Genomic DNA, 72,089 nt, shown 5'->3' with positions numbered 1-72,089 from the left:
ATTACTCGGCTTCCAGAAACAGCTCATCAATCAACAGTAAAACCAACAGCTGCTCCGAATTACTTGCAAATGGAACACCAAACATATTGACCAATATCTAAAAAGCGTCCAATTAACTAACCAAAAACTACGAATGGAAATAATTTTGCAAATCACAACTAAGACATCTATACAAAAAGTATTATAAGCATCTCAATCTCAAGAACATATTTATACTCAGCAAATAAAAAAGCTCAAAACCTTAATGTGTAAATTTAACTGATAAGAAAAAAATATCAGACAGATCGCACCGAGAACTATCCGTTTTTTTTTCAACAAAATCAGCCTTATCCCAATAAAATTTTTTTTTCAAAAGAAATCAACCACGTTATTCGGAAGATGATAAAAAATTTCACCAAAACTAACATTAAATTAATGTCAAACATCGAAATAATCATTTGAATGGCATAGATTCACCAGATTATACTTTTCAAGCAGAAAATTTTGAGCTTACATAAACTCATCATGACCCCAACAAACACAGCAAAATTTCCTATAAAGGTTTGAACAACCAGATCATAGAATACAATCTTAAAACCAAATGAAAACTCGTTCAATACAACTACAGCATCAAAGCCACCCCCTGATTTCAAAATACCCCTGGTTTCCTCAAATTCCAGAATTAAAAAGCGAACCCAGATTGTAAGACCATATAAGATACTAACGGCAAAAACGCCGGTATCAACTTCTCAATATCCAATGACCATTAGGCGATAGCCCCTACACCCCACTGAATTAAATACTAAGTTACAAATTCAGTTAGAAAGGGAACGATACATTAATTCTAACAGTAATCCCGGCTTCGATATGGATCTCAATTATGCTTTGAAACCATTAATCAACCGTTTTAAATTAGAAGCCTATCACCCCATAAAAGAAATGCACTCCATAACTAATTCCCTTCTTTAATATCAAAAAAATCTATTTCCCAGCAAAATATCTGACAGCAAAATTACAAACCCCCCAGTTAGATGACTACACTGAGCAAATTCAGCGCAGTCATATACATGAAACGCATCAAATCCGGGAGCTGAAAAAGCAAATCCACAATTTGAAAACGAAAAATCACCAACTTGTAGCCCGGTTGGAAGGAAAATTATAGGAATTTATCCTTTCATTTAAAAATTTTTCCTTTCATTTTACTTAGCTATGTAGTATAGCTACTAATTTTGCCTTTTCCAACAGTTCGATTTTTATAAAAAACAAAAAACAAAAATACACCAGTTTGTATGAACCAGTCCTCCCCTTTTTACGCATATGGACACTCACTTCACATACTTCGAGACTTCATATACTTCAAGAAGAAAAGGAAACTTCGAGAAAAGAATGTTCAAGGAATTAAAATAACCTTCAAATTTTGAGATACAAATAATTTTGTTTTATTTTTTTTATAGTTAAATCTCTTGGTAGTCTAAACTCTATTTTGATTTATAAATATAACTGATGTATTTTTATTCATTCAGGCCTGACTCAAAGTATCAGATGTTCAAAACCATCTGCTACCTATCCTTACCAACAAATTATTGAAGAAACTTCATGAGATTGAAAGAAAAAGCTTTGATCGATCAACAATTACCCTACTATTCAAGTGAAAGTAAAAAATGATGGTTTTAGTTTTTTTCCTCTCCAAATAGGAGGACGAATATATTCTGATTTCAAATAGAAACAGAAACATGAATTATTTTTTTGAGCTCGCAAAGTGTGACGCCGCCGCCACCACAAAATAAATATGTTTTTATTCCCTTGCAAAAGGAAGGGAAATGCTATTGGAATATTTCCTATAACGTTTTAAGCATTGAGAATTGAAACGACTATTCTCGTTCAATGCGAATAATAACGATTCCTCTCGTAAAATACGAGCATACGAAACACTCTTCTCGTAAAATACGAATGTACGAATAGAGAATACGAAGTTAAGAAGTAACTTCTTATTTGATACGAAAAGTGGTACGATTTCCAACCTGAGTATAAATAGAAGCTCAAAACTACGGGAATGCATTCCCAACAATTTGTCTTCTATCACCATCAGCTCCCTCTCTAATATCCCAACATTTTCTCTTCTAACACCAACACCTCTCTCTTCAACCACCCCAACCATTCTCTATAAAATATCTCCAATCTCACCCTTAAAATAAATATTGAGTCAAAAGGCAACTTGCTGTAGATTCATACTAACTTCTTTTCTAATAAAATATTTCTCAGTTAATTTTAGATTTACTTTCTAAGATAGAAAGTAGAAAGGACCCTTTATTCCTAGCAAGCGTTTTGTCCGGCGCACATAGTTTTGCTAGCTCAGACTTTTCGCAACAGAAATATTACTCGGCTTCCAGAAACAGCTCATCAATCAACAGTAAAACCAACAGCTGCTCCGAATTACTTGCAAATGGAACACCAAACATATTGACCAATATCTAAAAAGCGTCCAATTAACTAACCAAAAACTACGAATGGAAATAATTTTGCAAATCACAACTAAGACATCTATACAAAAAGTATTATAAGCATCTCAATCTCAAGAACATATTTATACTCAGCAAATAAAAAAGCTCAAAACCTTAATGTGTAAATTTAACTGATAAGAAAAAAATATCAGACAGATCGCACCGAGAACTATCCGTTTTTTTTTCAACAAAATCAGCCTTATCCCAATAAAATTTTTTTTTCAAAAGAAATCAACCACGTTATTCGGAAGATGATAAAAAATTTCACCAAAACTAACATTAAATTAATGTCAAACATCGAAATAATCATTTGAATGGCATAGATTCGCCAGATTATACTTTTCAAGCAGAAAATTTTGAGCTTACATAAACTCATCATGACCCCAACAAACACAGCAAAATTTCCTATAAAGGTTTGAACAACCAGATCATAGAATACAATCTTAAAACCAAATGAAAACTCGTTCAATACATCGGCTACCCACCAGATTCAACGAGAAATGAAAATCCACTGATTTATTATTTAAAACTACATGAAACTGACAAAAATCAATTCACAAACTTCACACAAATACTAAATAAAGCAGAAGCACTTCAAATGACTATGAATTTATACCTCATGGGTAAATCGTTTGTATCATCAAAAAAACCACTTATGGTTTTCACATGAACAGATGAAAATTCACTAGAATATTATCTAAACAATATCACAGCTAACCTTATTTCAAGTTTAGGCCCAGAACCTATAAATGAACCACTTCACCAAAATTAGGTTCATAGAAGTACAGCGCTGTTACAAACCACGCTCGACGGTGCAGCTCAAAAATAGTTTTCTACCTTACACAAAGAACTTAAATCCAATTGGAAACGCTTGAAACGTGAGTTTTCAAAAATGTTTGACTCTCAAAGAAATAAACAACATCAAATTGTTCTATTTATTGAATATCATAGATTCGCAGAACCCCAAATAAAACTAAGAATCAACTCGCCGTGAGAACAGAAATTCTGGTATGAAAAGCAGCATATTCTCTAAACACACACAAGTATAAAAACACAAAAATGACAGCATTTATAATGTTGAATTTAACACCACCAGAAAGAAAAATAGCGAAAAAATGAAAGCACAACCTGCATTATCATTTCGTCGAGAACATGACATAGGTTTGCGCAAACTCGTAGACAAACTAGAAAAATTAGAAGTCACAATGAAACTGGAAGAAACAGAAAATTAAAAACTACCGTATGTCAAAACATGACCGAAACCAATATTACTCAAGCGATCGCTGGAAACACTCTTCGAACGACCTTAACAGAAACTACTACAACAATCGGAAGAAAAAATACTCAAATATTAGATCCCAAAACTACTCAAATAACAAACAATTTAATAAAAACTATAACAACAGATCGCGTGAAAACTCTAATATCTCTAGACCTAGGAACCAACAGCTATCAAAATAGATCACGAATTTATTCCCAATTGCCGCATCGAAAAAATTCACGTCGTTCAGATAGACAGAAATATAACCATAGAGGCAGTACACCTAAACATCGACGACAATTAAATCAAATATTAACTACAAAGTGAACAATCGCCGACCCACCAGAAATAGATAAAACGAAAACTTTAAAAATCCAATAAAATCATATACTCTGTGAAAGCACAGATGATGAAAATGAAAACAAATGCACTTTAGTCTTATAATGTTAAAAATACAACACCAATATGGAACTCCAATTATTTCTAACCATTATCATAATGAATATCCTAAATCAGATCTTACCTATCTAGCATTGATCAAACAACCAAAATAAACTATATCCCACATATGGTTGACAATCAAGCAAATGTGAACAAAATATACCAAAATACTACCCCAAAAATACCACCGCCTAGAGTAAAAGCTTAGACAATCCCATTTCTTTTAGAAAGCCCAAAGAGTAAACAGTTTCAATCACCAGACTTTTTAATTTTCAACCACCAAAATAAACTTCTAATAAAAGCTTTCAAAAAATTTTTTAGATCATATATAGGAATATCTTTTTTAAGAAATAAATATGCCATTTTTCACTGAATAATTACCAACAATTTGTATACCAAATAATATTTTATAAATGAGAGATAAGTACACAAGAACAAACAAAATCTTCTTAACAATTTCCCAAAGACTTAATAAACAATCTCCAGTCTTTTCAAAATTTTGTTCCATCTACAACAAACATTGTAATCATTTAAAAACATTAACTGGACATGTTTATGATTTTTCAAACAACGAAATTCATTAATATCAGAACGATCAAAACACATAACAGTTATACTTGCCTGATTTTGAATTCAGACCGATCCACAAACTCTTTCGAGTTACAATCTCATTCAAAAAACTTTCAAAAACAATAAAAGACAGAAACAAAATTGCAATAATTCTCCACATAAAATCAAACTTTCTCTTGGATTACTAGGTTATTGCGAAATCAACGCAACATTATATCCTACTAAAGAAAAGCTTACAAAATAAATAATAATTAAAAACTATTAAACGAAGAATTATCAATTAACAATATCACAAATTATTTAAAAGGAAATGTTGATTTTGTTAACAAAAACCCCTTACTTCAAACCCACATTTGAAATTTCATAACATACAAGTTAAGAGCAACATTATTAATTTATGTTTAACTTCCAACAATCTCAAATATTTCGCAAAAGGTTTAATTAACTAGCAGAAAATTTTTTTCAAAAAGACCCATGGCTAAAGCAACATCAAAACTTGATGTCTATAAGATACTTTTACCATTAAATCTTGCATCTAAACGCGATGATGTTTACAAAAACGAACGCGCAAATAAAATTCCAATATATTTACAAGACAAGGTAAACAAACCTCTAGATTACTTTCAACAGAACGTTTTTATTTCGCTAGTCAATTTAAAACAATAACCAAAAGAAACTACTTTTATAAACCCAGATACGATACTTACACAAGGCGAATCTCTTAAGGTCGTCTTAGATGAAAGATATTTTCTAAACAGACATATATTTTTTGGGAATTAAAACCAAATTTGCCCAGAGAACCAATACAAAATTTTCTCTCAAAAGAAATAGACAAATTTAGACAAAAGCAGATATGATTAGCGCAAATAATCAAATGCATCCTGATGAAAAATCACAGATTATTAGATTATTCTATGGCATCTCGATAGAACCAGCAACATTTCCTGCATTTAGGAAATGAATCTTTAGATCACTAATCCTAAGTAAACACGTTATCACATACTCAGATGTTTTCATACAATTACAAACAAAACAGGAATCTTTCAAAGTTATGAATAAATATCATCAAAATTTGTTTTATGAAAAGATGAAAGCAGCCCCAGATAAACATTGTTTTTTCCCATCCTTATGAAATTTTTCGGACATCATTAAAGAAAAACCAGCGACACCCTTAAAATCGAGAATAGATGCGTTCTTAAAACTTCAACCACCACCTAACAGAGAGAAAACACATGAAATCCTTGCGATGTGCAGTTTTTCAAGCAAGCATGTTTATAAAATGCGTTTATATCTTAGAACATTTCACAACATAGTACGTATACAAAACAAGTTTGAATGGACCCTAGAACAACAAAAACATTTTGACGAAATTAACCAGCGAAGAATTATCAAAGCTGTCTCACATTCAAGTCAACCGTTTTATGCAATTCGGGACGCATCTATTTTCGGGAAGATCTAATTCGGGAACATCCAGAAGTTTTACTTGCCGACAACAAGTCCATTATTTTCCTATTTTTGAATCTTATCTTAATTTTAGTTTTCATTTTAGTCTAATGAAATTTCCAAAATTGTTCGTAGTTTGGACAGCAGGTCAAAAGTTTTGATTTACCAGACTAATTATCTAGATTTACCAGATAACTGCTAGCACAACAAAATAATGTTCGAAAACGGCAAAAAAATTTCTCGCTAAAGACGAAGCATCATCATGATTAGAATGAAGTACCGAAGTCAAAATTGACTCTCATAACAATCAGATCAATCACCTAGAACATTTTGAATTTTTGTTAAGATTGCAAAAATAATCCTTACGAAGTTGACAACTTAGGGAAATACACATTTAAAGTTATACCAAATTCTTTTAAGACAAAAAAATAAATAATTAAAAACACATAAAGGAATCCCACAACGCAATAAATCGTTTTCACTATAAGAAAAGGAAGAATGGATAGATAAAATCATTTTAGCAGGACCTTTAGACAAAAACTAAGACATAAAAAAGAAAATATTTGATTCAAAAGACTCAATAGATGTAACACATCTATCAGAACAACAAGTTCAATTTTTTTCTTGCCATGCACAGTTAACCTGATAACGGATATACTAAAAAAGCGTCCAAACCTTGGCCCTTTGATAAGCAAAATGAAATCTTGGCATAAGTACTAAACAAAGCCCGAAAAAGCCGATAACACCATTTTAGAAAACAAAATCTTACCAGATATTTTCGCAAATTTAACAACACCACAATAAATGAAAACACCGACATACAAGAGCCAATACACAGATACAAAACTACCCTGTCTACCACTAAGTTTGTTTTTAAAAACAGTTCACGCATCACACTCCCTAATCACACAAAGACAAATTACATCAGAAAAAAAACATTTTTAAAGTTTCACACAAAATTTTTATCCGCACGCACCAATATAGATCAAAGTACTTTGCAATGACTGTCTCACGTGTCAACCGAATAAATACTCTCCCCATTGCAGACGAATTGCAGAGAAACCAGACTTTAAAGGACCAACTTTGAATTTTAGCCACGGAACCTCTTTCGGTACAAAAGGCCTTATATTACTATCGTCTGAAGGAAACTCATACATAATGGTCATTTTAGACGCATATATTCATTACCTAGCACTAAACCATTTATCATACTGCAATGCTTATTACGCATACGTAACACTCATACATAACATTGGGTACCAAAATTTGGATTAACAGAAATCTTTCTTACAGATAACGGAAAGAGAAGCTGTTAATAATGAAGTTATCATCTCATGTCATTTAAAAAATATGCAACAAAAACCTAGAGCATCACTTGCTACATGGATAATGATCTAGTTGATAACGAACCGTTCATTACAAGTATACCTCCGACGTATAATTAAGGGAAATGATAAAAATTATACTTAATGTTCAGCAGACATAAAGTTGTTCCCACTAGCAGATAACTCTCAAATTACAACAACACTTCAATTTTTTTCTTATAAAATGGTTTTGAATCCATGCAAACTCAAATTTTTTTACAGCAATTTCCCTCAAAAAGTCACTAGGACCTTGTCAACTAGCCAAAGACACAATTTGTTATAACTTGCCAATCCATACTCATGATGAATATCATTTTCAACACCCATAAACTTTAAAATTAGCTTTCGGTACTCCCACGGAAAGAACTTTAATCAAAGATAAAAAACAACTGAAATTTATCAAAGAGCTGCAAAGAAATTAAAAATCCAAAGAAAAATCAAAAATATTGAGTACAATTAGATCACGAAAATCAACAGAAGAAAATTGATAAATTAGCTTAAATGAACAAAAAATCAAAAGATCACTCAGCTGAAAGACAACCTACCCCACAAAAACCCCTAATGATCGCGCAAGCAAAAACTACAATTCGCATCTTTATGCCCAGAACTCCGAACTTCCCTTCCCTCAAGCCCCTTCATAAACAATTCACTTGTTAAAAATCAATGAACAATTCCAATTCACGCCAAATTTTTCAATTTTGCCAAATATTTGAAATATTGCATTTTTTCATTAAGGGAGTTTTAGAATTCATGATGATAATATTCATAACTTGTTTTTTTTGTGATTTTTATTAGCTACTCCAAACCTACACTTCTTTTTCTCAAACCATCGGCAGTCTAACAACTTACGACAATAAGTTTTATTTTTATTTTAAACGATAAAAAATCGAGTTAAAAAGAAAGACTTTAGATACGTTTTGTCAATTTTTCAACTTTGATAGCTTTCCTATTCCAGACCCTTTAAAATATCTTAAGAAAGCTTGAATTGCATTTGTACTAGCAACCAATTTAATAATAAGTTTTAATACAATTATCGACAAAACTTTAGATCAGAAAACCAAAATACTTACTCAATTCCGACAAAACATTTACCACCTACCGTTCCATCATAAAATCCAACGCCCAAAACAAGTCAATTAAACCAGCCCCAACCATCTAATCCTACAAAACCCATATACTTTTGAACAAAGACATGCACCATTGTCAGAACAATTAATACCAGACCACCATTACGCACTCTTAAGCGAATCACAGTACCAACCAACAAATAACAATTATCCATACTTGCAAGAAGACCTCAATCGCACAAGACATCAAAGTATAAATCAAAACTCAACAACCACAATTTCTCGATAAAGATTTCAGCCGCGACGAAATAGGATTCTAACATTGAGTCCATTTCAACATACCCTCTTCACCAACATCAGCTTACCAAGATCTTTCAACCAACACTATACAAAGCACCCCTCCACCTGTGAGCATAACTTCACAACAAACTACACCCAAAATAACATCAGTTTACATGTAAGCGAACCAATAGAAAGTTCCCTAGATACAACCTTATCATTGCAAGAGACACTTTCTCTAATCAACACCTTCAGTAACAGGTATATCATCAGCTAATTTTTTCCAACAAACTTTTCCCATCCTTTAAGAGATAGATATCAAGAATTGCAGAAGACAAGAAAGCCCATACGCCTAGATTGAAACTCATTTTAAGCACCACCTTGTCTGTTTGGACAACATCTCGACAGTAGTTATCTACACAATTGGGCATTGGATAGACTACAATACAGACACGATATATACACAAAGATATTCAAGAACTCATCATTGAAATACATTCATTACAAAGATTAGTACTCACATTTGAAAAAAAAAATAATCAATCTAGTACATCACCAGTTGCCATTATTTCAACCAAAAAAACACTGTTCAATCATTACCTACTCCAGTTATACGCACAAAATTGAATTACAAACCTGAACTACTTCAAAAATCTTCTTCTCCCCAAAATGGACACCAAGATGTCCTCGTAACTAATTATGATTACTAAAAGTCTTAAAAAAACAGAACTGGACGAATTTTTTTTATCACGGTGCTTACGGACGCTTAACTTATGATACTCTCGATAATTACCGGATGTCTCATATAGGAATAAAAGACCCATAAAATTGTAACGCTAATGTTTTTTGTTTGGAAAAATCAAATCGAAAAAGTTCAATCAAAACGTGATTTAAAAGGTGACAATTTTAAATTAAGGTATCCGCATACTTTGGTTTCCTGAAGACCCATTGTTTGGTTTACTGAAGACCCATGTACATCAATTCAAGTTGCAAAACTTCATACAAGATTGACGAAATTTCACAAAATTTAGTTTTGTACTACCTAAACCATTTAATCAATTACACCCTGATAGAATGAGATCAGATCAAATTCCATACACAAAAGTACATTGAATCGATAACAATTTACTACGTTTTCAGGTATACCCTGAAACAGAATGGGCATTAAAATATTCGAAACCACTTTTTGGCACACATGATTCGATATGTAAACGGAAAAATTCATAACCCAATATCCCATCCAAATCAAAACAGAGAGGATTAAGAATCCTACATACCAATCACATGATACAAAAATAATGGAAACACTGGAGGAAAGTTCTTACAAGAAAACCGTGAGAGTACACGACTACAAGATTTATCACTAATGAATAACACATCGTTTGGTGCAATCCATTATGACATTCATCTTGATATGCACCTTGACTACAATATCAGTAAAATTTTTCATGAAATGTTACTATCTGATTTTGAAACTACATCAGTTGTTTGAACTAGAACGAACACAAAAAATTGAATTTTTAGCCTTAGCTTTATTGAAGATACCCTCTGCAGGATACCGTCTATCAGGTAATCGCTCAAACTTTTTTTGACCAAAATGAAAACCTTTTTTGATATTATACATGCACTAAAAATGTCCCACCACTGTATGTATTCGAAGACAAAATAGACTAACAATTAAAACCAATACTTTACAAAAAAGGTGCATTTTGTAGACGCACTGTCACGACGAACATCTTTTCTGGATACCCCTGTCCTATGCTGATCAAATTGTAGCCAGAATGTAGTACAGTTTATTTCAAACGAAGATAAACTTTGTCTTTTCACGCCCTAATCCACCTTAATGCAACTTTTAAAATTTCCTACCTCAAAGCATTTGCGCAATAGCTCGTAACCGTCATATAGAATTTCAATCAATAGGCAAATACTCTAAGTCAGATATACAACATCACATGTTCACACAACAATTTCAAGATATCATTGCAAAAATGGACACCATCCAAGGTTGATCTTGAGATCAAAATCATCGAAAACTCGCCAATACAGTCGAATTTTCCGATATCTATAAACAAGATTATACGGGATATTTTAAAGAAGACAACGACTATAATTATCTCAATAGAGAAAAACACCGTTCACAAGATCTCTCACCGATAAATATCTTTAGTTTTTTTTACACATGAACAACGATCTCCTTGCATTTCTAGGATGGCCCTATTACATCCTAGAAAGATTGACTTGGTTATTGTTTTTGTTATGATTGATTTTTATATGATTTTTGTTTTCACTCCTCAAAGAAATATATAACATATGCGCAATACTCACACAGGTAGATAGACAAGCAAGCGTAGCAAGAATCTTGTTCGCAGGATTTTTTGATATTTTTCCATATCAATTGAAAACTTCTATATATGCTTCAAAATCTAGCGTCTAAGAAGGATTCCTATTGTTATGTTTGGTTCTTGATTTTGCGTAGACATTAAAAAAGAAAAAATACACACGAATACAAAATTCCTCCCCAATTTTCAAATGGTCGAAACAGTCATTTTGTCCCTGATACATTCATCACTTCCTCGAGGTTTCTGCTGAAGCTACTCAGAGTTGATAGAAAGAATTAATTTCGCGATGATTGCGGTTCAAAAATTTGGGTCTTTCGAAGTTGACGTTGGTGTTTGTCTCGCAAACGGTTGCTGAATTCTCTCAAAAGTCTTTAAATGCAGGTCAATAAGGTTATTTTTTGACCCAACCCCCACGTAAGTGGGAAGTGTTCAACTATGAACTGGGACTGGAACACGTTCCAATTCCACTTCCTTTAAGGGGGAGAAAATTGATCCAAATAAAATAACGTACCAAGTTGCTTAATAACAGAGAAAATATGATGCATAACAAACAGTGACAAAAAACAGCAATGATTTCGAAAGCTAGTTTGTTTTGACTATTTGGCCTTGCTGTTCGTTGGCACTCTTATTGGTTTCACACTGCTATCGCATCCAGGCAAAAAACTCGAAAGCAAAAACGCCGATTATTTTGAAGTGATTCAAGATTCAAGTGATCTTTATCTAGAAGTCCAGAACTAGTTTGTTGAAGTCTAGCTAATTGTATTAAACAATTTTCCGTTTAATCTGCAGAGCCATAATTGATTGAACAGTTGTGAAAAATCCATTTGAAGTTTTCCCCCTGTAATTAATTGGATCCTACGTAAGGTAAAAATCGTGTCGGTGCAGATTTCTGCAAAAAATTTTCAAAAATTATTATTATATTTTTCGTTCCATTCCAGTTGTTTTCTGACTATTAGTTTAACTACCCAGGCTTGGGTTCCAAAATTTGAGACGCTTTTGCTGGTCCTGAGCAGGTATGGCAAAATAAGTGGCGCAGAATCCCGCGCGTTTCGGGTGTGATTCGCAGAACTTCTGATATAAGTGAGAAAATAAAACAATTTCAAAAAAAGGATCTATAACAACCGCGGGCTCATACTTGTCATTAAGCAGTCAAATAGCATAATAGCCAATCAGAATCAAAGAAATTAATATTTAATACAGTGAAGAAATGAATATTTAATATTTGTTTGTTTCGTGTGTTTGCTTTCTCATTTCAATTGTGAGTGGTTATTATAGTATTTGTCTGCTTACTTTCGAGCATGAAAATGCAGTGATATCTATATACAGGTGCGCATCCGCACAGAGCCGCATTCCTCGATAGACGGACGGAAATTCAAAATTTTTTGAAAAGTTTTTTTTTGGGAGAAAATATGGATTATTCGGGAAATACCTTTGAGTATACCTTAGATTTATAGAAAAATAATTTGATATCCAATTTTGACAACAAGTTGATGTGCGGATTTGTTGGAAATGCATTCATTATACAGAATAAATTTTAAAATTGAATACGTGACTAGGGGGAAATTCTACGTTCGGTCATTTAGGGGGGGGGTGTTGTACGATTGATTGCAAAATGTTATTAAAAAAGCAGGTTGGTCACAGAACATTTATTCTAACTATTAACTATCTTGTTTCATTTTCTCGGAACTTATCTAACTAAAATTCCTATATACTCAAAACAATTTCTAAGCGTACCCGCATTCAAATTCAAACATTACTAATTGATTATTTTATGACTTTGAAACCACTGAGTTAGGACCGATGGGTATAACTCATAGAGTAATTTCGGATAGGGTACACCGTCTGCTCGTCACGCTATCTTATTTTCGGCCGGATAGATTCGTGCAACTTCTTAGTCTAATACCGATCCTAATCTTACTCTTATACTATCTAGTCTCAGGTTGTTTAACTAGTCTCTGCTAGGCTCAATAGATCTAGGGTATACTGGTTTATTGCGGCTGCTGAAGTACTCGGGAGAGTTCAACTAATTTCTAAGTTAAATTCAAATCTCTCTGGTGCTGAAATTACAAGTAATTTCAGCACTTACAAATAAGTGGATTGTTAGTTAGATGGATCATGATTGGTTAATATTAAATACTTTACATTGGTAAAATATCTAATTTATCCAATCATAAAATGTAGTTTAGATCAGGTTCCACCCATCCGGGTTTTACAGAGTTTTTTAGAATAGTTTTTCTGCAATTCGAAAGATGGATGATGGACGTTGGTATTTGGCGAACATCTTATTCTTATCCGGTTTCTCTTGTTAGAGAAGTTCCAGATTCAATCATTGTGTCTTCTCAAGACAACGACTGGGTTTTCGCAACAAACTCAAATCTGATTTCAGAATGGTTGGCTATGTCAGGTTTTTCTGTTTCATTGGTGAGAACTTCTTTGTGTTTGACCTTGTCTGGGAATGGCGTGGAGATTGTGCGTGGAGGGGATGCCTGGTTACTCGGATCTGTACGTATACTTGAACATCGAAATGGTCATTGGTCTAGTTCAATGAAGTCCTTTTCTGCGAAGTCAAGTCGTACTCTAAATCCTTTGAGTTGTGATTGTGGGCGGCATATTGATTGTAGTTGGACATTCTTTCTCGAGTGTAGTAGGGTCGTTTTGTCTTTGGATGTTCGTCCTTGGTGTTGTATTCTGATCTATGTATTGCATAATGTAATTTACATTTTATAAAACTTTTATTAGTTTAATATTTTTTAATTATGATTTTAGTTAGTTGTTTTCACAAAAGCTTTTTGTTTTAGTTCAGTTATTTTGAAGAGTTACTCACCCTTGAGTAGCTCTTATTAAAAATAGGAGTGTGGTCACAAAGCGTGGATGTAGCACGGTGGGTTTGGCCGGCTATAGAGCATGCTCAGGACGTCCTTCCTGGTGGGTTAGGTCAGGAGTGGGAGTATGATTGCATGCGGTTTTTGTGAGAGGTCCTGTTATGTGACAACGTTTTATGTTGGGTTTGTTGTGGTTTTTCTTATGTTTTGTTGGTTATGTCCTTTTTTCAAAAATCAAATTGTTTGTGGTATGGGTTTGTCTTTCGACTTTTTTGTGTTTTATTATTTCTTTCTTAGACTTTATAATAGTCTTCAAAAGAATAAATTATCCAGTTTTAAACTGGGTTAATCCGGTTTGGGTACCGTTGGTTTCCTTTTCTTAGTCATGCTGTTATGCTATGTGTTGTGGTGTTTAGTAAGCTGCATTGGTTAGTTTTGTTTAGTATATAATTCCTTTCCAACCGGTTAAAGGAAAGTTTGAAACGTGTTATCTTGTGTTAGAGTTATCGAGTGTGAAAGCTTGGAACTGAAATTCATTATTTTAAACAATTCTTCGTGGGCGAGCTGTGCGAGTTTGGATAGAATTCTTATGCGAGTGAATGAAAATATCAAAAGGTTAGTACTGCATTTGCTTCTTATGAATTTACTACATAGAATTTTAATTTTACTGCTAGTTGTTGGGGGAAATTAAGTTACAAATTTTCATCATTATTAGATTTACTGCTTGTGGGGGAAAAATTTATAAATTAATTTACTGCATTGGTATTATATTTATTTAATTGTTGGTGCAAAAATTTAATAGGGTTTTAAACAGTTTTGAAGAAGTTTGCTATTTTTTATTTTTCTTTTGTGAATTTTTCAGATGATCTAGGATGAAGGCTAAAATTCTAAAGAAAACATGGATAAAGAATGGTGAGTTTCTAATATTTGATTTAATTAGTAATATGTATAATTCATACTTACCTGTTAGTCGTCGGGGAAGAAACCGTGGGGGAAAATGTCGTGGATGAGATCTGAAGTTGTTAGTAGTTTGGCTAAGATGCGGATGATATTTTTAGTTTGAAGCAGTGGCCAAAGCAATTGAAGTGCCTTAATGGTGGTTAGTTCTTCAGTGCCAACTGCAAATTCATAAGGTGTGTTTTGGATTAGATTATATAATTTGTGGTTGAATTTAGTGTTATGGATGAATTCTAAAATGGGGATTTCAATAGGTTGTACAAACTCGTGTGGGATGAGGAAGGGTCGGGATTCTTCTGCGTTGAAGGTCTTGGTGATGGGACAAAAGATATACATTTGGGTTATGGGATCATAATTTCGAAGAATACCATGAAGGTTAGTATCTTTAATGCAATATGTGAAGTTAAGAAAGAATGGTGAGGTGTATTTGGAATTGATGAATTGAAAACGATGGTGTGGTTGTCTGGAGGGAGTGTGTAGGTCAAAGTGATTTTGGATGAAACGATAATAAGTATATGTGTGTGTTTGTTTAGTGCGCAACATAATATCGTGTGAGCAGTGCAAATCTCTTTCATGTGGTGCAAGGAAATGAAAGGTTAGTGAAAATATTTGGAAGCGTTCTTTAAAACTTTCGTAGGCTTGCGTGTCTGTGAGTGCTTCTGAGATAATGTGGTCAAACTTGCGATCGAAGATATTTAGTGTAAATACATATGGTGTTTTAACGAAAAATTTCTCGGTGATTTGTGGGTTAGCGAAGCGATCGTCGTCTAAGAATTGATCTTGGTTAGTTCTGATGATGTTATGATCGTAATATTCTAGTGTATATTCATTAGCTCGGGGTGCAGTGTGTGTTTTTAGTGATTTTTTGTATCCAATGTAAGTAAATTGTCTAAGTGTTAGTGGTGTAGTGAGTCGATATAGCATGTCCTTATTTCGTTCTATATCGATATGAGTGTTAGATAAAGGTAAGCAAAGGGGATTTGTAAAATGATAATATGAGGTCCAAGGAAGGGTAGGCATTAAAACGTATTCGTCTACAAAGTTACGTGTCTCGTTAGTGTCATGAGGGGTGTTTAAAAGTGTATTGTGGAAATGAGGGTAAGGTGATAGCTAAAAATTCTTTTGTGTTAGTGTGTTGTGGATGGTTGATATATTCACGGGCTGTTCCTGGTTTCGCTGGGAAAGGATGGTTGGGGAACTTCCTTTTAAAAGTGGGGTAAGCTCTATTAGTGCTGAGTGAAGATTCAGTAGTTGTGGATGATGGTGCTAATGAATCAGTATAAATTGTAGAGGGTGTAGGGGTAGGAGGGTTGGATGAATCTATTGTGGATGAGATTTGGTTTATGGTTGGGGTGTCAGGGTGATAGGATTGTTGTTGTAGGGTAATGAAATTATCTAGTTCTGGGGAGATTCGGGGGGTGTCTGAAGAATGAGATGATTGGTCTGAGTGAAGTGAGGAGTAGGTTGGAGTGACTTGGGAAGCATAAGAGGGTGTAGAATTGGTTGGGTCAGGGTTATTTGGTAGTATGGGTTGAAAAGGGGGTTGGGAAAAATTTAAGGGATTGGTGTGAAAATTATTTGATGGAGATGGTTCAGAGTCGGAAAATTCATCGGGGGTTTCAATATTCGGGTTATTGAGTTGTGAGATGGAGTATAAAACTGAGATGTGTGAATTAGTATCGGAATTCATGCCGGATGTTACATTACTGGATGGGAAATCGGGTGGCGGAAAAGCAAAAAGTGGTATTATTGGGATTGGAGTGGTGAGGTTGGTTGGGTGGGAATTTGATCGGTGTAGGGATCCAAGTTGTCGGCTCATCGTGGGCTAAAAAAATTATTATTTTGAGACTGAAAAGCGGTGGTATGGGGTTGTTCTATAATTTGTTCATAAGTATTTTCATCTTGTGAGTGGTGTGGCATTATATGTTGGATGGGACTTTGTGATATGGTTGGTCTAAAATTATTATGTGTTATAGCTAAATTTCGAAAATTACGTGGGACTAGGGATAATGGATGGTTATGTGGTAGGGGTGGTAACTGTGGTGCTGTTGGTGTTGTGTCTGCATTGTTATGTTCTTCGTCGTATGTGTTCTGTCTTGTTGCTATTTTTGTGTTATATTCTTTTATTTGTGCGTCTAAAAAAATTTTGTTTATAGATGTAGAAAATATTCCAAAAAATCCTGCAAATAGTATGCGTGCTACACTTGCTTGTCTATTGACTTGTGTGTGTATAGCACATGTGTTATAGATTCCTTTTAAGAGTGAAAAAAGAAATCCAATAAAGTTAAACATTGCGTATAAAATAGTCAGTTTTTCTAAGATGTAGTAGGGCCATCCTAGAAAATCAAGAATTTCATTCTTGAGTGTAACAAAGCTAAAAACATGATAGGTGATATATCTTGGGGACGGTATTTTTCACCGTTTAGATATATATAATCTTTAATGTCTTTAAAATATCCGCTATAGTCTTGCGTATAGATGTCTGCAAATCCTGCGGTTTCGGCAAGTTTGCGTAAGTTTTGGTCAATTGATTGTCTTTGTATTGTGTCCATTTGTGTTAATAATTCCTGGAATTGTTGTGTTCTAATGTGATGTTGAATATCTGATTTTGAGTATATTCCTATTGATTGTAAGTCTATATTTGGGTTTCGAGCGATAGCGCGAATGCTTTCTGGTGAAAATTTTTTGAGTGATTGCATTAATGTGGGATATGGGGTGAGAAGGTAATATTTATCTTCATCAGGGTTTAGTTGTACTACGTTGTGGCTATTTTTTGATCCACATGGAACTGCGGTATCCCAGAAATAGGTTCTTCGTGAAAGTGTGTCAACGAAATGTACTTTATTCTTATAAAAGATAGGGATTCTTTTATAACATCGTTTATCTTCAAAAACGTATAGTGGTGATACTTTTTTAGTACAAGTATAAAACCATAAGATGTTTTCTTCATAGTCTAAAAAATTTGATCTATTTCCTGATAGTAAATATCCTGCGTAGGGTATTTTTAATACTGCTAGTGCAAGTGATTGTAATATTTGTGTTCTTTCTAATTCGCATAGTTGGTGTAATGTTTCTAATTCGGAGAGTGACATTTCTTGAAAAATTCGGCTAATCGTGTAGTCTAGTTTCATATCTAAGTGAATATCATAGTGGATATTACCAAAATATGTACTATTCATTAGTGATAGTTCTTGTAAACGTGTGCTTTGATCGTTTTGGGGTTTTAAATGTCCACCAGGTTGACCTGTATTCTTTTGAAAATTAACTGGTATATATGATGTTCCTTCGTTTAGGGGATGACTTGTGGCGTATGGGTCGACTTTTGTTTTTCCAGTGGTCATGTCGAATCCATTTTCATATTCAACTAATATTTCAGAGTATTGTGTTTTGTGAAGTGGGTTTCTGTATTTACATGCAAGTTCTGTTTCTTGATATATTTGAAAACGTGTTAATTTATTTTCTATATTATGAATGTTTCGAAAATTAGAACTTATTTTTCGTAATGGATTTACTTGTTCATATGGTATTGATTGTATAAAATATTTTTCGTGAAATTTTATCATACGAGCGTGTATTTTTGCTACTTGAAATGTTGTACATGTGTCTTCGGGGAACCAAACAATTGTTGCTTGTGTTCTGGTTGTAGGGTCGCAATAACCTTGGTCGTTTTTACAAGGTAATCTAATTCCTTGATAAATCATTGTGTTGTCTGATAAATCTCGTGTGAGTTGTATTTTTTCGAGTTGTATTTTCCAATCGAAAAACATTATTTCTTGGTATCCTTTATTTTTTGTGTCTGCTTTGCAGTTTGATGGGTCATTTATACCAATGTGTGGTATCCAGTGTTTATCGTGCATGTCATAGGTTAATCGTCCGTGTGCGCCGTTGTATGGGTATTTTTCATCTAATTTTATATGTCCTTGATATCTTTCAAGTTCTGCTTGATGTACAGAATCTGAAAAAACTTGGAAATATACTAAATTTCTATCTGTGTTTTTATTTTTTGTGATGTTTAGTCGGAGTAACTCGTTTTTAAAATCTTCGGGATTGAGATGTAAAAGTCGTTCTATATTACTCTGGTAGAATGATTCATGGTCAAGTCGGTTTTTATTTCCGTTTGAGACTTGTGAACAATGTACTTTCTTTTCAGAAAATGTTGCTGTGAATTTATATCCTATAACTGTAGTTGCTCGGGCTTTTGAATAAAGTGTTGCTATGACATTTGTAGTTTCTATGGCTTGGGGTTCTGTTTCGCACTGTGATACTTGATTTATTGCATACTTGTGTAGTGTTTTTTGTTCGTTTTCTTCACAATCGTAATGTGTTACTAATAAATCTTGGGGTCCTGTGCGGGGAGAAGGGTTTATGTTTTGATTTGAGATTACTAGAAAAAGGAGTTGGAGAAAAATTAATAATTTTAGAATATACATGTGTATGATAATCCTGAGTATGGGTTATAAAATGTGATGTAACCAATTGTCTTTTTGGTATATCTGTCGTATTTATATATTACTTCAGTGGTTATAAATGGTGGTGGTAGTGATTGAGCTGTTATGTTTGGTGGGTTTAATGGTTAGGGATGTTGAGTAATGTTGTTTAATTTAACTGTGATTTCAAACTTTAATTGTAAACTGTTTTGTTGGAGTATTTGGATATTGTGATCACGGATATCGTCGTGAATGTCTTGTCGGTATTGTAATCTATTAAGTGCCCAGTTGTGGAGGCGATTACTTTCTAGATGTTGTCCAAATAATGGTGGAGGGGCTGTAAATGTATTCCAATCTAGTCTTAAAGGGATATTTGTTGATGATTGTTCTCGATATCTGGCGTCGAGATTATTTGGAAAATATAAGTTAAAAGGTGGTGGTGAAATCTGGCTTATTGATGGTGTTGATAATAGTGATAATGTTTCTGGTAGTGATGAGGATGTTGTTGTATCCGTAGAAATATCTATTGGATCATTGACTAAATTTAATTCACCTTGTGTAAATGAATGTGTTGTCCAATATGGTAGTCGTGATGCCTGGTTTGGGGGGTTAAAGGGATTTTCACGTATTTGTTCAGATGTTGGTGTTGAACCTAAGTAATCTGATTGTAGACTTGAGGTGCTACGTTGTGAAAGAAGCGTAGGGGTTTCTGGTAATATACCAATGGGGTTTTCTGGAGTGTTTTGTGATGGGGATTGAGGTATATCAAAATGAACTCGGGGAGTTTGAAAATTCCTGTTTCGTCGAGGATGTATCATTTGTCTATTTATTTCGACTGTATTTTGGTTTTGACTAGGATTTCTTATTCTACTTAATTCTTGTGGTAGTGTTGGGTATAAGTTATATGTTGGTTCGCTTAGAGGTGCTTGTCGTTGAACTGGTTCTAGTGGTTCTGATAAACGAGCGTGTCGTTCTTCAAAAGTGTATGGGTTATCTTGAAAGGAAATTCGTGTAGATGTTTGAGGATTATTGGTAGTTGAAGATGTTGTTGGGTTATCTTGGGATGATGTCGGTGAAGACTGACTTGGTGACTTTTGGGTAGCAATTTTTGATAGCTTTTTGGTCTATTCTTTTAGTGAAAAAGTTAATGTTTATTAAAGTATTCTTCTAAGAAAAGAATTAGGAGGATTGTTGCTAGAGCGAATGTGATGATTGCTTTCTTTATACATTTGCATATGGTCAAAATGAGGGATGATAGAAATGTTATGAAAATTACAAATAGTAGAAAAATATCAGTTCTACTGAAAATAGTTCGTATCATTTAGACAAGTATTATAAATCGTACCTGTGGATATAATCAAGGGTTTTTGAAAGTTGGAGAAATAGTTCGAATATAGTGTAGAAAATTAAAAAAATATTACAAAAAATGATTAAGAGTATTAGAAAAGATTCAAGGATATCAAAAAGAAATATTATGAAAGTTTCAAGTATCGTAAAAAATTGTTTGAGGTTTGTGATAATTTTAGTGACTGTTTGATAGAAGAGCATTTAAGAAATGGCTTCGTGATCGAATATTTTTTGTTGTTTGGGGCAATTTTCAAGTGTGGTCGGATTATTTATTAGTTTTTTGACAAGTGGGTTGAGTTTTGTAAAAAATTGTTGGGGGCAATTTTTATGGTGATCGGGAGGTCTTCTTTGTCTTTATTTTCATTTGTCAAATGATCTGGGATATTTTTGAGATTTTTATACTTTAGGCTAAATAAAATGGTCGTTCTTTTACTTTAGGCTAATTTAACATATTTGTTTGGGGGGTATTTGAGGGCTGAGTTGGGGAAATATTGTTGATCTTTGGTTTATTAGATAAGGGAGGGTTATGATATTATAGTGATATTTATTTTAGTTGTCAAGTTGGAGTGGTTTGCTTATTTTTGACCTGGAGGTCGTAGAGTTATAGTTATAGATATGCCTGGAGTTTAATATTTTTCGTCTAGTTGGTTTGTGTTAAAGTTATAGAAGGTGACGGATTGGATGAATCCTATTGGCTAATTTTGAACTAGAATCGCTGCGTGTTTATCAGCATGTTATCTTGAAAAATGAAAGTGTAAAATGTTTCAGAGGTGCGAAGATTTTTAAATGTAGAATTTAAGGTTGTTTTTGAAATTCAACTTTCTTTAATATTTTAGATTGTGGGATGAATACTTTATAATTTTTACGTGGTTGATTTCTAAGTCGTGAAGACTCTCTATGTTCTGATTTGTCGATTTGTTTTTGGGGTATTATTTGTTCTGTCATTTTTCTATTTTTTCTTTCTTTTTGAGATGTATTTTGATCGAGATTTTTTGTATTGTTTTTTGTGGTGTTTGATTTTGTATTTTGATTTCCGAGGTGAATATCATTTTTTTCCTTTGTTATGTTGTCCGTATATGGGTTATTTTGAATAACTTTTAAACCTGTAAAAGAATATAATTGAGTTAGTTCGCGGAGTGTGTATTCTTTTGGATAATAAGGTAATAGGTTATTTCGGTGTTGAACGATTTCTTTTTTATCTGAGTCGGTGATTTTATATGTGACATCAGTGGGTTTTGCAATTATTTGGTATGGTCCTTTACGAAGGGGTTGTAACTTTTTTGAAATTCCTTTTTGAGTATTAAAATTGGGTATTAAAACAAATGTTCCAATTTTTAAATCGGAGGCTGGTGTAAAGCGTGAATTTATTTGTTCATTAATATTTTGCCTTTGTAACAACTTTTTTGTTACCTTTTGGTAAATTTCATTGTGTTTTTTATCTCTGTTTAAAATCCATTCGGTGTGTGTACCGGAGGCTAATTTAAGAATTTGTGGGTGATGAAAATGATCTTCATCGTGTGTATGTAATGGTAGGTTATAACAAATTGAGTCTTTATTTGGTTGACAATAACCTTGTGCGTTTTTATGAGAGTTTGCTGTAAACATTATTGGTTTGCGTGGCTTTTGGTTAAAAACCATTTCATATGGTGACATTCCTAAAGTTGTCGTGATTTGTGAATTATATGCTAAGGGAAATAGTTTTACATCTGCTGACCATTCGGTATATCTTGTATCATTTCCATTGATGATACATCTGAGATATTCTTGTAATGAACGGTTCATACCTTCGACTAAGCCGTTTGTCCAAGGTGCGTGAGATGTACGTGGTTTGTGTTTAATGTTATATAAATGACATAGTGTGATGATTTCATTATTTATGAATTCTGTACCGTTGTCTGTAACTAAAATTTCTGGTAGTCCGAATTTTGCTATCCAGTGTTCATAGAGTGTTGTGTAAGCGTAATAAGCGTTACAATGTGGTACTGGGTTAAGTGCTACATAATGTGTAAATTCGTCAACAATTACCATAATGTAGGAGTTTCCTTCGGATGAGGGTGAAATTGGTCCTTTGGTATCAAATGAGATACGATGATTAAAGTACAAACTTTGTCCTTTAAAATCTTGTTTTTGTGCTATTTGTTTTTGATTTGGGTAAGGTTTATTTAGTTGACATACTATACAGTCATTGCATAGTACTTTTATCCAAATTGGTGCATTTGGGAAATAAAAGTTTTGTATAAAATTTGAATATGTTTTTTCTGATCCAGAGTGTCCTTTAATATTTTGTGTATGTGAAATATTAAAAGCTATAAGAATCATACTTAAAGGGAGACAGGGAACTGTAGATTCATTTAGTTTGTATTCTAGAAGGTCTGTGTTTTCGTTAATTGTTGTATTGTTGAATTTTCGAAAATATCGGAGGAGTGTTTTGTTTCCTAGAATAGTTGAATCTGCTTTGATAGGTTTAGTTTTATATTTGTGCCATGATTTCAGTTGTCGAATTACTGGGTCAAGTTTTGATATTGTTTCAGTGTTGAAATTGTAATTGTTTCTGTTGGGGGGAGAAAAATGTTTTCAATTTCTAATTTAGATAAGGGTATTGTGTCAAGTGGGTCATGGAGGTCAAAAACTTGATTTATTGTGTATTTTGAATCGTTTGTTTGTGGTCCTGATAAGTTTATTTTATCAGTCAAATTTTCTTTTTCAATTAGTGGAAAATGGTCTTTTTTAGGCGGGTGTTGTTTTATTCTTTTTTGTTGGGTGTTGTTTTTTATCCATTGTGAATATGGGATTGGTTTAAAAGTTGATGTTCCAAGTAGATCAACTTCATAGTGATTTTTTTGACAATCTAAATAAAGTGGGAAATGTTGTAAATTATTTATTTGTGATTGTTCAACGTCAGTTTTTACTGCATATTTGCATTCCAATCGGGGTGATGTTTCATTTTCTGCAAGGTAGAATTTTATGTTTTTGGGTATTTCAACTGTGGTTTTTCGTGTAAGTAATTCAAGTGGCGTATTTCGACTCAAGGTGTCTGGTAATGCAAGATTTTTTCCTGCGGTCCAAACTATATGTAAGTTTGGGAATTTCATTAAAATGAGTTGAAATCTATAAACTCGGTGGTTTGGATTAGACTTTTGTGTAAAAAGAAAGATGATTGGTTTATGGTCTGTGAATAGAACTGTGGGATGTTTTGATCCAAGTATCAGAAATTCATATTCTGTTAGTGTATATATTATGGCTGTACATTCTCTCATTAGAGTTGAGAGTCGTAGCTCTGCTTGAGTGAATAATCGAGAATTTGCTGATATGAGGTTCATTTTATTTGTACTATTATGTGATTGTAATAATGCTGCGCCGATGCCAAAGTTCGAAGCATCGCACATTGCATAAAATGGTTGATTTGAATCTGGAATTGTGTTTGAAATTTGTTCAGTTAGAAGTTTTTTAATTTCTTCAAATCGTGCTTGATGTTCTGTATTCCATTCAAAATTATTTTGTTGTCTATGTATGTTATAGAATGGTCGTAGATATAATTGCATTTTATAAACATATTTGCTTAAAAAGTTTAACATTCCAAGGAATTCTTGGATTTTCTTTTTATTTGTTGGTGGTTGGAGTTTTTGAATAGCGTCTATACGTGATTTCAATGGAGTGATTGTTTTTCTTTCTATATTATGCCCTAAGAATTTAACTTTTGTCAAAAAGAAGTGTGATTTATCGGGGGCGGCCTTCAGATTTTCGTTCTGAAGTATTTGGTGATATTGTTCTAAAACATTGAACATTTCCTCTTTTGTCTGTGATTTCATAAAAACATCGTCTAAATAGGTGATTGCATTTTTCTTGAGTATTAGTGGTCGAAAAATTTTGCTCATAAAAGCTGAAAATGCTGCTGGTCCTATGGATATTCCATAGAATAAGCGGTTAAATTCGTATTGTTGATTTCCAATAACAAATTGTGTTAAGCGTCGTGATTGTTCATCTAATGGCATTTGATTATATGCACTATTCATATCGGCGGTGGTAATGTATTTTCCGTTTATTTTTGTTAAAATAACTTGTATTGGTTCAATGGGCCAATTACACTTTGATTCATCTATGAGTGAGTTGAGGTATCTAGCATCGAGAACAATTTTTAATGATTCTCCTTTGGCTAGAATGATAACAGGGTTGATAAATGTGTTGCCTTTTGGTTGTTCCTCTTTGTTTACTGGTGATATATTGTTGTATTGTTCTAAAATGTCGAGTAATCTGTTCACTTTATCGTGTAAGTGAATTGGTACTTTACTTGCTCTTTGTTTTTTGAAAACTGCGTCTGGTTTTAATGGGAGATGTAGTGATGAGCTGATTTTGCCAACATCAAATTTGGATGTTGCATAGACTGATGAATATTTAATTAGCTGTTTTGCTAGTTTTTCAAATTCGTCTTGTGTTATTTGTGAATGTTGGAAATTAAACATTGTTTAAAATTTCTGTTGATTCTCTGTGTAGTTACTTATGTTGAATGTAGGTTTGAAATATGGGGTTTTTGTGAAATAATCCGTATTTCTGTTTTCGTTACTTATTATATTATTTATAGATAATTCTTCATTAAGGATTGTGGATTGGCAAATATCTAGTAATTGGAGTATATTATTTACACGATATGCTTTTTCGTGTATTGGTGATATTGTAGCGTTGGTTTCGCAATAGCCTAAAAGTCCTAAAGGTAATGTTACTTGGTAAGGTGTATTGTTGTATACATGTAAGGAAATAATATCTGAATTCGAGTTTTTCAAATATTTTTTTGATGAGATTGTGATTTTGAAAAACTTATGAATAGGTTTGAATTCAAAATCTGACATATAAAATTTTTGTTTGTTTTGTTTTTTATCATATTGGTGAACTTGTTTGATTGAAAAATTATAGATGTTTCCTGATAGTGGTTTCAAGTGTTTTCTTTGTTGGTTATATATTGGGTAAAATTTTGAAAAAAATGGTGGTTGTTTATTTAATCTTTGAAAAAATGTTAGGGATGTGTCTTTTGTTTTTGTATATTTATCTTTGATTAATATTTTACTATTCAAGATGTTGATTGTTGGTATATATTTAGATGGTATTCCAATGATATTGTAAATGGTAAATTTAGATAAATGGTATTCCAATGATATTGTGTTTAATATCAGTGATATGGAATATTTGTTTAAATGGTTTGGTTAAAATTTTGTTTTGCTCCATTGTTCTTGTGGGGAGAAGAAATAATTGAATTTTTCCGTAGTTTATTAATGTTGATCCTTGTGCTGTTGCTAGTTTGCTGGAGGTTTCAAGAGGTGTTAGCTTTGGGTGTAAGGTTTTTATTTCATTCCATGTGGGAATGTTTATTATATTTGATTCTGCTCCTGAATCAATTAAAAAATCAATTTCAAGATCTGGTGGTTGAAATTCTTTGCTTCTTGGACTTTCCAAAAGAAATGGTATTGTCCAAATTTTTTCTTTGGGTTGTTCTTTTTGTATGTTTTGATAGATGTGATTTGTATTCAAGCATTTTGTTTTTTCGTTCTCATTGGGTTGGTTTGTAGTGTTAATTTCATTAGTTTTTTGTGTCGTCGGTGTGGAATGGACGGGTTCAATATAATAATTGTGAAGGAGTTCTGATTGATTCTCATATATGTGTGATGAAAAAGGTTCTTCATATATAACAGGTTCATAGTCATTTTCGACTTTTATCATGTTGATGGAGAGAGTGTTTTCTGCATCGCTTTCTGAATCTGATGATCCACAGTTTATTTGATTGAGTTGTAACGTATCAGTTACTGTGTCATCAATACCTGGAGGGTCTGATGTTGTTTCTGGATTAGATTGTACTTGATTAATATGTCTTTGATGTTTAGGTGTACTACTTCTGTGGCGATTATTAGAATTATTATAGTTATTATTATTCCGGTGTGGTGATTGGGAATAATTTCTATAACGATTATTATAACTTGAGTGTCGATTTTGTGAATTATTTCGCGATCTGTTTTGGTAATTATTGTTTGGTCTGTTATAGTTCGATCTATTATATGAGTTATTCCTTGATTGATTGTTCGGGTAATTCTGGTTTCGGTTGTTTGAATAACTTCTATTCCGATTATTGGAGTAGTTTCTATTCCTATTGTATGATGAATTTCGTGATTGATTGTTTGGATAATAATTATTTCTTGATTGGGAATTAGATCTAGAAACAAATCGTTGTGTATTTGAATGTGATCTGGAGTAGTTATTTCGACTATTTGGTCTATTGTAGTGATTTTGTGATGAATTATGCGTGTTTCTTCGTTCTGGTGATCTTCCTCTATAACTTGAGTTATATGGTGATTGATTTCTTGTATAATTTGTATTGTTCGGGAGTGGTTTTCCTGAACTGTTGTTGCTGTAGACTGTTTTGTTCGGTAGATTTTGATCTTTTTTCATGTATTGATAGAATGATTTATTTGGTTCTTTATATTTTTGAGGTTTATTTTGATTGTCTTGCTGTTTTTGTCTACATTCAGAAATATTATGTCCGTATCGTCGGCAATAATTACACCATTTTTTGAAAGATGGTTTGCCTTTAAAGTTTGGGTGTTTTTCGTAAATATTGAGTATTTCAGTGATTTTTTCAACGAGATCTGTATCTGATTCCTGTATATTGTTTATATTTGTGGAAGCTGTTTCAATTCTGTTAACGTATTGTAATTTCAGATTTTCCGTTTCTTCGAGTTTCATTGTGATTTCTGCTTGTTCTAGTTTGTCTACTAGTTTTCGAAAATCTAAATCGGGTTCTCGAATTGACGAAGGATGGGATGCTCTCTTTTTTATTGCTATTTTCCTTAATTGTGGTGTTAAGGTCATCATTAAGATTCTGTCATCTTTGTGATTTTATAGTCATGTGTATTTAATGAATATGCTTTTCGAACTAGTGTTTCGATTCGTACTGCTAATTGCTTGATGGTTTCGTTTGGTAATCTGCGAATTTCATTACATAAAACTCTTTGTTGTTGTTTGTTTCTTTCGGAGTCAAACATTTTTGAAAATTCTTGTGTAAATCTTTTCCAATTTGATTTTATTTCTATAGGCAATACTGAAAACCATTTTTGGGCTGCGCCATCTAGAGTTGTTTGTATTAACGCTGTGCGTCGATGTATCCAGTTTTGATGTAGTGGCGTATTAATTGGTTCAGGTCCTATATTTAAAATCAAATTTGCTGTGACTGCATTTAAATAGTCTTCTACAGAATATTCAGGGTCTGTTCCTGTGAATACCATTAAAGGTTTATTTGATGTTATTGATGATCCACCCATAAGGTATGGATTCATCGTCATTTGTAATGATTCTGCTGCATTTGGCATTTGAGAAAAATTTGAAAGTTGATTTCTTGTTATTTCGTGTTGTTGAAGATAATATGGGAGTGGTATTTCATTTTGCATTTGTGCTAGTTGGTACGAGTTTGCAATCATTGGGTTTTGTTGCTGAATTGGTTGAAAAGATTGTGTATTAATTGGGTTTTGTTGTTGAATTGGTTGTTGATTTTGTGTATCTATTGGTTGTGGAGAAAAAATTCTATGATATGTATGTGGTTTCTGTATTCCTTGTCCACGATATTCTTGATTATAGGGTGTAAATATATCTGGTTGTAAGAAATCATCATCTGAGGATAAGTAATCCATTTGATAAGATGTTTGTTTTTTATTTTTATTTTGTTGAAAAAATGGATAGTTTTCACTACGATCCTGTGGAGAATGTAAATTTGTTTGGAAATTTACTGAATTAGGTGGTGCCATTGGGTTATCCCAGTTTCGAGATTTTGTATAATTACTAAAATTTTTTCGTGGTTGATAATTTGTTTTTGATGGATGTGTGTAATTATAATTATGGTCTGCAAAGTTGTTTCTGGTGAACGTTTTGCGTGTTTTTGGCGGTATTGTCATGGGTCTATATGTTTGGTAATCCATGTGTGAATATTTTGGGGCAACCGAAGGTTTAACGGTTGATTGTAATGTTACCTGTGTTTGTGAAGGATTTGTATTTCTTGGTGTTGTTAAGTTTGGACGTATTGGTGAAATACTTTGTTGTGTAGTTGTTGTGTGTACGATTTCTTCATTTATGAAGTGTGATGGTGTCTGGATATCTTGTTGAGTAAGATTCCTAGTTCCATTGAGGTTTTCATTGTGTAAGACTGTAGAGTTTAATATATTATTTTGCATATCGGGTAAAAATGTATTATAGTTTAATGGTGTTGCATCAATGGTTAATGGTATTACTCGTACATAATCTCTTACATAAGATATCGTACTTATTGCTTGACTTGAGATTGATTGTGGGAAGTTTATGGATGCGGGATGAGACCATTCGGGGTCCCAAACATAGTCTGATTGTTCTGTGATGGCAGTATCATCGTTTGAGTTTTGGGGTCTAAAATTTTTTCTTGCTTGTGAAATTAAATCAATATTATGTGTGAAATAATCTATTATGAACCATGCCAAGATTTTTTGTAAGTCGTGTTTTGTATGTTGTGAAACTTCATCTTTCGTGAAATTTTCTTTAATTATATTTAGAAAACTAGAGAGTAGTGTGTCGTACTCTTATATGTTTAGATGTTTCTGTCGGTGAGACATTTGGTATCTGGATTTCGTTTTCTAATATCGAGATATAACTATATATTATCGCAAAAACTTCATTGGTGAATATGGAGTTTGCTCTTTGTGAGTTATGATATTGGATGCTTTTTATATATTCTGAGAATACTTTTGAGAATTCTAAATCAAGGTCGTCTGTTTGAATTATATATTTACTGTGATTCTGGTTTGGTGAGCTGAATTCTATGGAGTAGATTCCGTATTGTTGTGTTAGGTTACATATATCTTTTAGATAGTGATCGATAATTTGTCTTTTGATTTTTACATCTGGGAACTCTGTTTTACATGGACTGATTCCGGGTTCAAACAAATTTAAGAGTAAATTTTTGCAGAATATATGCTGTCCTCTATCAGTGGTTGCATCTACGATAAAGGGGAAAATATCATCATCATCTGGACTTTCTTCACCTGGGGTGTGCGTTGAGCTCATTTTTTCGTTCGATGACTGTTAATATGTAATTATCAATGTGTCTAATTGGTTGATTCCAATTGTATAAATGTACTGGTTTGTGTTTATACTGCTTTTTTATTCTTCTTTTTCCTCTTTTTGATGAATTTGAAGTTGTTTCTGAGTCAGAGAAAAATAATTGATCGTGAATTGAGCAATTTTTATCTATTGATTCTTTTAGTTTATAAAGTTCGTCTAAACTGTTGGTTTCTGATTCTGAAAATGCGTTTCGATTTTTTGAAAATCTTTTTCGTGTTATTTGTCTTTGTTTAGTTATTATTTTTCTCTTTAATGTTTGTCGTTTTGTTCTAATGTATCCAACTGTTTGTGTATGAGGTGTGATTACAAGGTCGTATTTTTTGTTATCTATTTCACAATTGTGTAAAACGATTGTTTGTTTATTTCCTAGGTTTTTAAATGACATAAGGTTTAGGATGACGGATGCAAAAGGTTGTTAAATGATTTCTATTTGCTTAAACTGTTAGTCCTTACGATTTTTTTGTTAGCCTAACCTGGGTCTATTTGTTCAGGGTTGGGGAGAAAAGTATATCGATTCCGAAGAATGATTTTATACTTTCTCGTGGATAGTATAAGCTAAGGTGTTAACTTACTTAATCTTACTTAAGGGTAGTGATTGTGTTCAGGGTTGGAGGATAGTAAATCGATCCACAAGGTTCAGGTATAATTAGAACGCGAGTAGTTCGTTAGATACTATTTTAAACTTACTAAGTTTAAGATTTATCCTGGGTCTGGTAAGAGGGGGGATCAAGTGAAGGATGAATAACCGAAGTTCTTCACTGTTTATCCTAATTTGAATGATTAGTTTTGTTCAAAAATTGCTATTAGTCCTGGGTTTTTAGAAAGTGTTGGATAGTGAATCGACGTTTGAGGTCGTTAGACACTCGTTAAGTGGGTGGGGGAGAACAAAGTTGTTCTTTTTGATCCAAGGATAGGCCTTGATGATCAAGTTTTAAATTTAATTAAATAGAAAATGATTTAAGATCCAAGGATAAGCCTTGATGATCTGATTTTAAAATTAAGTGAATTTAAGTTTAAAATGTTTTAAATTTGTGTAAAGATTAGATTTAGTATTTTTATGATATTAGTGAGCTTATGATTGCTGTTATGTTTAGGCGATGAAGCTGGAACAACAGGATGATTTATAATTACTAACCATTTATTGTCATGCTACTAATTTTTATTTTGATTTTTCAATAAATATTTTTCAAACATGTTTTGTATATTACTGCAGAATTCAGGAAAACGATCTGAGATCTTTTTATCAATCGTTATTGTATATTAATAATTTTGTTTAGCGCCTGAAATGATTTTGAAGATTGACTTCAAAATTTTATGTTTGCAAATGAAATACTAAATTCATTGCTAGTAGTATTCTAAATACAAAAGTTTGTTCTGGCTTTTGCCGAACTATCATATAACTATATGGTAAGTTTCTGCTTTGTCGTATGTCGTCTCTGGTTCGAGGTCTTCTTCCAATTCCGGGTAGTTCTGTTATCGTTCGGAATATTGGCTCTGATCTATTGAGTCGTAGAGACATTTCGATTAAATTATTGTCGTATAACATTTTGTAAATGTTTTGTCTAAATTCTAATCTATTATTCGTTAATGCTAAGCTATTAAGGTCTTGTTCGAGACTTATGGTCGCACCAGATGAGTTAGGACCGATGGGTATAACTCATAAAGTAATTTCGGATAGGGTACACCGTCTGCTCGTCACGCTATCTTATTTTCGGCCGGATAGATTCGTGCAACTTCTTAGTCTAATACCGATCCTAATCTTACTCTTATACTATCTAGTCTCAGGTTGTTTAACTAGTCTCTGCTAGGCTCATTAGATCTAGGGTATACTGGTTTATTGCGGCTGCTGAAGTACTCGGGAGAGTTCAACTAATTTCTAAGTTAAATTCAAATCTCTCTGGTGCTGAAATTACAAGTAATTTCAGCACTTACAAATAAGTGGATTGTTAGTTAGATGGATCATGATTGGTTAATATTAAATACTTTACATTGGTAAAATATCTAATTTATCCAATCATAAAATGTAGTTTAGATCAGGTTCCACCACTCTTACTAAAACTGAGAAAAGACGATTTTAATCACTTAATAACCCCTTGATTGTTTATCCCGTATTCTTTTTCTGCTCTGTGAACTTCGGCGTAGTAAATTTATTATTTTGAGATCTTTTTTACAATCTGCCCCTTTAAATTGTTTCTCGATTTCCTCGCCGAATGATATATTAAAACTACTAAAATTTTAATTTATCAAATTTATCCAAAATGTGCGTTCACTTAAAAATGAAAAATGACTTGGACTAAGTTTTTTTTGGAATGCATATTCCATAAGTATCAATCGAATAATATTACAAGCCCTGTGCACCCATCAGAGGAAAGACATTTCTTAGTAGAGATTTAATTGAAGTTATTTGGGCGGATGTTTCACCAACCGCCATATCTTAAAGCCGAAATTACATCATTTGCATCAAAAAGACCAAAAAGTTAACATGCTTCTGCAAATTCAATTTTCGTTTGGGGCGTAGGAGGTTAACTTGGTTCTGAGGTGATGAATCTTAATTTAGTCTATCTGAGGGAGAAGGCGGGTAGGTAATCAGGTCTCTTTAAATAGTTTTTCCCGGTTTGGTACCTTTAGTAACGATTCGCCACCACTAAAGATAAATAACTCAATGGTTAAACATACGATAAATTTGTATTTTGTAACGAATCTCCTCACCTCTTACAAAAGGGGGGAATTAATCATAGAGATCCTGGTAGTCTTGTTTTCGGCTAGTTGGCCTTGCGGCTTGTGCGCCTACCACTCTAATTCAGTTCCATAATCTTACATTTCCAGACAGAAGTATCAGAAGCTGAAAAGCCGTTTGTTTTAAATGATTTAAGTGATTCAAAATTCAAGTGATCTTTTTTTCTGGAATTCCAGAAATAGTTTGTTCAAGTCTAGCTAATTGTAATTGAGGAATTCCCGCTCAATCTGCAGCCAAAATGGGTTGAACAGTTATGAACAATCTACTTGATAAAGGTTTCCCCCCGTTAACAATTGAATCCTGCAAACTTAAAAACGAGTCGGTGCAGATTTCTGCAAAAAAAAATTATGAAATTATCAATTTTTTCATTCAACTCCTGTTATTTGTCATAACTAAGATTTGGGTTCTAAAATTCGAGACTCACTGCTGGTCCTGCGCAGGTATGGCACAAAATGCGGTGCATAATCCTGCAAACTTACATTCTGAATTCTGCATACAAAAAACTGACACGCAATTTTCCCCCGATCCCAAATACTCCAAATAAAAAAAAATGGGATCTAGTTAACTATCCCCCACTCTATTTTGTTTTTCAGAAATTCAACTTCGGCTGCAAAATTTTCAATAGCTTAAAACAATTTTCAAAACATTTATTTAATTAAAGTTTTTTTATGTAGGTATTATATAAATACGAAGGCGCGAAAATGAAAATCCAATTAATTTTTGACATTTTGAAATGCATATTTTATACAAATGGTTGTCAAAAACAATACATGCATGGGCATGGGGAGATAGCTAACAAAAAATGTTTGTTTTAGTACGAAAATCATTTTGCGGTTGAAAAAAAAAACACAAAAAAAATTTTGGGGGCAATTTCAAAAATACTTGGAAAAATTTGTGTTGTCGCCATCAAAAAAATGCTGGTCATACAATTTCCATATATGGAAAATTGTATGATTAGCATTTTTTTTGACAAAAAATTTTCTTTTTTGTTTAGTACGATACACTAAAATTTATGCCAAAACAAGAGAGTAGTTCTTCGAAAATTCGATGACACCATTTTAGCAAAATGTACGAAAATTGTATGATAAGTATTCTTTCATAGACTTAGTTTATGAAATTGTATGATAAGTATTTTTTCATAGACTTAGTTTATGAAATTGTATGATTAGCATTTTTGGTCTATGGAGTTCAACCCGGGAAGGTCCAAAAGGGGGGGAGTAGTTAACAATTAAGATCCCGCAGAATTTTTGACATAAGTAAGAAAACAAAACAAGTTCAAAAAAAGGATTTATAACCTCCCCCCTTTCAAGAGATATTGTACCCTTAAACCCGCCTTAATTTGAGACTTCAAGACCTAGAGGGGTGAAGATTCTTCGGTAGATACTATAGCCGGAAGATGGTTAGTAGAACCTCAAAAAAATCTCCCGGCCTTTATTTTCAGTCACAGAAATAGAAAAATCGCAATTACGCAATTTTAAGCAACTCATCTAAAACAAAGGACAAAATGGGTCCATTTGGCTTTTGTTTTGTTCGAGTTTTTCCATTCGTTATGTTTGATTCAAGGCTCTGGATATTGTTAAACTTGTATCGCTATAACAACAAAAAGGTAATCGTTAAACGGTAACAATTTCGTGTTTTACTTCACCGTTAATTTTATTAATTGAAAGGGTGGTCTTTCGTTGTTAATTAACATATAGGATACACGTATGATAGTTGGATCTCTGGAGACAAATGGAGGCTGTATATATTAGGCCAAAAAAAACTTGCTAAATTTTGGCGCAAGTTTTGATAATAAAAGAGTAAATTTTAGCAGCAATCCCCCTAATTTTCCAGACGACATTCACAAAGTAGCGGTTGAAGACTACGGCGATAACCGGCTCTAATTTTCGTAAAACGTCCTACCCTCTGTTGGCAAGCTCGCAACACGTTGACGCGACTGCGGCGGTAACTATTTTGTTGTTGGTTTCAGGCGCGGATATAGGAATTTCTCAAGAAGGGTGGGGAATTTCAAAAACTAAATTTGAAAATGTTGACTTTTTTTTCTATTTAGGTCGACCAAATTGATTTTCTGAGCTCTCCCAAACCACTATAAAGACCATGTTTTGGGCAAAATTTCTGCGCCGCTGGCAAAATTTTTAAAAAACGGGTCAAAATTAATGTTTTTAGCCTTTTTTTTTTGAAAAATTTCGACCATTAAGTTGCGTTTTTTCGGCGTTTTTTGCCCTTCAAAATTAGTAAATCCGCCCCCTAAATCCGCTACAGGTTGGTTTGCTGTTTGAATAATTTTACGTGTATTTTACGTATGTAGCATTGGAATGACGTAAGTAATCACATACAGTTTCAGCTAAAAGGTACTCTTTTTTTATCAAAACTTTCGCCTAAATTCAACACTTTTTTCGCCAAAAATAGTAGCCCCCAGACAAATGTTTAGGCTTTCGAAATATGTATTGCATTTGCTGACATGTGGTTAATTTTTTTATTATCCAAATTTGAGCTGCGAAGCGGAATTGGATCTACTTAAAAATCTCCCCCTGTTGTATCTACTAAAGAATCTCCATCCCTGTAAATAAAAACAGTAAATTCGCGCTAGAGCGTTGTTTGTAAGTTCAAACTTCGCTGCATTCTGATTGACCGAAATTTTGCTGCAATTAATCTATTGAACAATACCCCCCCTTTCTTGAAAGGAGGAGAGATTGATTACGTCTCAAATGGCATAATTCCCAAATGGCATAAAAATAAAAAATTTGCTTTGGAAAAATCGAGAACAATTTTTTCGTGAACAATGTGAGAAAATTAGACAAATTGTCAATTCAAATGTTGATTGACATTTTATCGTGAAAACTTGTAGAACTTTTTATCAAAAGCAAGAATCATAAGCTTGCGATTATTAATAAGCTTCTTGTGGTCAATTTTTTTTCGACAAATCTGTTGCTTAAATTTGTTTGAAAGCAATTAATTCCAAATCTTGTTCACATGCTGTTGTTCCTGTCAAAATGATACAAATAGAAATTGATAGAAAACGTTTAAATTACAATGAAAACTTGAAATTTATGCCATTTGGGAAAAGTTTCCATTTTTATGCCATTTGGGAATTATGCCATTTGGGAAGTTACCGAGAGATTGTTAAGTAGATCCGCGGAAATTAGGCATATTAACCCGCAGATTTCAGCCATACCTGCAGCTGAGGCCCTGAGAATATTTCACCGGCATTTTTGTTGAGAGATCAAATCAATGAGATCAACCGTACAACCACCCAATCAATTTGGGGGGGGGGGGGATTTTGGATTTTTCAGAAACTAACTTAGATAGTAAAATAAATTGATCAAACCAACTTGAAAAAATTGATCTTGTTATGATTAGGAAAAATAGTTTGGGGTTCTTAACTGTATAAAATATCTATTCTTTATTAAAAATTTTCACAAGCAAATTTATTATGCCTGAATGGTTGAAATGCGGCTGACATGTGCAATCAGTTTTTATATATTTAGTACGTGACTTGAGGGAAAATCCTACGTTAGGTCAATATGGAGGGGGTTGTACGGTTGCTCCCAATCATTTCTTATGCATAGGTATTGTCTCAACTCAATGGTTAGCTTACCAAATTATTCAATTGCTACTAAAAAAGGTAGTCACAGGTTTGTTGCTGCAATTAAAATAATGACAACATTAATATGGTATTGAAGGTTAGTTTGCTTTCTTTATTTTTCTGAAGTATTTTAGATTCGTTCAGTAAATCAAAAAGTCGGTAAATTAGCAGATCAGTTAACTGAATTTTTAAAACGATTTTTAAGTGGAACCAAAACTTTATAGTCTCATCTTTTCCTGGTCTAGAACATTAATTATTGAAGTGAAAGTTTCACGCGACCAAAATTTTTTCTTTTTGTTCGAATTTTCGGTCTGTGGTAAAGCTTTCCCGTACCGAGAAATTTCTTCATTTCTGACATGGAATATTTAATATCTAATTTAAAATCCCTGGTCAGAAATTCTTTGTGAGATGTTTATAAATCAAGGGTTTTCTGAAAGTTCTTTATTGTTTCTCATCGGAGTATTCGCACAGCGCCGAATATTCACAACGCCGAAATATAAAAAACTATTCACAACGCCAAAAATTATAAAACTATTCACAAAGGAGAAGTATTGTTTTAATTACACTTCTGAGAAATACAAAACGAAAAATGACTGTTTTAAATACATGTCTGAGAAATACAGAACGGAAGTTTTACCAAATCGAAGTGGTCAAGCAGTTTTACCGCAGACGAGCCCAAAATTTGAACGAATACTGGACTGTGATGTCGGAAAATTGCCGCAGTTAATTATTTTCAAACCAATTGTTTGTAATTTGAAACAAAAAATTTAGACGCTTTGAATAGCTTTTTAAATTTCGGCGTTATTATTATATTTTAAATTTTTGGCGCTGTGAAAACGAACTTACTCATTTGATCAGAATTTAGTCAAATTGAGGTTATTTCCAGCCAGTAAAAGGTCTCTTGGTGGGGCTCGAACACCCGACCTACTATTTTATTCCATTTGATAGGCGATCCTGTAAGATAGTTGTAGCAATGTAAGCAGTGTTAATTTGTGTTGTAGTGCTACGGCTATTGTTTATACTCGTAGTATAGTTATTTCGATTACGTCTCAAATGGCATAATTCCTAAATGGCATAAAAATGAAAAATTTCCGAAATGGCATAAATTTCATGCAACAGTTGCTTTGGAAAAATCGAGAACAATTTTTTCGTGAACAATGTGAGAAATTTATTCAAATTGTCAATTCAAATGTTGATTGACATTTTATCGTGAAAAACTTGTAGAACTTTTTATCAAAAGCAAGAAGCATAAGCTTGTGATTATCAATAAGCTTCTTGTGGTCAATTTTTTTTCGACAAATCTGTTGCTTAAATTTGTTTGGAAGCAATTAGTTCCAAATCTTGTTCACATGCTTTCGTTCCTGACAAAATGATAGAAATAGAAATTGATAGAAAACCATTAAATTACAATGAAAACTTGAAATTTATGCCATTTGGGAAAAATTTCCATTTTTATGCCATTTGGGAATTATGCCATTTGGGAAGTTACCGTTTTTTCGTTGCGGTTGAGCAGTGAATTGATTTCATGTTGCTAAGAAAGAACTGAAAATGAGAAAGAAATAGATCATTACTGTACAGAAAATAAGAAAAATTTGGCTAGGTAATATATATAATTTTTCTTTTTTGAAAAGCAGCCTTTGTTGAGTAATGTTCGTTAAACTAAGGGCTGCTTATCTGTACTTATTTATCTGGGGCGTTCAACAGTGCCAAAATACCACAGTGCCGAAAGTGAAAGTGTTCAACAGTCTCAAAAATTTATCATATTTGGGAATTTTGATTTTTTTCTGAGTTTTTGGCAGTTTTGCGCGAGTACCGTTTTGGAGTGAAACGGAGAAACAAGTTTGCCAGTTTCCTGAGATAATTTTTTGTTCAAAACACTTTGGCGGCGCGCTTGGGGAACTTTTGTTTGCTTAACTAACTGTTGTACACAGGGGCGGATCAAGAAGTTTCACTTTTTGGAAAAAATTGACCAGAAAAACTGCGTTTTTTCGGCGCACGCTCCCACTCAAATTCTCATAAATTGGTGTCAAAGGTGTCTTTAGAAAAATTTTAGGAGTAGTAGGCCTAAAATTGACACCAAAATAATACCAAAGGGGGATCATTTGGTTGTTGAGAGGGTCAAAAACCTAAAAAGAAAGGCGTGCGAGCCAAAGCCCGCCCTCCCTAGATCCACCTCTGTTTGGTCAGTAACTGTTACTGTCGTAACTGTTAACTATTAGTTGCTCTACTGCCCCTTTCATTTGATCGATATTGCAATAAGAAATAAGTTGTGAAATGTTTAAATAACGCTTGGATACTTTGAGGATTGGTTATTTCAAATCTAATTTCTGATCTGAAATTTTGTTTTTCTTGATTATTTCAGATATGATAAAATCTATTTCAGATCTGAAATTTAGATTTTTTTTGGTTATTTCAGTTCTGAAAAATCAATGATTCTGACACAATTTTTGCTTTTTTTGTATTTGATATCTCTTCTGCTAGCTACTTGCAGGTGCTCAGCAAAATCTCAAGGTGATGACTCCCAAAATATGTTTCCCCAATTATGATATAAAACAGTTGAACCAGAAATTTAATTCGAAAAAAAGGTTTGTGAAATAATTCGGAAGTATTTTTTAACGCTATTTAGTCTTAAAATAGTTATGTTTTGCATAAACATCAAAAATTAAAACTCAAATTTTGACTTAAAATGCATAAATTATAATTTAACAAAGAATTTTTCAGATCTGATTTCAGTAGCATGCCAACCTTTTAGTAGTGTTTTTTTTCTCTACCTTACCATAGCGTTTCTTGGTGCAACGAAGATTCTTACAAGGTTCAAGGATGAGCTTTGATGACAAAATATGTGTGTCATAGCCTATTTAGTCAACTTTCAATTTTATGAATATATCAAACACTGTGGGAAAAATTCACCAAAAATTTTGCAGGTTGAAGGAGGTTGGGTTTTTTTTAGCACACTGAGTATTTTAGCAGACCATTGTTAAGCTACTGATGCATAATCATTTGAGAGGAGCAAAATGACCTGTAGTCTTGCGTTGAGATTCTCTAACTCGCGCAGTACAACAGTGCTGAAAAAAATCTATTTAGATTATCTATCCAAGTTCTCTCGTGTTTTCTGTGCAGAAGTGATCTATTTATTTTCTAGTTTAGAAACAAGCAGATTTTGGAAACAAATAAAGAGAAATCAGTTCACTGCTCAACCGCAACGAGATAAACATGCTTCGATCATACACATCAACAGTAACAAAACAATGCAATCAAACACTTGTTATAACAAGTGAAGTTTCTCATTAGATTGCTAAAACTATTTATCATCATCAAGCAATGTGGCCTACTGAAAAGCACAATCGCCTAGCAGATTGCAGGGCGGGAGTTAGACTCCAACCAGAATTTTTTTTTCCAGCTACAAGAATTTCAAGAAAATCCCTGCTTTATTTAAACTTTTTCTGGATTCCTATTTAAGGAATTTTTGACCAGAAATTTAGATTAGATATAAATTGATTCAATTCAGAAATAAAGAATTTTCTTGGTACGGGTCGGCACTGTCGAACGCTCCCCAATTGTCTGCTTGTCAGCAAACTACAAACATGGAAAAAAACAATAATCAAAACTCGCCGCATACAGTGATTCACGCGCACATTCAAAATTGCACTCATGGCCACCTTTTTAATGCCACGTTTGAAGTTAGCATTCTGACTTCTTAAATGATTCGTGTCTGCTAACAAACAGGTCTCCTAAAATAGTTTGGTGTTGAATATCTCGTTTTAGTTATCATTTTTCTGTTAAAAAATCGTCTGCCAACTGTTAAATGGCTAGATGCTTTTATGGTTTTCTTATGGTTTTTTGACAAAAACTATGAAAGTAGGTAAGTAGCTAACATCACAATTTGAATCAAAACAGACAATTAGAGCCTAACTTTTGAACAGTCCCTATTGATTATGATTTAAGGATCCTCAAAATGCATACGTACAAAATGTCAGCTTAATTCTCTCAGCAGGTATATGTTGCGAACTTTTTAATTGTAGTTTTTTCCGTTTCGTTATTAAATAATGGAAACTTATTTTGATGAGTTTTCAAGAAAACGAATTGGAATTGGCTACAGTTACTTAAGTGATTGTACTCAATCATTTCATTTTAATACAATTTGTTACAAGGACAAAAGAAAAAATTCTTTAATTGCTACAGGCATCAACAAAAAAATTTCTCTAAAACAAGAGCAAAGCTGAATTTTGAGTTGTTACAAAAAAATTGACTAAAACTGATTAAGCAAAAAATTGTTCATCCCCGGCATCATGAAACGTTTTTTTTTTGGTTTAAGGAGGAGTCTTTATGTTCAGTCATTTGCAACGCCCCTTTTATTTTTTTTCTAGCATGCATGAAGTTCTCAATAAAAATTTAGACATTTTAATTTTATGTTCAGGAGCAACCAAAACTAGGTAAAAAAAACTGTTAGAAAATGCTCTCGGTGGACAATGTTTCCGACAAAGTAGAATATTTTGACAATTTAAAAGAACTTAGAATGTCAGTTTGTCCGATATCTTTTTGGTAAAATTGGCCTGAGTTAAAAAAATCAAGACCATACCACTGAATTGGCTCGAAAGTTTAAAGAGGGATTGCATTTGGATACTGTTGATCATCCAATTACCCATTTACAAAGTTTTTTGTTTGCGGTTGTCATAAATTTAATTTGAATATCTTCGGTTTTTCAATTAAGTGTCTGAAAAATCCCTGATTTTTCAATTTGAATGGGTGTATACTTTAATCAGTATAATGATCACTCCAAGATTTTTTGTTTTAATTTGCGGCTGCAATGTGTTTGGTTTGTCTGTGTTAGTGTGATTGGGGTCATTTGTGCTTGCTAGTGCCAACATTCTGTTTTGTCCTCAGAAAAAAACACTAAACTTTTAATTTTTTTCCAACCATTTCTTTCTTTCAATTAAAATTAAAACATTTACGATATCTACATGATGAAACAAACAATTTTATACGAACTATCTTGATTCCAAAATATGATCTACTTTACTTACTTAAACTTCTTGCCTGTTATCCCATCGTTCATTTGTGAAATATTAAATCAATGCAACTAATTCTTGAATAAGAGGAATGGTTTTCGCCTTCTGAGAGTAATATTGTTTTCAGTAATACAAATCACATTTTCGAACAAAAAAATTTTTAGTGAAAAATTTAGGACCCATTGTTCTGATTCTTTTGTTTTCTCATTATTATACAAATTCAGTGCCGAAATGTTCTTTTAAAGAGATTTTTTCCTTGTCTCATTTATGTAGAAAAAAAACTAGAAAAAACTTTCACCTCAAAAGCTTTGCCGTAGCTGAAGTTTTTCGTGAAATCTGGTTTCAAGTTTTCGGCAAAAAATGCTTTTCCAAAGTAAGACCCCTTATTAAATCAGTTGCAATGAAGTTTTATCAATCGCAGACTTCGCCTATGATTAAAATGCTCAACTTTGCTACAAAAGTAGCAATGAGAATGGGCGAATAAAAATATTTTCTCTGCCCCATTGACAACTCTGTGCTTTTTGACATATAGGACTCGGAACATGTTGTTTGTATAGTTTGCCATTCTTTGTCGTTCCTTTTAGTAGATTTAAGTAAGTTTGAAGCAGTTGAGGATGAATAAATTTGAGCTGGGCCATTCACGATTGACATATCTTCAATTGAACAAATTTGTTTGTACAAATCTTGATTGCCCAATTTTAATTTATTCTTGATGCAATTAGCGCAGTTTTTCTTATAATTTTCACCACAAGAGCTGCAACTGCCTTTCGATTTTTGACCACACTGGCAGAATAACTTACAATTTTTTCCAGTATTGTCTGATACCAAAGCCTTTCGTTGGGCATCATTCAACGCCACACCATTGAATGTTTTTATAAAAGACACTGTGGTTTCAACAAAAACATTTTGTTGAACGTTCCAGGGATCAAGGATAAAATCAAATGGATTAGGGGGTGTGTAAATGTTATTAGCTTCACCATTCATAAAATTTTTCGGTAAAGTAACGTGTATACTTTCTTCGATTCGAATCTCTTTATATATAATTGATTCGGTTAAAGCATCCTTTTGCAGCAGCTCACTGTTTGTGAATGATTGAACTTTTTTGATGATAACTTTATTCAAAACCGTAAATTTTGGCAGAAAAATATCGGACATAATTCCCTCTATATAAATATAATTGGCCCTCATCTCAGAAAAGTGTTCATTATTTTCCTCATGTGAGAAGTTCATACTGAAGTTTCCCAGGTTAAAAAAAATTATTTCTGTCGCATGGATTGCTCTTCCAATTATCTGATTGACAGCATTCTTGCAAAAAACTAAGTTTTCTACTCCAGCTACTTTATATTGATCGAAATCTGGAAGAACCAATCGTGTATTGTTTTTCAACATCAGAGTTTTAATGTGTCCCAATGCACGTTCTATCTGCACATGCACGTCTTTGATGTGTAAATCTTTAATTGAACTTATTGTGGTATTCATGATTGAGATATTCATTTTGAAACCGTCAAATTTAGACATGATGGCTGGTACAATGTTAACCCTTTTAGCTTCAATCCCTGTTATCATTAAAAACCTGTTTTTCACAGGGCAATGGCTTACAATTGTAAGACCTGGATCTTGTGCTGTTTTTTTACAATGACAAGGTGATAATGTTCCACATGGAAAAATGTCGGTCTTTTGCTGATTTTGGGACGTTTTAAGCGATGACTTGGTTGCATTCATGCTTAGATCACCTAAAACATTTAAGAGTAAAATAAGACATCAGGCTATTTTTATGGGGACTCAACTCATCTAAGATGAAAACCTATGTTTTTGAATTTCGTTGGCTTATTTGAGCTGTTGTATCAGGTTTCTAATATTCAGAGAATTGAATCGGCGATGTTTGATTTTTGCATGCAAAGTACGGTTGTGTTATTATTAAACCTGATAAATTATCCGTCACAGCTTTTTTTAAAAATAGGAATGTTTGTGTTTTGAAAAAATGAGATATCTGAAGCGCCAACTTGCTTGCTCTAAAGTTAACGTTATTTTGGATCGTTAAGTCAGACGTTAAATTGTTTTCATAAGTAGTTAATAAATCAACTCCAGTCCCATCCTACAAGAGGTCATTTGTTTTTGTTGAAATAACAGTGCTCAGATGTATTTCTTCCAGTAATGAAATTCCATCAATCAGTGTCTGTATTCAGATGAATTTTTTCCAACTTTGATTCAATGAGTAAAGATCCGCTTGAACAGCGTGAAATAAAAGCATTCACAGAAGCGGTTATTGCAAAATCATCCTACATGTGGCAAAATCAGACATATTCAAAAAGGGTTCTACTTCGCGCCTTGACAAGTTCAATTACACGCAGTTATTTTCAATCATCAAAAAGCTAAATTAAAAAACCTGGTGACTCCTCAATATTTTTGATTTTGTTTTCTAGGTTGCATTTTGTTTTGGTTCAATTACCCAAGTTAGGCTGTTTTATGAGCTCAAAATTTTAAAATCTGTTTTCCCTCAAAGTTTGGGAGGTTGCTGCCCAATTCAAAACTAAATTTTTTTAGTTGTTAGATTATAGTTTTGTAGTCTGAAAACTTCCTTATAAATCGGAATGAAGTTTGATTAACTTTAAAATTGCAAAAATGCTTTTTATTGCTGATTTTTAATGATCGATAAAGAAATGTTTTTGAAATAAATTGTTATCATAGTTGCCTAAAATAGAACTGTCAGCATTAGCTGTTTTTTTTTTAAATTTGCGAAATCATGTTTTTGCTCGATTTTTTTGCAATTCTAGAATCATCTTACCAGGAGAGGGGATGTTCAATTTAGGAGTTTGCCTGACTGATTTTGAACCAATTATATGAAAAACAAATGTAGGTGAACATACAAATATTATGTTAGACTCTCTGTTAATTGTTGTATGATATCTTTGGAATAGGTCATAATGTTGGTGAGTCCTTCCGGTTTTCAGTAGCTTTACACCAGTTTTTTCATGTTAATAGTTTTTAATCAAACTTCTTAATTCTCATTGATTTAAAATAATTGTAATATTACCATATATTGAAGCGGACATCAAAGTTATTTTACCCATTGTTTCAATCGCCTAAAACACAGAATTCGAATAAATTCTAATAACTGAATAATTTACACAGCAAAATTTTTCATCTACTCAGTTAATATACTTTTTTTGCATGTACTTCTTGAAGTTTTCTCAGAAATGTTTTTTGACGATTGATTTGAACTCCTGGTTAATCTGAATGTATTTTTTTATGACCCACATTATACTTGGCTTACGATTATCAGGAAAAAAAAACATTTTTCTCCTTGAACTTTTTGGCAAATAGTTTCCAGAAAGCAAAAATATACTTTACGTAGTAATAATGTAAGGATGGTTGTTCACTATTTTTTTACCCAAAGGTTTCAGGCAAAACCATCCGCGGGTCGAGGTGCTCTCTTTGTTTCAGTGTTCGACTGAAAAAAAAATTAGTCGAGACAGGTTTGAGCACGGTCGGAACATACCTTGAGCACGGTCGAAACATACCTCGAGCACGGTCGAAACATACCTCGAGCACGGTCAAAAAATACCGATTGTCTCGCGGTAGTTCAGAGTAAAAAAGAAACCCATATTTCAAATATCAACAAAATTACAAAATTTTAAAATTAATTTCGGCTCAAACTGCAATTCAGGATTCCAAAAATGGAAAAAGTAGCTCAAAAATAGTTCATCTCTTCAATGCTTTTTTTTTGCAAAAACTCTAATCATTTCATCCTGATGAAAAAGCCTGATAAGATCTTATCGAAAAAGCATAAAATATAACGTCTCATTTTGGATATCTCATTTGGCTTTAAAATTGAAATAAACCCAAATTTGGTCGAGCACGGTCAAAACATATCTTTTTGGTTCGCGTATGGTCGAGCAGATTTTTTTCGGTCAAGCTTGTTTGAAACATACTCAAGCTCGTTTGAAACAAGTTTGGTCGAGCACGGTCGAAAAAAAACAAAATTTCGAACGAGCACGGCTGAGCACATTTATTTGGGTCGAGCACTGTCGAAAAGGATATTATTTATAATTCTCTTGGTCGTTGACCAGCTTCTTTTGGATTGTACTGCTACAACATTTTTTTCAGAATAGTTTGGTTTGGTTTGTTGTCGATTGGTTTGATTTCCTGGTTAATCTAAATGTAAATTGTTTTGGTTTGACATACATCATTCTTGGTTAAACATCATTTGAAAAATTTGTTTTGGTTGAAACTTTTCGGGGCCTTGGGAAAAGTTGGGGCTTTTTTTGTATCAAAAATAATTTTCATAAAACTCCATTTGCATACAATTTCCAGAAAACAACAATATTTACGTAGTAATAATGTAAGGATGGCTGTTCACTATTTTCTTACCAAAGTTTCAAGTAAGACAATCATCGGGTCGAGGTGCTCTTTTTGTTTCGACTTTCAAAGTCAAGCGCATGTCAGTGCTCGATTGAAAAAGGGTAGTCAAGGCAGGGGCTTGGTCTGAGCTCAAACTCAAAACATAACTCGAGCTCGGTCAAAAAATACCTCGAGCATGGTCGAAAAAAACCGTTTGCCCCGCGGTAATTCAGAGTCAAAAAGAAAAGCTTATTTCAAATATCAACAAATTTTTGACACAATTTCGGCTTAAACTGCAATTCACTATTCCAAAAGATGGAAAAAATAGTTCAAAAATTGTTCATCTCTACAAAGTTTTTAAATTGCAATTAACTATAATCCTTACTTTCTGATACAAAAGCATGATAGGATGTTACCCGAAAAGCATAAAACATAACGTCTAAATTTTGATATCTCATCTGATTCGAAAGTTGAAACGAACCCAAGTTTAGTCGAGCTTGGTCGAAACATATCTCTTTGATTCGAGTACGGTCGAGCAGTTTTTTTTTCGGTGGAGCACGTTCGAAACATATCTTGCTTATGTTCGAAATATACCTCGAGGACGGCCGAGCACGGTCGAAACATACCTCGAGCACGGTCGAAACATACCTCGAGCACGGTCGAAAAATACCGAACGTACTGCTACAACAGTTTTCTCAGAATAGTTCTTTTTGTCGATTGATTTGATTTCCAGGTTAATATGAATGTAAATTGTTTTGGATTGACATACACTATACTCGATTAGACGTCATACGAATTGAGTGAAACTTTTTCGAGGCCTAAAGAAATTTTTTTTGTATCGCGATTGTTTTTCATATTAACTCCAGTTGCACATAGTTTCCAGAAAGCAACAAAATGCCTGAATTAGTTAATAATGTTGAGATGGCTGTTGACTGTTTTATTACCAAAAGTTCAAGCAAAGTAATCAGAGGCTGTAGTTTATAAGTTTCGCGGTCGCTGATCAGCTAGTTGTGAAACGTTACTTTTTTATCTATCCTTATCTTTAAATCATTTAGTCGCTTATTAGTTCCTTTTAATGTGTTGCTCTATTCTGAATCAGCAATGAGTTTCCTTTGCCGTGCCTTACAATTTTACTTAGGTAACATATTCAATGTAACAAATGTTTAGAAATATAGTCAACGAGTTTTGTCATTGTTGAAGTTCTCGTCCTTTTCGATGAAATTCATCTGATATCTAATTAAATCGTACCTGAAGTTTTCACTGCAATTGAAATTGACCATTGCAAAAAAGAAAAGCCAAATATGGGTTTTTGGAGCTTTTGGAACTGAATTTGCGATGCTAAACGGCCTACTCATTAACTTTCATTTTTTAGCTTTTAATTAGCAGGTTCGATAAAAAGAGTCGCAGCTGATCAGTTTTCTTTTGCTTCAGTTTGTTTTGCAATGTTTTTGTATTATTTTGAGTTGTATTGTATTCGTAACTTGTTTTGAATTTTTCAAAGCCAAGAGATAATGTGTTTCAAAAAATCTCTGAGTTTAAAAAATGTTTTGTGATTGGCGTTTTATCAAACAACATCGATCAGAGAAAACTGAAGAAAATGTTAGTTTTTGTGCTCCACTGGAAACCCTTAAAAACAACCATTTTTTGCAAATTTAATTTGGTTTAGTTTTTTTTGAGAATTAACGTTAATGAAAGGAGTTTTTAACTTTCTTTTTAATTATTGAGTTTTTTGAGATGAAAAAAAAATCAACCTGCAAAACATAAATACAGTTATTCACTAAGTTACCCTGATAAATGCCATGTTTTGAAATTCAAATGAAAACTAAGATCTTTGTGATATATCTTTTTTGCTGTTAAATTTGTCACCTTGACTTTGTTTGGGTCAGAAAGAAAGTTTTTTTATTGCGAGAGCTTACGCTTTGTTGTAAAATTAATTCAGCCGAATTGGTTGTTTCTCTCGGCTTCTTATACGATGATAACTTTTGGTCCAAATTTACTCGTTCCGGTGTGGTTTTTCAGACATAATAATCTAGCTTGAAAAGACGTCAATTCTTTAAAAGCATTGAATAGTACTATCAGTTCTGATTCAAGCAGTAGTTCTAAGTTTTTGTCCGATTTTTATATAAAACATAGGTTTTAGAGAGTCATCGATCAAAACTTTTTACAAAAGTAGAAAACAAAATTGAATTTTATTCGTTAATTCAATGATTAAATATAGTCTCCAAAAAGCCTGTTTTAAGGACCATTTTGGATGGTATATGTTTTGATTTTCAACAAGAAAGGCTCATCTTTGATTTGAAGAACTTCTCGGGTCTGAAATTTCTATTTTTTGACTTTTTATAATAAGTATTTTGTGTGAATGAACAGTTTTTTTAATAAGTGGAGTAAGAAAAGTTGATTATCCGATGTGTAACACGACATCAGTGCATTGTTCAGTTTATTTCCAACCAGTTTAGTTTGCTCAGTTGTGATTTAAGAAGCACTTCTGAAGCAGATTGTGTTAGCTTCAAAAGCCTTACTTCTTAATTTTTTTTATAATTGATTTAATCGTTTTTCCTGGTCAATTATTTCTGTTTAATTTTTTATGATGCGTTTTCAATGTCGCCCAGTATCTAACTGATGTCCTACTGAAAATATTTTTCAGATGAGAGATATTTGAATTTTTTCAAAATACTTACACCAGTAAGTGCAAGATTTAGTGCTGATTTTGTGGTCTTCAATGGAATTTTTTTTCAAAATTGCGATCAAATGTTTTCATACATAAATTTAAGCTTTCATCAGAGTTTTTTTTTTAAAATCCAATTTAAATTTGCAATTCAATTTTGTCACTGATTATATTAAATCGCATGACCACTCTTTTACTCCATCTATTGGGGAAAATGTCCATACCTACTCATATGAAAATTATGACAAATTCAGGCCGGTAATTTTTGGTAGGTGCTTCAAACAAAGCTTTGATGTTTGCATAGAGGCTGTGAGATTATTTGCTCTAGTTCATGTGACAATTTTGAGTCCATTTGAAAAAAAAATTAAAAAATTCAAAAAGTTTTTAAAGTAGGAATTTATGAGTGTAACATCATTTATCATTTGACCCTGTGATTCGGTTTTTTTGGGGGTTCTTTTTCCTTTCCACACCTCCCATTAGAATTATATCTTGTAGTAAGGTTTTTTCAAAAGTTAAGTAAGAAGACAGTTTGTCTGCACCAGCGTAATAAGTCTGCATGTCAATATTTGTAACAACCGGGTAACGAGATCAAAAATTGACCCATAAATTTTCAGGTTTTGCTGGGGAGAGATTTTTTTCGAAGTTTTACGCAGACTTACATATAGATTGAATTTGTGATCACCGTAAGACCTGATCTGAATTAAAAGCAGGGTAAATAAATAAATGGGAAAAACGTTCATCAGAATTGAATTGTTTTTATAATCAGTCATAGCTGGAAATATATCTTAGAAATATATCTTCGAACCGTCTCAAATTTGAAATGTGAGGCGAACTGACTGGTAAAAGTGATGTTTAACTCCAATTAATGTACTGAGGGCAAATAAAACCGTTTTTTTTCATAACTGTTTTTGAAAGCAGTGGTATGCTCAGTTGATGGCCAGTGATTTGAATACTTGGATGAGTGCTGCTCATTTGTTTTTAAAAGCTCTGATAAAATTAACAGGAAAAGTACACTAGTGGACTAGAAGTTCATGGGCTTATTATCTAAAACGTTTGTATGAAGACATTTTTTGTACCCTTCATTAATTTATTCTGTTGACATGAAACGTTAAGATACAGATAAGCGTGGAAATGTTTTCACACTTAGCGATTCAGTTTTCTTGCTCAAAATGTTCATGTTGCACGAAAAAAATTTCTTCAAATTTTTGAAGAAATTTTTATTCCACGAATCAATGAAAAAAAACACTTTTAAGTTTCAAGGACCAGTTTTTGTTCTGCCACAGTTTGTTAGTTTTTTTTTCTGTAATAACAAAAAAATTTCCCGAAAAGAAGCAACGATTTTCTCATTGATTGCAGTGTTGATCTTTTGCTCTCTGTCCAGGTCATTTTTTTTGAAATCCAACTGTGTTTTAAGATGGTTAGTAGTGTATGTCGGGTAGAAGTCTTCGGTGGGGGGTTGCTGATATTCATATATTAAGGTAGGCTAGAGAGTGTTCGAGTGTATCAAGATAGGCAACAAAACATTTCCCATATTTTAAGTTTATTGATTTCCCCGTATATTAAGATACGAGGTTTCAGATAGTAAGTTTCAGGTCTTCGGCGCTCCCATATGAGGAGGACATGTATTAAGAGAGGGAATGTTTTACCATCTCTTAAGATAGGGTTTTTGGATAATCTTTTCATAAAATAGAGCCAGTGAGTTTGTTTGAGTATATATTATACATGGACGCCAGAAACTCTAGATGATTTCTACCCGACATATACTGTTATGGTCCGTAAAAATTATTTTAGATGGTAAAAGCTTGAGTTTGCATTTTAATTTGTTCACCAGTGTAACTAAATAATGTAATTGTGTTATTGATAGAATCGGAGAAATATTGTTAATGAAACCCAATTCATGTTAATGAAGACCCTACCATCTAAAATATTATATCCCGAGGCATACTTGTAAGATCAGGCATTTAAAACTAAATAACTTAAGACTGAAGTTAGTTTTATTTGATAGATTAGAAAAAAATGAACTACTTTAATATTAAAAAAGGCAAAAAGTCCTGAGTTGCTTAGGTATAGTTTCGAGGTTTTTTTTTGAGACCAATTAAGTTGCAAATTTGAAAAAGTCTTCAACGTTCACGAGAAGAAAAGTCAAAGTTTAGTTAACCTTTTTGTCGGTTAAGTTTAGTTGTTCTGCAAATGTCGGTTTTTCTAAATCTTCATAAAACATATTTGACAGTGTTTCAAGCAAAGATCAAACTTAAAGTATCAGTTTATAGATATAGATGGTGCTCAAAGGATCAGAGGTACCATATTTATAATTTTCAGTGCTTGTTTTTTTTTGAAAAACATTGTAAATGCTCTAGTTATTTGAAGTTCTCTCATTGCTAATTTTCAATGTTTTTTTTTGTAAATATTTTCACTCAGGAAAAAATAGTGCCGATGGTGGAAACTGACACAAAATAACCTAGATAGCTATGTTTTTTAAGTCTTTTTTATTGAAAATATTAGCGTAGGAAGGTCGGGTTTGTTTCTATGAATTCTGAAAACGAGCGCCAGCCTTATCTGCTTACAGCAAATAAGAATAGTCAGTTTTAACTTTTTATAGAAAAAGTTATCAGACGATGATACAAAATACGAACGTAGAAATTTTTCTTTTCAGAAAAAGATATTGATTTTTGGAGAAATCACCTTAATATGGAGAATTGCAGCGATGTGTCAAATGCATTTTATAAATGTGGTCTTCTTTGGTTATGCTGTCTAATAATCATCGCTCAAACAAAGGTAATTATTAAAGCTAAAAAAATTTCTGAAAAATTGTTTGTGAAAATTTGTTTTGTATGGTCGAAAGAGATTTCGACATTCCATAGAAAATTATGAGTTTTTGAATAGTGATATAATTGTTTATTTTAGAAACAAGAAAATTACATACAAGATAAAAAGCTGCACAGAAATGATATGTCTCCAATCAACGGCGAGTATAATGTCATCTTTGTTCAATATTTTGAAAGCTAGTTGAAAAAATTAGAAAAAAAAGAAAAAAAAAACATTTTCATTAACCAATTTGGTGTTTTGAAAATAGATAAGCGATTAGTGTCTTTGAAAGAATCCCTCTTATGCTATCTTTTGTTTTTGTTCCAGTCGATGCTTATTGGGCTTACCGAAATGCCATAGAAGCAAAATCAAACCCTAGCCCAGTCAGATGTGGGAATTGTACTTGTCATAGAGAAAAAGACATAGTAGTTGTGGAATCATGCGAAATCAGTTTGGGAGTCATTTTGGCTCATGATATTGAAGAGTCTCGTGTTGATATGACAAAATTGTTTGCAAGTAATGAGAAGAAGATTGAAATTTTCAATACGTCAATAAAAACTATCATGATTGATCAGACGATCTCTACGCAAATTTTTGACTTTATGATGTTCAAAGAGAACTATCGCTTGGAATTAAGAGTGCAAGAATTCGGAAAAGTGTATGTGTCTACGGTTCTGTTTAGAATTAGAGCTCTCAAATATCTGGAGAGAGAAACTCTTCTCAATATTTTTACTTTGCAGTTCTTCAGTATGAATCATACAAAATTCAACCTAGGAAACCAGCAAAAAAATATTTGGAGCCGGACCTATTTTCAGAATCTAGAAATTCGTGGGCCTCATACAATTTTTTCTATGATTGAATCATGCCAGTCTCTTCGCTACGTTGAATTTGGCATCATCTCGACTTCTCATCCGCCAAATGTTATCCCTGATGGATTTTTGAGGGATTGTTCTAAAATTGAAACAATATACATCCATCGATCACGGAACTTCATCTTGCCGGTAAACTTCATGAACGACCTAAGTTTAGAAAATTTGATAAATATGACTGTCAATTTGTGGAATGTGAATAAAAATTCACTCTCCAACCAAACGAAATTACTGAATGGAGTCAAACTGAACGATACCCAACGAAGAATTTTAAATGGTTTTGGGGGTCAGGAGGCTAAAAATTGCAAATGGTTCTGTGACTGTCAGCCCAATGGACCAGGTGCCTGTGGACATTGTGACGACGACTGGCACAAGCAGAACTGCGGAATTTGTGTACGAAACCTACTCGGGGCGAATACGGACATCCACAAGCATCTTCGAGGCATATGCTTTTTGGAGAACTCCGAGGTAATAAACGATACCAAAATGCCGCCGCCTTATCCTACTTGGGCCCCCGGAGACTATCAGCCCAACATGGGAAATGACTACGAAGGGGTAACACGACGAAGAGCTCTAGGGTTTGGTGCCACATCGCAAGTGGGATTGATCTTTCTCATCGTTCTTGCTTTTCTGTTGAAAAGACGCTATAGACTACACCTTTTTTTTTATAAGAAACATCTTCACAAGAAACTAAAGGTGATTTCATCAAAAAAAGATGATTATGTTTGATCGTGTGCTGCTTTCCAATGTGAACTAAATAACACTACTTAATGAAATTTTCTTATAAAAAAGTGAGTGTTGAAACAAAAACAAAATGTAATTATCATTCACTTGCTTTGCACAATCTTTTACGCTGTTCGTTGATACTTAATTTGTTCGTTGGTCTTTCTTCATAAAAAAACAGATTAGAAGTTTTAAGGCTGAATTCCATTTGAGTGAAAAACCATTAATTATCAACGTCTTTTTGTGAAGTAATTAATTGTTTGAATACACTGTTGAAACACTTACTTGAAGATGTTTATTATCACTAGCATGTTTCGGGGTTTTCTTTTCGTTATTTTTATTCGTTAATGCTTAGATTTTGAGTATTCCATTGCGTTTGTTGTAATGTTAGTGAAGTTGGAACCGAATTTTGATCTTTTCCAGTTTTCTTTTGTTAGAAAATATTTCTAGCACAAACGATATTAAAGATGATCTATACTAATAAATGATTTCAAAAATTGTCATGGAAATCAAATGAACAGATCGTAACAATTTGTTTTCAAGCCTGGAAGCGTCCAAATTTGTTTTCATTTGTACGAATCGGAGGCAAACTCGAAATAGAGCTAAAATTGCATTCCAAGTTGCTGTAAAAAGTGCTTAGGTTGTTGCTATCACTTCAATAGTTCATAAGTTAAAGTTGTCTGGCCTGTTGAAAAGTTTAGTTGCTACTTTTTGGTATTTTGTTATTCCTGGTGTTAGATTGTTCAGTTCAAGGACACGTTATAACCAAAATATCGAGTTTAACTTCTGACATTTTCACGATTATATTCTCTGTAAAACATTAAAGAATTCTTTTAGGGCCTGAGACAAAAAAAATGAAAATATTCACTCAAATATTAATAGATGCATCTTCCGGAGTTTCCTTCTATTAATTGATGTTATTTGTTGAGGCTTTTATCTTGAGTGTTCCGTGCTATTGTTGCAATGCTGTTGATTCTGCAGCTGAATGTGATTTTTTAAGTTTCTTTTGATTTTTAGAAAATACCTTTAACACAAGATGATATTAAGAATAACCATACTACTATATCAGTACATAGAAATGTCAATGAAATCAAAGAAACAGATTGCAACAACTTGATTTTTTCTGGCATGCTAACTTCCGAGTATTCAGTTTTTAGACTATGTTGATTTTCAATTGTTGCTATTACATCGATTGAGTTCATAAATAAAAGTTGTCTGACATGTTTAAACTCTTACTTGCTACTTTATGTTTTATTGTTGTTCTTGTTATTATAGGTATTGTTGAGTGCAAAGTCACATTATAATATGCCAAAGATTGAATTCAATTTCTGACCTTTTTTTCACGATAACGTTCTCTGTAAAACGTCACAACAGATCGTAGAATTGTTTTAAGGGCTGAAAAACAAAATGAAAAAATCATTCAAGTGTTTGTTGATGAGCTTTTTATGAACAACTGCAAAAACAATCCTGAATTTCCTTCTTTATGTTATGAACAGTCACTTGATGTTGAATTTTTATTTTTCAAGGTTTTACATTTTTTTCTTGATCTAAAAAAACTCGAAAAGAATAAAAAACTATGTATGGTAGATCTAGAACCGCAGAAATGTATTACATCCGAAGCATTTTTTTTTAAAAAGTCAATAAAATATTTTGGGCAGATTTTGACGTAACGTTGAGCCGCAAAACAAGGCTCCATTCAAAAAGCGCTTTTTTCTTAACAGTTTTATATAACAGAACTGTGTATTTGTTCTTGTTAAATTGTTTGAGAACTATAGTTTTTTCTGATTTTGTTTTTTCAAAATTCAATTATTTTTTGAATTGTTTTATTTAACCATTTTTCATCTTCAAAAACATTGAATAATCTACAATTTTCAGAAGAAACTGAGCAGTTGAATGTACAATAATACATTTGTTAGATGTCAGTTATAAGAAATGACAAAACTATTTAGGTTGAGAAAAATATTTTCTGATCTTTTCGAGGCTAATCTTGATTTAGCCAACAGTGTCATCTTCTTTGCTTGCAAAAATTTGTGCTGAAGCAACAACGTTATAAAAAACGGGATGCTTTTAATAACTGTATAAAATTGCATAAGTAATGTTTGGCATAAACAAATTACTCATTTTTGCGTTTGTAAAATAAACCTGTTTTTATTTTAAAGAATTTCTTCAAAAGTCATCAAAACAAATATATTACTTTCAGCAACATGTTAAGTTTTGGTTTTACGAATGTTTTGAAAAAAGAAAAGTTTGTCCAGAAGGACGATTTTACTAGTTATTGTGCCATAGCGTTTAAAGTAAAGCCTCAAAGAAGTGCCTATAAATTCAAATGTAATAGATACCGAAACTTAGTTTAGAATCTGAAAAAAGAACAAAAAATCCATTGCGAAAATCCATAAATACAAATTTAATGGAAACAGAAACATGGTTAAGAATCTGAAAACGTATAAAGAACCCACTGGACCAACTATCCAAAAAAGAATTTACGGAAAAAATGTGTAGATCTCACCAACTTCCAATTTTTCTGCAACTTTCTTGGCAATTCGGAAACAAAAATGAGTATGTCCCATCTTACATAAATCAAAGATTAAATAGATTTGGAGATTCATGCATAAAGACATTTTGTATAAGAGTATTATTGATTATAAACTCACTAGTATTGTGGCAAAAATACAATTTGTTTCTGTCGATTGGTCCATCCCAAATTTCAACATTTTTGTAATTATATTAAAGTTTTTTTGCGTCCATCTCGTGTTATAAAAATTTATCAAAGAAGAAGTTGAAATCAAGTGTACCAGTTTTTTAGTCAAATGCTGAAAACGACTGCAATTTTATACGTTTTTTTGTAGTCCTTTTTTATTTATTGTTGATCTTGTTGTTATAATTGGTTGAGCTCATGGTCACGTTATAACAAACAAAAAAAGCCATAACATTTGTGATACATTCAAACTGAAAAGGAAATTAAAAAAACCTACTGAAAAACCTACTTTAAAGTCATACTGATGGTAGTACGAGATTCCAATGAAATCAAAACATGTCCCGTTGTGACAAAAATAAAAAAAAGTCGACTTTAAAAAGTATCGCATCTGTTGTAATTTTATATTTTTAACAGCCAATCAGTAAGCATTTTTTATGCAAAAGGTTTCTTCTGCAACTTTATTATGTAATTTTAGCAAAATGCACTAAAACTGCTTTTATTTCTGCATCAAGTGTCATGCATATCTGATGCAGATTGAATACATATCGCATACAGATTATCTACTTTTTATATGCAGATTATCAACAGAGTATATGCAGACCAAATATAGATTCTATACAGAGTTTTTAAAGACTATCTACATTTTATACACTGAATTTCTCAACACGGTTAAATTAAAGTGCTGTAAAAGGGTAGATTTTAGAATTAATAATACAAGAAATTTGGCACAAGTGTAACTTTCTCACTGTGGGAACCCTAATGGCCAAAATTAAGAGGGATCTTTTGAAGCTTTGGGCAGCTCTCCTCATATAAATGAAGCTCGCTATAACATTGAGGAAGGATTTTCCTGAGTTCAAAATTATGCAAATTTTTGATTGTTTAGGCTCTGTGATCTTTTTTTGTTGAAAAGTAATCTATTCTATCCTTTCTTTGTTGTAGATAAATTGATGCTACCCGCACTGACAATAATGGATAAAAATCAATTATAAAAAGAGAAGCCCACAGATGGACATAAGTATAGATTCCATATAAATGGAACGGTTTTGCGAACGATAATCGAGTCTATCAAAATCGAAGTGATTATTTTTACCAAAAGTATATGGAGTTTAGTGTCTAAATAATGTAATTTTCTTTTCTATAAAACCTGATTTTTAATCTGTAGATATTATACAAAAATTCAGTAAATAATCTCTAAAGTGCAAATCCTTATAAAATCTGCAGGCAATCTGTATTTTATCTATAGATAACTGTGTAAAACTTTTATAAAAACACCATGCTTTCTTGATATTGTCTTCTATTGTCTATAAAGTATAATGTTTTTAGTAATTTTGAGTTTAATCATTCAAAACTTGATTAAACTTTTTAAAATTACATGTGGTCTGCACGAACTTGTAATCAGGTAAATTCTTCCTCTTTGTTACACATCTGAAATCACCCGAGGAGAGCTGTTTAGTGCAAACCAGATGTTTCAAGATATCCCTCTAAGGAGAGCTGTTTAGTGCAAACCAGATGTTTCAAGATATCCCTCGAAGAATTACAACGAAGAAATTTGTGAAAAATCCATTCCGTAGTTTAGGTCGTGGTTAGTTAAATTTTAACTAGTTACGACCTCTATAGTTTTGAAACACTATAATCAGGTTTATGCAAATCGTATAGATTATATACATTCTATCAAGAGATTATGTTTGGTTTTTTACAAGTTTTGTTTTATACAGGTTAAATACTGATTAAATACAGATAAACTACAGATTATTTACAGGTTTTGTAGAATAAAAACGGATTACTTGGGCTCTAAATCTTTTTAACTTTGTTGAAAAAGAATTATCGCTACTAAATCGATTATTGCCCGCAAAACGGTTCTATATAGACAGATTCTGTACTAATGTTAATATGTCAATTTTTCATTATATAATTGGTTCTTATCCATTTTTGTCCTTGCGGGTTGCAGCAATTTATTGCAGCCATTTTGCGAACAATGATGGAGTCTATAGAGATAGAATATATTTTTTTGACAAAAATAGATGTATTGTTGTGCCTGAGTAATCAATTTTTCATTTCTATAAAACCTGCAATTGATCTGAAGTTAATCTGCTCATAATCAGCATATTATCTTATTGAAGTATAACCTGTATATAGTCTGTAGATTAAGTGATTACGTCTCAAATGGCATAATTACCAAATGGCATAAACATGAAAAATTTTAAAAAGGCTTTAATTTCATGCAACAGTTTTATTAGAAAAATCGGGAAAACTTTTTCGTGAAACATGTGCAAAAGTTAGTCAAACTGTCAGTTCAAATGTTGATTGACATTTTGTCTTGAAAAACTTGCAGGATTCATTATGAAAAATGAAAAGAATAAGCTTGCTGTTACTGATAAGCTTCGTGTGGTCAATTTTCTGACAAAATTGTCAATTAAAATTTGTTTGGAAGCAATTAATTCTAAAACTTGTTCATATGTTTTCGTTCCTGACAAAAAGTTAGAATTAGAAATTGATAGAAATCGTTGAAGTACCATGAAATTTTTGCCATTTGTGAAAAGTTCAATTTTTATGCCATTTGGGAATTATGCCATTTGGGAAGTTACCGATTAAATTTATAAACTTCGTATAAAAACAGTAGACATTTTTTAACAAAGAAAAAATTCAATTTTAATCATCCTTTTTTTAAATTTGATTTCGGGAAAATCTTGCTCAGTATAAGTGAGCTGAACTCACTCGAGGAGAGCTGTTTACCGCAAAATGCAGGTTTCAAAGTCTTCCTCCAATATTGAGCAACAAGGGTTTCCGCCGTGAGAAAAGTACAAAAACCGTCTTTACGAATATACTTTTAGCCAAATTTTGCATAAAAACAACGGCAAAAATTAGAAATTTTAAAGTAGAGTGAAACTAATTTTTGCTGCCACTTTCTTCGACTTCACTAAATTTTACATTTACGTTTACTTATTACATTTTTTTAGATCAAGCATCATTACAAAACTCAACTGAGAAACATTCATCGCAAGAGCTGCATTTTCTTTGCAATTTTTGACCACATTGGAAAAATAGCACACTTTTTTCCAGTATTGTCTGTTATCAAAGCTTTTCTTCGATCATCATTCAAGGCGACGGCATTGACAGTTTTCATATTAGGTACTCTGGCTTCAACAAAAACATTGCATTGAACGTTTCAGGGATCAATGGTAAAATCAAATGAAACTGGTGGGTTTTTATTACTCAGAAGTTCACCCTTTATTAAGTTTTTTGGCAAAAAAACGTGTTTACATTATTCTATTTGTATATCCTTTCCGCGAGTAAACACAATTATATTCTTTTACAGGGTGAAACAATGTTGAAACATCTCAAGAAAACAACGATCCTAAAATACCTGATATTCCAAACAAACTAACTCATCAACAAATTAAATAACAAAAAGCTTACCATAAAAACGCTCTTAAAATTCCATCATAACAAAGAACAAATAGTAAATTACAAGATAAAATACCCAAACTGAAAAAAAAATCACCAGAACGCCACTCGTCTCGACAACGAAATCAACCAAAAATAGATTAAAAAGTTTTTGTAGACTTTTTCAGATCTTAAATAACCCAGAAAAACAAAATTTCAGATCTGAATTAAGATCTGATATAACCAATCCTTAGAGTATACAGGCGTTATTTGAACATTTCACAACTTACTTCAGATCTGAAATTTAGATCTGAAAAAGATTTTGTCAGATCTGTTCTAGAAAGTTTACTGGGTAAGGGCGCTTTCCTGGATAGCCGGAAATTTCAACAGTTTTTTGTTAAGTTGGTTAGCAGCAAAACGAAATTTCCTTAAAAAAATTAGATTGTTTACAAAATTTGGACAACTTTTACTAATAAACTATCTGGTTTCTTTTTCTCAGAACTTAGCTAACCATAAGTCCAATTTACTCAAAACATTTTTTATGCGTATTAGATTTGATTTCATGGTATTAGAAAGAAATAAAAGTGCTACTTTTTTGATAGCTCAATAATTTTTTCGTCTGTCCGGAAGCTAAGTTTGAGTTCGACCTCCGGTAACAACTTTTTTCGACTAGCCAATAATTTTTTTCCTCTTATCAGTGAACAAAGAATTTTATGGTTGTCCGGTAAATAATTAAATAAGAGCTAAATTGAATAAACGTCTTGAGATAAAGGCAGTGAGCAGGCGCCAAAAAGTGTTCAAAGCCTCAATTTTTGCCAAATATTTGTCTACGTTGCAAAGTTTTGTCAAAAATATAACTTTTACAGCGTTTTAGGATAGCTTATGTTTGGCCGATCCGGAAAACTTGATGGGATTTTAGTTATTTAAACCAATATTTTCCCCCAAAATTTAGTTTTTCTGTTCTGAGGGTCTTTAAGATACTTGGTATGGGGCAAGGGCTATAAAGGGCGAAAGATTTTTTTTACTATAAATGATACAACAATTTAACTTTTTCAGCGTTTAATTTTTGTTGTTGACTGAATCGAATTTTTTTATAATAAAGATCTCCGGCTATCCGGGAACGAAGTTAGTTTTCGGCTATCCGGATATTCGGCTCCGTGACATAACACCTAAATACAGACCGCACTACAAAACGCAGATGGCGTCTCTTTCGCATTTCTGTAATCGAGCTTTTTCAATTTTAGCTGCCGGGATTTGTTTGCTTTATTTGAAATTTTCGCGATTTCTTTTTAGACCTTTGAATGCTCAAATCAGATTGGTTGAAAATAACTTAAAATTAATTTCAAACGTTCGGTCCCTCCATCAATGATGAAAACGATCGACCGTTAAATTTTTTTTTCAGTGATTTTCTGATAAGCAAATAGATCAAAAGCAAATAATAGCAAATAAATCCAGACCGCTAAAAACAAAACTGATCGATTACGAAGCTAGTAGATTTCAGATCAATGATTATTTTAAAACTCTCAGAAGCTAATTTTCCACAGCTATGATGTGAAAAACAAAACCCCTCTAAAAACTCAGATGCAATGAGTTTTTTGAAGCACAATGTTCGCTCATGACTGAAATACTTATTCTTGCTGCAAAAGTAGCAATGAGAACGGTCGAATAGAAATAAATATCTGCCTGGCTGACAACTCTGTGCTTTTTGACACATAGGCATCAGTACATTTTTTTAAAATAAATTGAATTGTTCTGGTCGACCGTTTTAGTAGATTTGAGTAAGTTTGAAACAGTTGAAGATGAATAAATTTGAGCTGGGCCATTCACAATTGACATATTTTTAATGAAAAAATTTGTTTGTACATATCCTGATTTCTCAATTTTGTTTTACTTTTAATGCAAATAGCACATTTCTTCTGAGTTTTTCATCGCAAGAGCTGCGTTTTCCTTTCAATTTTTGACCACATTGGAAAAATAGCACACTTTTTTCCAGTATTGTCTGTTATCAAAGCTTTTCTTCGAGCATCATTCAAGGCGACGGCATTGACAGTTTTTATATTAGGTACTCTGGCTTCAACAAAAACATTGCATTGAACGTTTCAGGGATCAATGGTAAAATCAAATGAAACTGGTGGGTTTTTATTACTCACAAGTTCACCCTTTATTAAGTTTTTTGGCAAAAAAAAGTGTTTACATTATTCTATTTGTATATCCTTTCCGCGAGTAAACACAATTATATTCTTTTACAGGGTGAAACAATGTTGAAACATCTCAAGAAATCAATGATCCCAAAATACCTGATATTCCAAACAAACTAACTCATCGACAAACTAATTAACAGAAAGCGTACCAGCAAAACGCTCTAAAAATTCCATACAAAACAAAGAACAAATAGTAAATTACAAGATAATATATCCGAATTGAAAAAACGAAATCAACCAAAAAAAGAATAAAAAGTTTTTATCTTCAACCTAAGATTTTAAAGAATTTAGAATTTGAACAATTTTTTTAAATTAGGTAACTATACACTCTTTAAGTCTCTTCGAACAATCAATTATCATGACATATTGAAAAACAATTAGAAAAGCCATTTTTCAAAACTTTTTTATTATTACAATATTAATATCTCAATTTATGTTTCAGAAGTAATCATCTAAAAATCAACCAATCACTTGAGACTATTTCAAACTTTATTTAAACCACTGCTACTATTAGCCGACATAATTCCCATTTGAACTAGATATACATCTCGAACTCTCGAATAAATGTCATATAAAAGTTACAAAACCCTCTACCAATCAATACAAAAATCAACAATATTGAGTACAATTCGATCCCGAAAATTACCAGAAGAAACAAAGATAAATTAGCCTAAATGAAAAAAAAATCAAAACATCGCTCAGCTTAAAGACAACCTACCCCACCCTAATGATCACAAACAAAACAACATTTAGCAGCCTTATACCCAAAACTTCAGACTTCCCTTCACCCAAACACTTCATACCCACTCACTTGCTAAAAATCATCAATACGACTTTACGCAATACAACTTTGAAAAAACATTGAAAACACTTCGGGAATTAAATCATTTTTCGAATGCTCACTCTAAACTCAGTTGTACAACTTCCAAAAACATTTCTTTTCAATTTTAGCAAATGAATCAATTTTTTCCATTTTTCATCAAGGGACGTTTTAGAGTTTAGAATAATTCAAAGATAATAATAAATATTTCAGCTGTGTTGTAAAGGACCCTAACTTTCACCACGAGACCAATTCAACATACCCTCCTCACCAATATTAACTCCCCTAGATATTTCAAGCAACACCCCCACCTCTTCGCGAAGGCTCCCAAATCGGTTGAGCTATATATTTACTCGAGCCGAACCAAACATTGTAAGTGAACCAATATTTATTTCCCGAGATACAACTCTATCATTGCCAGGAACACGTGCCAGAAATTTTCAAAAACTGTTAGAATACCTGTCAAAGTTTTGATGTTCATTCGCTACTTATGCGTTTCCAAGGTTTATCTAATGCTTGGGGAAACATATTTTAGCAATATTCATTTTGAGACTTTGCCGAGTAGCTGCTAGTAGCTAGCAGAAGCTATGAAATACAAAAAAAAACTTGTGCCAGAATAATTAATTTTTCAGATCTGAAATAACAAAGAAAAACTAAATTTCAGATCTGAAAATAGATCTGAAATAGACTTTTTCACATCTTAAATAACCCAGAGAAACAAAATTTCAGGTCTGAATAAACCAATCCTTAGAGTACACGGGCGTTACTTAAACTTTTCACAACCTATTTAAGATCTGAAATTTAGATCTGAAAAATATTTTGCCAGATCTGTTCTAGAAAGTTTACTGGGTACGGGCGCTTTCCTGGATAGCCGGAAATTTCAACTGTTTTTTGTTATTTGATTACCAGCAAAACAAAATTTCTTTAAAAAATTTTAGATTGGTCGCAAAATTTGGATCACTTTTACTATTAAACTATCTGGTTTATTTTTCTCGGAACTTAGCTAACCATAAGTCCAATTTACTCAAAACATTTTCTAAGGGTATTAGTTCTGATTTCATGGATTTAGAAAGTAGTAAAAGTGCTACTATTTTGATAGCTCAATATTTTTGTCGTCTATCCGGAAGCCAAATTTGTGTTCGGCCTCCGTTAACAACTTTTTTCGGCTAGCCAATAATTTTTTTTTCTATTATCAGTGAACAAAGATTTTTATGGTTATCCAGTAAATAAACAAATAAGAGCTGAATAAGCGTCTTGGGTTAAAGGCAGGGAGCAGGCGCCAAAAAGTGTTCAAAGCCTCAATTTTTTGCCAATTATTTTTTCCGTTGCAAGTTTTGTCAAAAATATAACTTTTACAGCGTTTTAGGATAGCTTATGTTTGGCTGATCCGGAAAACTTGATGGGATTTCAGTTATTCAAACCAATCTTTTCCCCAAAATTTAGTTTTTCTTTTCTGAGGGTCTATAAGATACTTGGTTTGGGGGCAATGGCTATGAGGGGCGAAAGACGTTTTTTACTATAAACGATACAACAATTTAAATTTTTCAGCGTTTAATTTTTGTTGTTGACCGAATCAAATTTTTTTGTGATAAGGATTTCGGCTATCCGGGAACGAAGTTAGTTTTCGGCTATCCGGATATTCGGCTCCGTGACATAACACCTAATTACAGACCACACCCCAAAATGCCGATGGCGTCTCTTTCGCAATTCTGTAATCGAGCATTATCAATTTTAGCTGCCGGGATTTGTTTGCTTTTTTATTGAAATTTTCGCGTTTTCCGACTTCTGAATACTCAAATCTGATTGGTTGAAATTAACCTAAAATTAATTTCAAACATTCGGTCCCTCCATCAATGATGAAAACGACCGACCGTTAAATTTTTTTTCAGTGATTTTCTGATAAGCAAAAAGATCAAAAGCAAAATATAGCAAATAAATCCAGACCGCTAAAAACAAAACTGATCGATTACGAAGCTAGCAGATTTCAGATCAATGATCATTTAAAAACTGTCAGAAGCTAATTTTCCACAGCTATGATAAGAAAAACAAAACCCCTCTGAAAATTCAGTTGCAATGACTTTTTTCAATCACAATGTTCGCTCATGACTGAAATACTCAATCTTGCTGCAAAAGTAGCACTAAGAATGGTCGAATAGAAATTATTATCTGACTGGCTGACAACTCTGTGCTTTTTGACACATCATTTAGTACATTTTGTTTAAATAAATTGAATTGTTCTGTCGACCGTTTTAGTAGATTTGAGTAAGTTTGAAACGGTTGAAGATGAATAAATTCGAGGTGGGCCATTCACAATTGACAATTTTTAATTGAACAAATTTGTTTGTACATATCCTGATTTCCCAACTTTGTTTTACTTTTGATGCAAATAGCCCATTTTTTGAGTTTTTCATCGCAAGAGCTGCGTTTTCCTTTCATTTTTTGACCACATTGGCAAAAAATAGCACACTTTTTTCCAGTTTTGTCTGTTATCAAAGCTTTTCTTCTATCATCATTCAAGGCGACGGCATTGACAGTTTTTATATTAGATACTCTGGCTTCAACAAAAACATTGCATTGAACGTTTCAGGGATCAATGGTAAAATCAAATGAAACTGGTGGGTTTTTATTACTCACAAGATCACCCTTTATAAAGTTTTTTGGCAAAAAAACGTGTTTACATTATTCTATTTGTATATCCTTTCCGCGAGCAAACACAATTATTTTCTTTTACATTGTTAAACAATGTTGAAATATCTCAAGAAAACAACGATCCTAAAATACCTGATATTCCAAACAAACTAACTCATCAACAAATTAAATAACAAAAAGCTTACCAGAAAAACGCTCTTAAAATTCCATCATAACAAAGAACAAATAGTAAATTACAAGATAAAATACCCGAAATGAAAAAAAAAATCACCAGTACGCCACTCGTCTCGACAGCGAAATCAACCAAAAATAGATTAAAAAGTTTTTATAGACTTTTTCAGATCTTAAATAACCCAGAAAAACAAAATTTCAGATCTGGCTTAAGATCTGAAATAACCAATCCTTAGAGTATACAGGCGTTATTTAAACATTTCACAACCTACTTCAGATCTGAAATTTAGATCTGAAAAAGATTTTGTCAGATCTGTTCTAGAAAGTTTACTGGGTAAGGGCACTTTCCTGTATAGCCGGAAATTTCAACTGTTTTTTGTTAAGTTGATTAGCAGCAAAACAAAATTTCCTTAAAAAAATTAGATTGTTCACAAAATTTGGACCACTTTTACTATTAAACTATCTGGTTTCTTTTTTTCAGAACTTAGCTAACCATAAGTCCAATTTACTCAAAACATTTTCTATGCGTATTAGCTTTGATTTCATGGTATTAGAAAGAAATAAAAGTGCTACTATTTTGATAGCTCAATAATTTTTTCGTCTATCCGGAAGCTAAATTTGAGTTCGACCTCCGGTAACAACTTTTTTCGACTAGTCAATAATTTTTTTCCTCTTATCAGTGAACAAAGAATTTTATGGTTGTCCAGTAAATAATTAAATAAGAGCTAAATTGAATAAACGTCTTGAGATAAAGGCAGGGAGCAGGCGCCAAAAAGTGTTCAAAGCCTCAATTTTTTTGCCAAATATTCGTCTCCGTTGCAAAGTTTTGTCAAAAAAATAACTTTTACAATGTTTTAGGATAGCTTATGTTTGGCCGATCCGAAAAACTTGATGGGATTTTAGTTATTTAAACCAATATTTTCCCCCAAAATTTAGTTTTTCTGTCATGAGTGTCTATAAGATACTTGGTATGGGGCAAGTGCTATAAAGGGCGGAAGATTGTTTTTACAATAAATGATACAACAATTTAACTTTATCAGTGTTTAATTTTTGTTGTTGGTTGAATCGAATTTTATTTATTGGAAAGATTTCGGCTATCCGGGAACGAAATTGTTTTTCGGTTAACCGGGAACGAAGTTAGTTTTCGGCTATCCGGTATTCGGCTCCGTGACATAACACTTAAACACAGACCACACCCCAAAACGCCGATGGCGTCTCTTTCGCAATTCTGTAATCGAGCATTATCAATTTTAGCTGCCGGGATTTGTTTGCTTTTTTATTGAAATTTTGGCGTTTTCCTTTAGACTTCTGAATACTCAAATCTGATTGGTTGAAAATAACCTAAAATTAATTTCAAACATTCGGTCCCTCCATCAATGATGAAAACGACCGACCGTTAAATTTTTTTTTCAGTGATTTTCTGATAAGCAAAAATATCAAAAGCAAAATATAGCAAATAAATCCAGACCGCTAAAAACAAAACTGATCGATTACGAAGCCAGCAGATTTCAGATCAATGATTATTTAAAAACTGTCAGAAGCTAATTTTCCACAGCTATGATATGAAAAACAAAACATCAAATTTAGTAGTATCTGCACGTACTCCGTTTGCTATATATCATTTTCTGCTAATTTTGAATTGGGATCTCTACAAAACTGTTTTAGCGAATAGGACCTGTACCTAACTATTTCTCCTACCTTGTCGAGAATTACTCAACTTCCAATCTAAATGTCTGGCCGGAATTTGTTTATGAATTGTTTAAATAAAACAGGGTTTTTCTTAATTTTTTCCAGAAATTAGCTAAACCTAAGTTATTTCCAGCTAGAAAAAAATCCCCCGTTGGGGCTCCAGTTCATGACCTACCATTGCATAGATGCTTGACTTGAAACTTTCGAATAGCTTTAGCAAGCTAATGCAAAGCAACACTTGTTATAACAAGTGTTAAAATGCATTAAATTGCCACGTCTATTGTGTATACTCAAACCATGTTTATCACGTTGCGGTTGAGCACTGAACTGATTTGTTGTTATTTTATCCCGAAATTGTGTACTTCTAAAGTCAGATGAGAAATATATAATTTATGTACAGAAAACACAAAATTAGGTATAAGATTTTGTATATCTTATTTCAGAGTATAAGATTTTGTCGGGTAAGAGAAAATTTACTGATTCGGATTAGTTTTTTTCTTTATTCAGTCCCTCCATCATAACGAATAGACCCCGAAATTCCGGGAATCGGTCTTTTTACATGCGTGCCGATCCCGTGGTTGAAGACGCAGTGATAATTATCGCTGTTTCAGACCCTGATCTGTGGCCACTTTTACATGATCAGTACGTTTGCAGCACTGATTCATAGCTTGTTTCTGAATCAGGGATGACTGTCTCTGCGGTCATCCCAATTTAGCTTCAAAATAAGCAATTAGTTTAATTGCTCATGATAAGTGGAACGCATGCAAGTTGCTACGCCCCTGACTTCACGACTAATCAGAATGCAGCAAAAGTCTCAAACGAAAGCTCAAATGCTATTGTTCACTCTTTTCATTGACGAGATTGAAGAATGCTTTTTAGATACCATAGGGGAAATCTTTAGATGTCCAAAAGCAGAGATAATTCTGAAATTTTTGGACGAGGTCGCTGATGGGTTGAGATTTTTCGCGCATTCAGTCATGCGCGCTTGTGAATAGCCCCTTTTCAGGACAAGTGCGGCTCTTCTTCAATCCAGCAGATTCTTAAAAGAAACTATAACATGCTTATTACGGTATGTGTGTTAGTCGGTGCCACTATGATGAAGTGGTTCCTCAAAAAAGCAAATGAGATAGACTTTTCCCGCTTGTGTTTCGCTTTTAGCAATTTCAAAAACTAATTTGTGGATAAACTCTTCATTTCAACATCCTTTGAATGGTCTAGACCGAATTTTTTCCGATTTAAAATTGTAATTACAATGTTGTTTATATCAAGAAATGTGCTCACCTTAAATTATCTTGCGATTCAACAATCATAATTGGGTTAACTTCATTGTTATTAAACATAGATTTTGTCGTTTTCTTTAGTGTTTCACCTGAAAATGATGAGACTTCTTACAAAATAACGAAAGTATAAATTGCTTTAAGTTGCACTGCGTTAAGTTGTATCGTTCTGAATGGCGAACTCATTTTTATTAAACAATTTGAGAGCTCTAACAGTTTTGTTCTCAAGGGACCACTACCATAGCATTACCTTTTGGTTTGTATTGAAAATGGTATCAGATACGATTTTTCTTTTAGCTACAATTTGGCTACAATTGGATATTCCGGTAATATGGGTCGATTGATTACGCGACAAATAATTAGTCAGAAAACAAAAGAATCCCGCTTCTGCGGACCTGTTTTTAAGCAGATCGTTCGTTTAGCGTAAAAAACTGATTATGTTGTCTAGTGACAGAAAAACCTAAAAAAAACTGACGCTTAATTGATTAGAAGACATACAAAGACATCCACTATTGCGTTGAGCTTTTCTTTTAAGACGATTATCTCATGATTTTTCAACCAAACTTTTAACTTCTAAATAACCACCAAACAATGATTTTTGCGCACAATAACACGCATGACAAGAAAAAGCAGAGATAATTCTGAAATTTTGGACTGTTGATGTCGCTGATGGGTTGAGATGTTTCGCGCATTCAGTCTTGCGCGCTTGCGAATAGCCCTTTTTCAGGACAAGTGCGGCTCTTCTTCATTACAGCAGAATCTTAAAAGAAATTATAACATGCTTATTACAGTATGTTTGTTAGTCGGTACCACTATGATGAAGTGGTCCCTCGAAAAAGCAAATAAGATAGACTGTTCCCGCCTGTATTTCTCTTTTAACATTTTCAAAAACTAATTTGTGGATAAACTCTTCATTTTAACTTCCTTTGAATAGTCTAGACCGAAATTTTTCCGATTTAGAATTGTAATTACAATGTTGTTTATATCAAGAAATGTGCTCACTTTAAATTATTTTGCGATTCAACAATCATAACTGGGTTATTAAACCTAGATTTTGTCGTTTTCTATAGTGTTTCACCTGAAAATTATGAGATTTCTTACAAAATAACGAAATTATAAATTGCTTTAAGTTGCACTGCGTTAGGTTGTATCGTTCTGAATGGCGAACTCATTTTTATTAAACAATTTGGAGCTCTAACAGTCTTGTTCTCAAGGGACCACTATCATAGTATTACCTTTTGGTTTGTTTTGAAAATGGTATCAGATACGATTTTTCATTTATAAGTCAGTGAATTTGGCTACAATTGGATATTCCGGTAATATGAGTCGATTGATTACGCGACAAATAATTAGTCAGAAAACAAAAGAATCCCGCTTCTGCGGACCTGTATTTAAGCAGATCATTCGTTTAGCGTAAAATACAGATTTTGTTGTCTAGTGACAGAATAACCTAAAACAACTGACGCATAACTGATTGAAAGACATACAAAGACATCCACTATTGCGTTGAGCTTTTCTTTTATGACGATTATCTCATGATTTTTCAACCAAACTTTTATTTTCTAAATAACCACCAAACAATGATTTTTGCGCACAATAACACGCATGCCGAATGCAAGCGCAATTGAATGAAGCGGAGCAAGTAGATGCTACTTAAATATGCAGCGTTTTAAGTAAGCGTTGTGTTATGCTATTTTTTTCTGAGTCTGCTAAAAGATTCGTTAAAAGACTCTCCGCTAAATTACCTAGCAGCCCGTTTCTAATTCAAATTTTTGGGAAAATTGTTTTTTCCAGACATGGGGCTGAAATCAAAAGCATTGCCCAAGAAAAAGAAGCCAGCTGTTCATCTTAGCAAGACTGGTAGCCTGTTGATACACGGCAACTTTTTGTTGACTGAACTCCAACTGTTTATAATAACAATTTTAGTGATCAAACTCAGTTACCCTCAAAATCAAACAAAGTTTTATCTAAATTCAAAATAGTTAGGTCAAGCATACCGAAGTGGAGAAGTGCCGAGAAAAAGTTTTATTGAAAGCCATAAATAGTTTTTAAAACAAGGTTTAGCAAGTTTAATTGAAGATTTGCAAAATAAAAAAATGAAGCACCTGTAAGTTGCAATAGCGGATCTTGTCCGCCATTTTTCCCGAAATTCACGCATTGTCAAAATAGGATTGAGATCATTTTTAATATCAAAAGTTTTTGCAAATCAAGCATGGATCGATTTTATTATTCAGAAATTTTGTAGAATATATACTTGCGACTAAGATTGATATGAATCACTTTTGATAGATCTATACAAACCGTTCTTGATTTATTTGGCATCTTCTTATAGTGTTTCTTCCCACATGACACAACTCCCAGATTGCACAAAAGAGCAGTTTTCTCAATTTTCATAAATATCATGCAACTGTAGCATTGAAACAAATATCATTTTTTTGCAAACAAGTTATTTTTATAAAACAGCCGAAGTTACTAAAGCAGATAGGACAAAAAAGTATAGTCATAATCGTTCCAAACCACCTTGATTCTAAAATTTGAGTAGCGTCAAAAACTTTGAAATAGAAATAATACGTCGCCAAAAAATGCGAAGTCAAAAAAAGTTGGATGAAATTGACCAAAGCAAGCTAAATGATGAAAATAGCATATAAAAATTTCAGTTGTTGAGAATTTTTGATTTGCTTAAATAATCAATTCGGACTAGATCGATAAGGTTGAATTTATAACCAAAGACAACTTTTGTAGCAACACATTCAGGTTGAGTCTAAATTTTTGAAAATCAAAAAATAAATTCGCAAATTTTCAGCCTATATCGGTCCAGTAAAATCAAAGACGTGAACGAGCCATGGTCTTTTCAGTTGTTTATTGACATTTATCAAATAAAATTTTGTAAATTGTTTAATCCAGATCGTTTGAGACTTCTGTCAATTATATTTTGATCCAATCAAACCAGTTTGAATAGGCTTTAATAGACTTTTGTTTCATTGTTTGAAAACTGTTTATTCTGAAAATATATAGATTTTTTGACTCGCCCATTTCTCAATTAATATGAGTAAACTTGAAATCAAAGTTTTTTTTTGTTTTTTTTTCAGTTGATTATTGTTCTGACAGCTAAACTGGAAAAATTTTATAAGGAAAACCAAAATGTGAAATTCATGCATTGTAATTAGCTGTTCAAAATTCAGCTTCTCGCTTTTTCTGATTCGCTGTACACAATTGAAATAAAGATCTTGTCTTTTGAATAAATTTCGTTTAAATTTTGTTGCCAGCAGTAATTAATTCTTGTTTCACCGTAAAGTTGATTCAATACTTGAAGAAATATCAGGTCAACTTTTTTAAAAATATTTTTTGCGTTGCTTCTCCAGTTATTTTAAAAAAATACTTTTCGATTAAATTGGATTTTGATGGTGTGTTTCAATAATTTTTAAAAATAAAATAGATCCTTTCAAATCCTTTCAATCCATTTTAATCAATTATTATAGAGTACAATTGATCTATTGATTACGAATTAGAAACGGTTGCATTTTTTGTTTCGACAGGTTTTCCGAAACTTTTTAGTTTAAATACAAATCTGGGTTGTTTTAATGGTCAAATTGAGGTTTACATTTGGCTGATCCCCGCAAGAATCCGACTCCCTAGCCACTCAAAGGCTTGCTCTATTACAATACAACCATGTTTTGCTGATTGAACCTAAATTTTTTCTTACGGTTGTGTATATGCCAATGTATATGAATTATATACTAACTCTCGCGCAGAAAAAATGCATAACGTATCAAAACGTACCACAAATAGCCATGAAACGTCTTTTTGACTGTTTCTCTCCGTGATTTGTAGAAGTTTGAAATATCAGTTTGTTTGATCTCAAAAAACCTAGCCTTTGAAAGTTTAGAAAAGTGTGAAAGAACAAGGAAACTAAACAAAAACGTTAAAAGAAAATTTCTGAACAATTTTCAATTCTCAAAAAAATAATATTATTAGGTTAAAGGCTGCACTCTCCCCAATATACCGAAATTTCTGGTGTCAAGCTTCTGTTGTCATACCTGGCTAAACTTGTGATTTTAAAACTCGTACAGTTTGAAAAAGCCTTTTCACAAACTTAATTGCTTTGACAATAATGTAATTTATCAATAATTAAATTATTGACAATAATCAAATTAACCCGGAGGTACAGAATACATGCTTCTTGATATAAATTTTCAAATCAACAGTTAGATTATGTCAATCCAGGCTGGCTTCTTATTAACATCAGAATGTTTAAATATACGATAAATCTGAGAATTATATAAACATATATGAATGAAAACCCAACGTTTTTTTTTCAATGGTAACCTTTTCATTTAAATGTGCTAAATATTTAAACATTTCAGGTTTGATTGACTTTTTAAAAAAAATTCTCCAGTTATTAATTAAAGTTTTCAATTGCTTAGAGCATTTGACACTGATGGGTCATTTACATAAGTTTGTCCTGTTCTGGCGTGTTTCAATTTATTATTCAAAATCATTTTGTGTTTTTGCATGCGTTTTGCAAGATTTTTTTAAATAAACTAAATT

The sequence above is a fragment of the Symsagittifera roscoffensis genome, chromosome 10 (genome assembly GCF_963678635.1).
Source record: "Symsagittifera roscoffensis chromosome 10, txSymRosc1.1, whole genome shotgun sequence".
In the NCBI taxonomy this organism is placed as follows: domain Eukaryota; kingdom Metazoa; phylum Xenacoelomorpha; order Acoela; family Convolutidae; genus Symsagittifera; species Symsagittifera roscoffensis.
Note: the sequence above shows the minus strand (reverse complement) of the source record.